This window comes from Notamacropus eugenii, chromosome 5 (assembly GCF_028372415.1).
Source record: "Notamacropus eugenii isolate mMacEug1 chromosome 5, mMacEug1.pri_v2, whole genome shotgun sequence".
Classification (NCBI taxonomy): Eukaryota; Metazoa; Chordata; class Mammalia; order Diprotodontia; family Macropodidae; genus Notamacropus; species Notamacropus eugenii.
The window spans coordinates 160154611-160226699 of NC_092876.1; the positions used below are offsets into that span (position 1 = coordinate 160154611).

At 36.2% G+C, this 72089-nt stretch overlaps 1 pseudogene; it reads right to left on the bottom strand.

Annotated features, from left to right (window-relative positions):
- Positions 1-9342: 9342 nt before the first annotated feature.
- LOC140507726 (heat shock cognate 71 kDa protein pseudogene) lies at positions 9343-48179 on the bottom strand (annotated as a pseudogene).
- Between the last annotated feature and the right edge of the window lie 23910 nt (positions 48180-72089).

A 72089-nucleotide genomic window follows, 5' to 3' on the forward strand; every position in this document is an offset into this window, starting at 1 on the left:
TCTTGGTGTCTCTAATTTGTTTTCAACTCTGTTACAGATACTCTGACTGGCCCTACTATTCTGGGGAAATGATCACTTTTGGTGAATGGAAGTCCAAGTCTTTCAAAACCTTCAATATTCACAAAAAAAATCTCAGGTCCATGGTGAAGAAGGAGAAAGCTATAGAGTTTCTCTTCACTTCAAGAGATACTCTCTCAGGGAAATAGCTAAATCTTCTGTACCAACAGGCTAGTCTGCTATTAGAATGTCCAGATTCTGAAGTTATGTATTATTTTTGTCCAAGTTCTATAGAATGTGAGTCAATTTAAGACAGGAGTACTTAACCCTTTGTACATATATGTATCTGTGTGTATATATGTGAAAGAAAACTTTGGCAAGTGAGTGAAGCTGATGGACTCTTTAGAACAATGTTTTTGAATGCCCAAACTAAACAGAAAATATATTGAAATTATTATTAAAAATTTCAAAACCTAGTTTAGAGACTCCAGGTCAAAAAAACAGTTAGACAATCCTAAAATAATCCCTACATCATGTTATATTTCATCCAATGGCTCAAAGATTTTCACTCATTCAGAATTAAGTTATTTTTCAAATTAGTTTATGATTTCAATTGGTTCAGTAAAGGTGTCAAGGAATTGTTTATACCTAGTTTCCACATTTGATTGATTAATTGATTCAATGGGAAATCTGAGACTTCTATGTTCTATTAGAGTTGCAGACTCCTTCCCCCACAACCATTTTACTTTGACTTTATGGTAAAAACAACAAGAAACAGCAATGGTAAAATTGCCAAATGATTATCAATTAAAAATGTAACCAGATCAGATGGAAGTAGGCTTGGGAACAGTAAGTGGAAAGTAAATTTCAGAAGTTAAAAGTTAGGCTCTTACATTTCTAATCAGTTCAGTTATATCACCTTTCAAAAGCACTCCTATTTCTATGATCACACAAAAGCTGAGTGTAATGCCAACATGTCTGTACACCTCACGTCACATGCAAATGTGACAACCTGATTAGGAGAGGTGTGATGGGGGATCCACAGTCAATCTCCATTCATTCACAAAGTTGCTTTCTGTCTCTTCCACACTTACCTTTGTTTGCCTGGCAACATTTGAAAATATTGAGAGTTACTTAGAATATGTGCCTAAAATATTCCAAATGTGAAAATCTTCAAGAGGTGGCATGAAAGTCACTCCTCAACTTGTCACAAGGTTCCTTAGAGAAAGATACAATGCTAAATATAAATAGGAGGAATAAGAACAGGAAATACATAGGAAACAAAGGGTAGATGTTCTTAAAGGGCTAGCTATTTTTTTGTTATTGCTGAAACAATATTTATATATTGTTTTAGTATATTCTCACTGTCAACTTTGAATGCTTTGGTTTTCTTTTAATGCAAAGATGTGTATATTGCACTGTGAAGGGGAAAGTTAGAGCTACACAGGCCTATTTTCTTGCTTTCTTCATTCTTCATATTTTGAAGCAAAATCCCTAAATTATATTGATACAAGTTATATCACTTGTTACATCACTGTCCTACTTTTTCTAACGCTAAACCATTTCTGCTCTAAAATGTATACTTAATATATATACTAAATATTATATATACTAAAATATTTTAGAAATAATAGATACCTAAAAATATTTACTAAATTAAATTCATTTGAATTATTAGAATGTAGCTTGGCTATCATATGTGAAAGTATTTTGAAAAGTATAAAGTGACAAGTAAAATCTAGTAAACTTTTAAGGAGAAATTATGACAAGTTCCCCACAAATTAAGGGGAGGAGAGAGAAAAAGAGAGAGAGTCAGAGATAAAGAGAGAGAGAAAGAAAATACTTTACCCAACTTCTTTTGTAATATAAAGTCTTAGTTCCTAAGACAGAAAAAAATTATGAATCTTTTTTAAAACTGTCTATTGACCAATATCACTAATGAATATTAGTGCAAAATGGAAATGAAATACTAGCAAAAAGACTAAAGCTATATATCCAAAAAGTCTTCCTTATAACCAAGATAGATTTATATCACACATAAAAATTCTATTTAGCGTTAGGAAAACAATTAATAATCACATTAAAGCAAAAACAACCACAAACAACACAGTTATATAAATTATATCAAAACTCTGGAAGCTTTCTAAATAAAATAAATATAAAAAGATTCCCCCATCACTACCACTATTTGAACAGAATTTTAGAAATACTAGTGATCACACTGAAACAAAAAAGCAAATTAAAGATACACACATCTGCAAAAAGGAGACAAATATCATCAATATATGTGTGACATGATAATACTCAGAGAAGATCAAAGAATCAGTAATGAAATTTATTGAGATAATATCTTCAGTATTAGGATGCAAAATAAATCACAAAATTCATCAGCATTTCTATGTAATAAAAGGAAAAACATATACAGTAGAAAAATGATATAAAGTAAAATGCCATTCATGGTAACCAAAAAAACCCTAATACCTGAGAGTTAAATTACCAAGACAGATTCAGGATTTAGAGTGAAATAAATAAGAGTACACAATTCTCTTTAAAGAAATAAAGGGACATGAAGAATTTGAGGGGTATTCATTGATGATCATTGGGCCACTCTAATGTAAAGTAAATATATCATCTCAAATGTTTTACAATATTTTTGCTATATCAACAAGAAAATCATTAATCAGAGGAAAGACCAGTGAGATTTATTTGAAGCAACAAAAGTTTTAGAATCTCAAGTGTCTGAAAACTGAAGGAAGATAGATGAACTAATACAAGGTAGAGGGAAGTGTAAATTGATTCATTCATCTGGCAAGAAATTTTAAATAGTGTTTTAAAAATGACTAAGACATATACATATATACATATTGTATATATATATATATGTAATTTTCCACTTATATCAAAAAATTTTCTGTTTCTTACAGAGTAAGATTAGAAGATCAGTACACATGCATAGAACTGAACATGTTTTAAAAATTTAAGGCAATGGTGACACAATAAGACTAAAAGAGATAAAGCATACTTCAGAGAGGCAACAACACATTATTAATAAAAGCTTGACTTAGGAAGATCTCATTTTGAGTCTTAACTCTGCTACTTCTACACTTCACATCTTTGGGTCAGCAAGACACTTAAAATTCCTGAGTCCCAGTTTTCTCATTTACAAAAAAGGAATAGTCAAGTTTGTACTGTCTATTTAACATAATTGTTGTAAGGATGAAATGAAATAATGAGTCTTGTAGCTATAAATTAATCCCAGTATAAATGTGAATTTTTGTCATTTTATAAGTGTGATGGATTATTGTCATCATGATTAGTTGTCTTTAGTACTTTCACTTCCTATTACAGAGGTGTAAGGTAAACTCCAAACAAAACATAATATACTTAGAAGCAGGTTTTTTGGTTTGCTTTTTTTTTTTTTTTTTTTTTATGTAGACAGTGGATTGAAAACCCTTTTTGTCTGAGCATTGAGATTTCAGTGTTCCTATTCCCAACATATCAGACTCTGCAAAGACCCTTCTATTTACAAATTTTTGTTGGGGTTTTCCACTTTGTTCCCAATAGGATATACTATTTTGACCACTTTGTGATACAGCCACACAAAATAAAAAATACCAACAGAGGCTGTCTGAAAGTTTTGAGCCTGGGATTGGCCTTAGCCCCTTGGGTAGAACAATTTATGAATGCTCACATCACTCAGGCCTGGATATGTGATTTTGATTTCAGAAATATTTATACTGAGAGCACCTATAATTTGACTACTATAGCAATGGCATTTTTTTTTAAGTTTCCTTTTGCTACAACAAACACTTCTATTCAATCATCATGAAGAATATTAACTGAAACCATCTCCAATGGTGTCACTCAGTCTCCTTTTTACAATACTTTAGCCTGCATTAATATTAGACAAGCTCAGCAGGTTGTCTGAGATGGCCAAGTAGTCACCAAGAATAGAACCACATTCTACTGTGAAAAATACATATCCCTTCTTTCTGAACAAAATCAGCCCTTTCACCATTGCAAACTGAAACCCTTCGGGAACACAATAATAATGAGCAGAACATTAAAGAAGATTTGAATGTTAAAACAAGAAGGATCTTAGCAATCACCTAGTCCAATGTCCTCATTTTACAGTGGTACAAAGTGAGGCCCAGCAAAGGTAAGTGACTTTTCCAAGACTAAAGAGCAAATTAATGACAAGCGAGAGACCAGAAACAAGGTCTCTTGATTCCCAGTTTTCTCTTTTTTCAGTGTATTCTACTTACTCCTCAAACACTTGATTAAACAACAAAAAAAACATTACCCTTGTGGACTGTCTGACAAATATAATCCCAATGTACTTCAATCAAATTGTTCAGTCATCTCAGGCCTTATGGATAAAATAGTGAGTATAAAATGCTTTAAAAACTTGAAAGCCCCAAATCAGTACCAGTTATTTGGAAAGAAGACTACAAATCCTAAGGGCATTTATTTATAATGACCTTGTTTGACCTTAGAGAAGAATTGAGAAAATCTAATTTCTTTCCTTCATTGTAGCAACGAAAGGCTGTGTGTGGATTATTGCAAATGCTCCCTGACATTATTGATACGCTATTTGATTTTACTTAATTGCTCATAGACCAAAGAAATCAAAAATAAAGAGAAAAAGATTTTAGAGGAACACTTTTTGTAGTACAGAACTAGAAGAAAAGTGGATGGTCATCAAGAAGAAAGAAATGAAGGAATGAAGAAAACGAGCATTTTTACGCACCATGTGCCAGAAAACATGCTAATGCTAGAGATATAAATAACATGCAAAAAATAGACTTTGACATCAAAAAACTTATATTCTAATTTGAGAGTGGAAAATTGGGTTGAGGGAAGAGAATGAAGATTCCTGTAGTTACATATGATTTTGAAGTTCAACGAAAGCTCCTTCAAAAAATGGAGTTTCCAGGAAGAACTTACCAGAGGAAGAGGCAGAAGAGGAAGGGCTTTCAGAGGGATGTTACGAGGGTGGCCAGGCCACAGGTATTGTTAGGATGTCCTAGTAGGACTATGACTCAGACAATGAGGGAGAATTCAGGGTGAGATGCGTGATTTTGGAGTCCAGAGAAATTAAAAAAGAGGGTCAAGAAGGGAATGAGGGGAATGATTGAACATGTTATACTGCATGAATTAATGTAATATTATTGATGTATTAATGAATCATTATTGTTCCTAGAAATGATTAAAGTTGTATTCAGTGAAATCTAATGAGACTTTGTGTGAACTTATGGAAAATGAAAAGAAGAGAACTAGAAGAACCATTTAAATAACTATTTCATTAATATCAAGGCAAATAACTTTGAAAAACTTAACTGGTGTGTACAATAAATTGATCAACTCCAACTCTAGAAGATTCATAATGAGCCATGTTTCTTACCCCTTGGCTAAGAGGTGATAGATTAGAGGTGATGAATAAGACTTGCTTTTTACAAGTGAGACCCTTTATTATATTTTTCCAGGAAAAGGACTTAGGTGAAGATATGGGCAGGCAGTAGTAGAAGAAAGAATATCTGCAAGACAAAAAAAAAATCAACAAAAGGGAGCAGAAGAAAGTTCAGAAGAGAATACAGATAAGCAGGAAAATGTTGGCACCATCATATTAAATTTAATATATACTAAAACAAACCATATATAATAGAGATTAATTATTTCCCTCAATCATTTTGATATGTTCTTTGTATAAAGCAGTATTAATGTTTGCTAAGTTTATAATTTAAAGAAACACTAACAATTTAAGAGTTGGTATTCATGCCAGTTAAAACATAAATGCAAGTTTGCCCGTCAGTATAGTAAGGAAGAGAAAAATATCAGCTTAAACATTATGGGACTAGAGAAAAAATCTAAAGGACAGGAAAAGAAGTTTAAAAAAAGGAAGATATTTTAGAGTGGCTAAAAGATCAAAAAGTGATTTTAAGAATAATAGAAACTCTTTTAAGGAAGCTGGCAGCCTGAAAAGAATGAGACTACACTCAGGACAACTGACTGAGGATGATACATGTCCCCAAAACAGAGAAATCAGATCAAGAGGGATGATTCAATGCTGACTAGAAAGCTGCAGGGGAAGCTAGAAACATATTAGTTGACCAGAGGCAATGTAGCTAGAAAAAGGATGAAAGCAGGGATGATATGCTCTAGGGAATTTGTCCAGGTAGAGTCTGGGGAAGAAAAAATTTACAAGGAGTCTCTGTGTGAAATCCAGGAAAAGTAAGGATAACTAAGTCAAGATTCTTATGGCTGAGACAGAAAAGTTTTGATCATGAAACAAGGAAAACTGAGTCAAGGTCCAGGGCTAAGGAAAAGAATTTGGACAATCTAGGAAGGAAATAACAGGTCTGTTAACAACCTGTTAGCTATACCCATTTAGTTTATGAGATGGTCAGATTCTTTATCTTCAACGTAATTTTTTGTGTAGTTTCTTCCCTAATATTTCTTCACACTGAAGTGAAATGTTCTAAGTATTTTGACTTCCAGAAACCTGGGTTCTTTTTACTCAATCATGTTATTTTAACTTTAAAACTCCCAAGATACTCATCTTGTTATCATAATGTGGATACTGCTGCCTGATAATGCTCTGTCCTCTCTACCCTGCTCAAACATATCCATGAAGTGAAAGAGATAATAGATATGACAAGAGATATGACACACTATCTCTTGCATAACAAATACAAATGGTGCATGAAACCAATTCTTAGAAGATTTGTCATCTATATTGTTTAGTCATTTTTCTTCAGTTATGTTCAACTCATTGTGATCCATTTTGGGGGTTTGGCAAAAACACAAGATTTCCTCCTCCATCTTATTTTACAGATGAGGAAACTAAGACAAACATGAGTAAGTGTCTTGCTTGGGGTCACACAGTTACTAAGTGTTTGAGGTCAGAGGCTAGCATTCTGTCCACTGTACCATATAGCTTCCCTGAACTTTATTATCTATAAGGCTACCATAGTAGTGAAAATTAATTTCATGACAAATTTTAGAATTATTCACTCAACCTGAACCCTTTGCAACCTCTTCCTCTCAGTTGTTTGCTAGCTTTAGAGCCCTTGAAGGCAGGAAAACCAACTCAGCTTCCTTGCAGTTCTGTAAGACAGGGTAGCCTTAAACTTAATAATATCTCATTAAAGAGTTACACATGTATTCATGTGAGTCTGAAAGCTGAAAGTGACTAAAGAACTGAAGAACCAATCTATTATAGAGTGAATGTGAACAGGAAATTCCTCTATAGGATACCTGAACAGTGGTCATTGAGAATTTACTTAGCGATGTCCAGCTGGGAGACTGTTACCTCTTGTTTCAGGTACACTACTTCAGTAAACTGAATGGAACTCCAATTCTTCTGATTTCTCAGATTTTAAAAGGTCTTTTGAATTTTTACAAGTAATTACCTGGTCAATTTGATTCTGGATACTTGGTTACTTTTTCTCAGGAAATGTATTTGCCCTCAACAAATCCTTCCCTATTTTCTGATGGATGCATGGTTTCCCATTAACCCAAACTCTCTGATGATACAGTCAATGGGGAATATGTGAAGGCCACCTTCTTCTCAATGTCCCGAAATTATCAGCTCCTGAATTTGGAGTCCTCTCACACATGGTTCTAAACTTGCCTGCAATTTCTAAAAATAGCCTAAGATTTGGTCTTCTTCACTGAAATACATACAAGAGATTTCTTACATTGTATCTATCTTTGTCAAACCAAGCCTCTTTGATCCATTCAAATTATTTAAAGACATCTACAACTAGTTGACATTTGATTCATTCAATCTGAAATGCACCAAAAACTTGCATTTTTTCTTTCGTTATTTTTTCTAAAGAGAGAAAATTATACTTCAGTTTGCATTCAGAGTTCATTAATTCTCTTTCTGGAGACTGATAGCATTTTTTCAGCATAAGTCCTATGGAATTGTCTTGGATCATCGTATTGATCAGAGTAGCTAAGTCTTTCACAGCTGTTCATCATCATGACATTGTTGTTACTATGAATACTGATTTCCCTATTTCTTCTCACTTCACTTTCCATGAGTTCATATAAATCTTGCCATTCTTGTTTGCTTATTTATTTTATTTTTTGTTTTTTTCCCCAAAACCACCACCCTCATCATTTCTTATAGTACAATAATTCTCCACCACGACCATATACACTTATTCACCCATTCCCCAATTGATAACCATCATCATAATTTGTGACATGAATGGGATGGATTCTGCCATAAAACAGAAGTGGATGGCAGAGTGGATCAAAAACTAGAATCCTACAATATGTTGTTTAGAAGAAACACACTTGAAGTAGAGCAACACAGAGAATAAAGGTAAAGAGATAGATCAGAATTTATAAGGCTTCAACTGAAGTGAAAAACAAGCAGAGGTAGAAATCTCGATCTCAGACAAAACAAAAACAAAAATGAACCTAACGAAAAGGGATAAGGAAGGAAACTACATCTTACTAAAAGTTTTCATAGACAACAAGCAACATATATGCACCAAATGGTATAGCATCCAAAGAATTAAAGAAGTTAAGAGAGTTACAGGAAGAAATAGACATTAAAAAATCATATTGTGGGGGACCTCAACTATTCACTCCAAGAATTCAATAAATTAACTAAAATAAACAAGAAAAAAGGAGGTAAACAGAGTATTAGAAAAGTTAGATATGACAAGACATTTGGCATGACTTAGACAGAAAGGGTCACACCATAAGCAAATTAGAAGAACAAGGAATAGCCTACCTATAACATGTATGGGGAGGGGGAGAGTTCATGACCAAACAAGAGTTACAGAGCATTGAAAAATGCAGAATAGTTAATTTTGATCATATTAAACTAAAAAGCTTTTGTACAAGCAAAACCAGTGCAATCAAGATTAGAAAGAAAGCAGAACACTCGGAAACAATCTTTACAGGAAGTGTCTCTTATAAAGGCCTCATTTCTCAAATATATAGAGAACTGAGACAAATTTATGAGACTACAAATTTATGGACTATTCTCCAATTTATAAATGGTCAAATGAAATGAACAGGCAGTTTTCAGAGGAAGACAGGAAAGCTATCAATAGGCATGTGGATAAGGGCTCTAACTTTTTTATGATGTCAATTTTAAATAGATTTCATTCTCTAGGACAAGAATTGCATTTCCACTTGTTTACAATACTGATAAAGTGCAATATTGTTCATGTCCCACACTCTGAACACATTCAAGTATTCAGAATGAACAGATTTACACAGTAGCTTAAATGTTACTTTTAAACTGCTTCTGCCTTGGCTACAAATTTGAGTGCTTCAATTTTTGGAAAGCTGTGTGGAATGCTCTTTTTGCTGGTGTGTTTAGTCCACTTCTTCAATGGTGAGTCTAGAAGAAGCACCTCCAGATGGGGTTGCTCCACCACCTGGGAACTCACCAGGCATGGCTCTTGGCATGCCTCTTGCACTCTGGTACAGCTCAGTAATGATGAGGTTGTAGACTTTCTCCAATTCTTTCTGCTGATGCTGAAATTCTTCCTTCTCTGCAGTCCGGTTCTTATTCAGCTAGTTGATTTTTTCATTACATTTGTCAAGGATCTTCTGTTTGTATTCATCACCAATTTTACCTTGAAGTTTTTCATCTTCTATGGTAGCCTTCAAGTTGAAAGCATAAGATTCAAGAGAATTCTTGGAAAACACGTTGTCTCCGTCCTTCTCATCCTCAGCCTTGTATTTCTCAGCCTCCTGGACCATACAATCAATGCCATCTTTGCTCACATGTCCTTTTGTCATTGGTGATGATGATTTCATTTTCCATATCCGTGCTCTTATCCACAGCAGAAACATTAAGTATGTCATTTGCATCATGTCAAACATTTCTTCAATTTGAGGAAAACCCCTGGGTGCTGGGAGGATTTCCGTGAGCCCAAATTTGCCAAGCAGCTTGTTATCCTTTGTCATTGTTCTCTCTCCTTCATAAACCTGAATAAGCACACTGGGCTATTTGGCTGAATAGGTGGTAAAGGTCTGTATCTACTTCATGGGGATGGTGGTATTACATTTGATCACAATGGTTATAACTCCACCAGTTTCAATTCCAAGGGAAAGAGGATAAAAGGGTAAATTACATCAAATGAAGAGGCAGAAAAAAACATATTATGATAGAGAGAAAAAAGGAAGAAGATGAGAAGTGTTTGAACTTTACTCTCATCTCATTTGATTCAAGGAGGGAATAACATTCCCAGTTAAGTACAGAAATCTAACTTGCACTACAGGCATTAGACACAAAAAAGAGAAAGAAAAGGGAGGGGTGGTTAGAAGGGAGGGAAGAAGTAGTAAGGGAAAAGGTAAAAAAAAGGGAAGGGGCTGACAGAAGGAAAGGGAGACTGAAGGAAATGGTGGTCAAAAGTAAAAATTTTTTGAGGAGAAGCAGGGAGATATAAAATCATAAACAGAAAGAAATAGGATGGAAAGAAAGACACAGAAATTAGTCACAACTTTGAATGTGAAAGGGATGAACTCTCCCACAGAACAGAGCCAGAGAGCAGAATGGATTAAAAACTCAAATCCTACAATATGGTGTTTGCAAGAAACACATATGAAACAGGGGAATATATACAGGGTAAAGGTAAAAGTCTGGAGCAGAATTTATTATGTTTCAGCTAGATTTAGAAAAGCAGGGGTAGCAATCCTAATCTCAGACAAAGCAAAAGCAAATATACATTTGATCAAAAGAGATAAGAAAGGAAGCTATATCCTGCTAAAATGTAGACAACAAAAAAATATCATTACCAAACATATATGCGCTAAGAGGTATAGCATCCAAATTCTTAGAGGAGAAGTTGAGGGAATTACAGGAATAAATAGACAGCAAAGTTATACTAGTAGACATCAAACTCACTCTCTCTCTCTCTCTCTCTCTCTCTCTCTCTCTCTCTCTCTCTCTCTCTCTCTCTCTCTCTCTCTCTCTCTAAACTTTATAAATCTAACCTCAAAATAAGCCAGAAAGAAGTTGAGGTGAGCAGAATTCTGGAAAAAGGAGATATGATATACGTCTGGAGAAAACTGAATGGGAGTATAAAGGAATAGATCTTTTTCTCAGTGGTTCATAGCACATATACAAAAATTCACCACGTACTAGCTCATAAGTCAAGTCATCCTTTTCAGATAATGATGCAATAAAAAGTATATGTAATAAAGGGCCATGGAATGATAAACCAAAAATTAATTGGAAATTAAATAATCCAGTCCTAAAGAATGAGTGAGTCAAACAACAAATCATAGAAACAATAAATAATTCCATTCAAGAGAATGACAATAATGAGAGCACCTACCAAACTTATGGGAAGCAGTGAAAGCAGTTCTAAGGGGAAGTTTTATATCTCTGAATGCTTATATGACTAAAACAGAGAAAGAGGAGATCAATGAATTGGGCATGTAGCTGAAGAAGCTAGAAGAAGAATAAACTGAAAATCCCCAAATTAGAAATGCTGAAAACCAAAAGAACAGATTAATCAAATTGAAATTAAGAAAATTATCAAACTAAACAACATAAAGAGCTGGTTTTATGAAAAAAATAACAAAATTGATAAACCTTTGGTCAATCTGATTTTAAAAAGAAAGAAGAAAGCCAAATAACAAGTATGAAAAATGAAAAAGGTGAATTCACCTCCAATAAAGAGGAAATTAAAATGCTAATTAGAAATTATTTTGTCCAACTGCATGCCCACAAATTTGATAATCTCACTGAAAGAAATGGATATTTATAAAAATGTAAATCGCCCAGATTAACAGAAGAGGAAGTAAAATACTTAAATAATTCCCTCTCAAAAAAAGAAATTGAACAAACCATCAATGAACCACACACGAAAAAATCTCTAGGGCCAGATGGTTTTACAAGCTAATTCTATGCAACATCCAAAGAACAATTAGTTCCAATACTATATAGATTATTTGGGAAAACTGGTGAAGAAGGAGGCCTAACAATTGTTTTTTATGATACAAATATGGTGCTGATACCTAAACTGGGAAGAGTCAAAACAGAGAAAGAGGTTTATAGACGAATTTCTCTAACGAATATAGATGCAAAAATTTTAAATAAGATGTTAGCAAAAAGGATTACAGCAACTTATCAAGAGAATAATACACTGTGATCAGGTAGGATTTATATCAGGAATGCAGGTCTTGTTCAATATTAGGAAAAATATAAGCATTATCAATCATATCAACAACAATAGTAATAGAAACCAGGTAATTATTTCAGTAGATGCAGAGAAAACTTTTGACAAAATACAACATCTATTCCTATTGAAAATAATGGAGAGCATAGGAATCAATGGAGCCATCCTTAAAATAAGAAGTAGCCTGTACCTAAAACCATTCAGCAAGCATTATATATAAGGGGGACAAGATAGATGTATTTGCAATATGATTAGGAGTGAAACAAGGATGTCCACTATCACCAATGTTATTCAGTTTGGTACTAGAAATGTTGCATTCAACAATTAGAAGAAAAATAAATAGAAGGAGTTAGAATAGGCAAAGAAGAAACTAATTTACCACTCTTTGCATATGATATGATGACAGAGAATTCTAGAGAATCAAGTAAAAAGCTACTTGCAATAAAAAACAACTTTAGCAAAGTTGCAGGAAACAAAGTAAACATACTTAAACCATTTGCATTTCTATAGATTACTAACAAACCCCAACAACAAGAGACAGAGAAATCTCATTTAAAATCATTGTAGACACTAAAAAATGCGTTTATATTCTTTGTTCATCCTTTGTTTTTGAAGACCATGACATCAGAAAAATGATGACATTGCTTGCACTTGACTCTCTTCCCAAAACAAACACAGAGATTATATCAACACAATTACAAAACACTTCTCACACAAAGAAAGTCAGATCTATGTAATCAGAAAAACATCAGTTATTCATGAGTACACCAAGCTAATATAATAAAAATGATAATTCTACCTAAATTAATTTACTTATTCAGTGTCGTACCAATCAGTACAAAAAGCAATTGTTTAGAGCTAGAAAAATAATATCAAAATTCATCTGGAAGGAAAAAGGTCCAGAATATCAAGGGAACTAATGAAAAAATTCTAGGTGACCTACCCATTCCAAATTTTAAATTGTGTTATAAAGCAGCAATCATCAAAGCCACTGGTACTAGCTAAGAAACAGAGGGGTAGATCAGTGGAATATGTTGGGTACACATGACAAAGTAGTCAATGACCATAGTAGGGTACTGTTGATGAACCCAAGAATCCCAGCTTCTGGGATAAGAACTCACTAGTTGACAAAAACTGCTGGAAAAAAATGGAAAACGCTGTGGCATAAACTGGGCATAAAGCAATGCCTGATGCATTTTTCCAGAATAAAGTTCAAATAGGTACACAATCCAGGTATAAAGGCTGATATTATAAACAAATTAGGGGAGCAAATAATAGTTTATTTGTCAAATTTATGGAGAATGGAAGAATTTGTGACCAAACAAGATAGAGAGAAAGTAATAAAATGAAAAATGGAAAATTTTGATTACACTAAATTAAAAGGTTTTGCACAAACAAAGCCAATGCAACCTAGATTAGGAGGGAAGCAGAAAACTGTGAAAGAATTTTACAAGTAGTGTTTGTGACAAAGTCCTTATTTTTAAAATATACAGAGAACTTATTCAAATATACAAGACTACAAGCCATTCCTCAATTGATAAATGGACAAAGGATATGAACATGCAGTTTTCAGAGGAAGAAATTAAAACTCTCTATAGTCATATGAAAAAATGCTCTAAATCCTAGTTGATTAGAGAAATGCCAATCAAAACAACTCTGAGGTAGGACATCACACCTATCAGTTTGGCTAACATGACAATAAAGGAAAATGATAAATGTTGGAGAAGATGTGGGAGAGTTGGAACACTAATTAATTCATTGTTGGTGGAGCTGAGAGTTGATTCAACCATACTGTAGATTCATTTGGAATTATGCCCAAAAGGCTACAAAAGTGTGCATACCCTTTGACCCAGCAATTCTGTTTCCAGGACCATATTCCAAAGAGATAATAAAAATGGGAAAAGAGCCCACATGTACAAAAATATTTATAGCAGCTCTTTTTGTAGTGACCAAGAACTAGAAATCAAGGGAATGCACATCAGTTGGGGAATGGCTAAAAAAGTTGTGGTATATGAATGCAATGGAATACTAGTATTCTATAAGAAATGATGAACAGGTGGACTTCAGAAAAATCTAGATAGACTTATATTTACTGAAGCTGAGTGATGGGAGCAGAACCAGTAATACATTATACATAGTAAAGCCACAGTTGTGTGAAGACTGTTTTTGTTAGACTTAGTCCTCCACAGCAAGGCAAGGACCTAAAACATTACCAAAGGACTCATAATGCAAAATACTATCTATATCTTGAGAAAGAACTACAGAATTGAAACAGAATGAAGCAGATTATTTTCTCCATTGTTATATTTGGTTTTGTTTGGTTTTTCTTACAGTTTCTTCCATTCATTTTAATTCTTTGATACAACATGACTAATAAGAAAATGTGTTTAATAAGAATGTATGTGTAGAGCCTATATAACATGGCATACCACCTTGGGGAGGGAGTGACAAAGGAGGGAGAGAAAATTGAAAACTTATAAGTATGATTGTTCAAAATTGAAAACAAATAAATAAATTTGGAGAAAAGATAAGGACCTACATGTGCAAAAATATTTATAGCAGCCCTTTTTGTGTTGGTGAAATATTAGAAATTGGGGGCATGTCCATGAATTGGGGAATTGCTAAACAAGTTGTGATATGTGTATGTAATGGAATACTCCTGTGTCATAAGAACTGATGAATAGGCAGATTTCAGAAAAAAACTGGAAAATATTGTATTAGCTCATGCAAAGTGAAATATGCAGAACCAGGAAACACTGTGCACAGTCACCAACATACCGTGAGGAACGACCATGAATGACCCAGCTGTTTTTAGCAACACAACAATCCAAGGCATATACAAAGGACTCATGAAGGAAAATGCTACACATGTCCAGGCAAAGAACTGATGGACTCTGAATGCAAATCAAAGCATCCTTTTTCACTTACTTCACTTGTGTGTGTGTGTTTTATTTTTTCCTTTTGACATATTTCTTTTCTCTCAACTGTAGTATATGTAAATATTTTATAAGCTAGCACATGTATAAATTATATCAAAGTGCCTACCATTTTTAGAAGAGTGATGAATAGGGAGGAAGAAAAATTTTGGAACTCCAATTCTTGTAAAAATGAATGAAAACTATTTTCTTGACATATAACTGGAGAAAAATAAAATACTGTTAAAAAGATAGATGCAGGGGCGGAGCTAAGATGGCAGAGTAGAAAGACGCACATACACATAGCTCCCAACCCACAACCCATAGAACATCTGTAAATAGCAACTCACTGCGAATTCTGCAGGACCAGAGGCCACAGAACATTGGAGCGAAGGAGATTTCTGTTCCAGAGGGACCTGCAAACCTCTCGCAAAAGGTCTTTTGCAAAGCGGACTGGGAGCCAAGTACAGCCCTGCCCCGGCCACAGCACCAAGAGGAGCAGATCCGAGCAGGCTTCAGGGACGGGATCTCCAGTGGCCACGTGGGTCCCTCCACCCACAGGTGACGGGGGTCGGTGAGAGGGTCTCTTTGGAGGGTCGAGAGGAGAGTGGGATGCCCCATAACTCAGGCCCCCTCGGGAGGCAGAAGTGGAGGTGGGAGCAGACAGGGGCTCCCAAAGCAGGCAGGAGCCTGGATCCATTGTTGAAGGTCTCTGCATAAACCCCCTGAAGGAACGGAGCATGTGAGGTGGCCCTGGCCTGACCTGAGCACCTGAACTTAATCTCACACTGAATAGTAGCCCTGACCCCGCCAAAAGCCCTGAGGCTGGAAGCAGCATTTGAATCTCAGAACCCAAGGTCTGCTGGGAGGATCAGGAGGCAAGGTGGGTATGAGGAGAATATTCAGAGGTCAAGTCACTGGCTGGGAAAATGCCCAGAAAAGGGAAAAGAAATAAGACTATAGAAGGTTACTATCTTGGTGAACAGGCATTTCCTCCCTTCCTTTCTGATGAGGAAGAACAAAGCTTACCATCAGGCAAAGACACAGAAGTCACAGCTTCTATATCCCAGCCCACTCAATGGGCTAAGGCCATGGAAGAGCTCAAAAAGGATTTTGAAAATCAAGTTACAGAGGTGGAGGAAAAGCTGGGAAGAGAAATGAGAGATATGCAAGGAAAGCATGAACAGCAGGTCAGCACCCTGGTAAAGGAGACCCAAAAAAATGCTGAAGAAAATAACACCTTGAAAAATAGGTTAAATCAACTGGCAAAAGAGGTTCAAAAAGCCAATGAGGAGAAGAATGCTTTCAAAAGCAGAATTAGCCAAATAGAAAAGGAGATTCAAAAGCTCACTGAAGAAAATAGTTTTTTCAAAATTAGAATGGCACAGATGGAGGCTAATGACTTTATGAGAAACCAAGAAATCACAAAACAAAACCAAAAGAATGAAAAAATGGAAGAGAATGTGAAATAGCTCATTGGAAAAACAACTGACCTGGAAAAGAGATCCAGGAGAGACAATTTAAAAATTATGGGACTACCTGAAAGTCATGATCAAAAAAAGAGCCTAGACATCATCTTTCATGAAATTATCAAGGAAAACTGCCCTGAGATTCTAGAACCAGAGGGCAAAATAAGTATTCAAGGAATCCACTGATCACCACCTGAAAGAGATCCAAAAAGAGAAACTCCTAGGAACATTGTGGCCAAATTCCAGAGTTCCCTAGTCAAGGAAAAAATATTGCAAGCAGCTAGAAAGAAACAATTCAAGTATTGTGGAAATACAATCAGGATAACACACGATCTAGCAGCTTCTACATTAAGGGATCAAAGGGCGTGCAATAGGATATTCCAGAAGTCAAAGGAACTAGGACTAAAACCAAGAATCACCTACCCAGAAAAACTGAGTATAATACTTCAGGGGAAAAATTGGTTTTTCAATGAAATAGAAGACTTTCAAGCATTCTTGATGAAAAGACCAGAGCTGAAAAGAAAATTTGACTTTCAAACACAAGAATGAAGAGAAGCATGAAAAGGTGAACAGCAAAGAGAAGTCATAAGGGACTTACTAAAGTTGAACTGTTTACATTCCTACATGGAAAGTCAATATTTGTAACTCTTGAAACTTTTCAGTATCTAGGTATTGGGTGGGATTACACAGACACATGCACACACGCACACACACATAGAGACAGAGTGCACAGAGGGAACTGAAGAGGATGGGCTCATATCTTAAAAAAATGAAATCAAGCAGTGAGAGAGAAATATATTGGGAGTAGAAAGGGAGAAATGGAATGGGGCAAATTATCTCTCATAAAAGAGGCAAGCAAAAGACTTATAAGTGGAGGGATAAAGAGAAGGGGTGAGAGAAAAACATGAAGCTTACTCTCATCACATTCCACTAAAGGAAGGAATAAAATGAACACTCATTTTGGTATGAAAACCTATCTTACAATACAGGAAAGTGGGGGATAAGGGGATAAGCAGGGTGGGGGGGATGATGGATGGGGGGACATGGGGAGGAGGGAGCAATTTGAGGTCGACACTCATGGGGAGGGACAGGATCAAAAGAGAATAGAAATAATGGGGGACAGGATAGGATGGAGGGAAATATAGTTAGTCTTATACAATACAACTATTATGGAAGTCATTTGCAAAACCACAGATTTGGCCTATATTGAATTGCTTGCCTTCCAAAGGGAAGGGGTGAGGAGGGAGGGAGGTAAAGAAGTTGGAACTCAAAGTGTTAGGAACAACTGTCGAGTAATGTTCTTGCCACTAGGAAATAAGAAATATAGGTAAAGGGGTATAGAAAGTTATCTGGCCCTACAGGATAAAAGAGAAGATGGAGACAAGGGCAGAGAGGGATGATAGAAGAGAGAGCAGATTGGTGATAGGGGCAATTAGAATGCTTGGTGTTTGGGAGGGGAGGGGACAAAAGGGGAGAAAATTTGGAACCCAAAATTTTGTTAAAATGAATGTTAAAAGTTAAATAAATAAACTAAAAAAAAAAAAAAAGATAGATGCACAAGGAACATATTTACAAAACATTTCTAAAGATGTCAAGAAGACAGAAGCAAAAGTTTCCAAGTAGCACAAGATGAATTTAAAAAACAGTCTCAGATACTTACCAGTTATGTGATCCTGGGCAAGTCATTTAAGTTAGTTTTCTCAACTGAAAAATGAGTTAGGGAAGGAAATGGCAAACCTCTCCAGTATGTTTACCAAGAAAACTCCAAATAGGTCACAAAATGTCAGATATGACAAATCACTAAACACCAACAGCGTCATTGCCTGGAACACAAAAATCATCAATTAAAACTTTGTTTCAGCATAAATGTTAAAGTGTTAAAAGACCATGACTCTTTACTTTTTTTCACCAAATCAATTTACCTTGTAAAAGAATATAGGTATTGATTAAGATTTCATGTGAGTGACAAAACAAGCATGACAAAAGTAGAGCTGGCCAAGATGGTGAACAGGCAACAACCAGGGCGAAGTCTCCCAAACTTATCTTCTAAACTACGTTAAAATAACTTTTGTTCTTTCTTTAAATTATTTTATTTGTTTGCAGTGATTTATAATAACTTCCACATAACTTAGATTTTCCCCCTCCCTTCCCTCCTTCTTCTCCCTTCCCCTTTCTTTTCCCTCCCCACTCCCTCCCTGAGACAACATGCAATTTAATATAGGTTCTAAACATACATTCCTACTAAATACAGGATAAATTTGGAAGAGAAATGAGAGGAATGCAAGAAAATTATGAAAAGCTGGTAAACAGCTTGCTAAAGAAGATGCAAAAAATGCTGAAGAAAATAACACCTTGAAAAATAGGCTAAATCAATTGGCAAAAGAGTCCCAAGAAGCCAATGAGGAGAAGAATGCTTTCAAAAGCAGAATTAGCCAAATGGAAAAGGAAGTTCAAAAGCTCACTGAAGAAAATAGTTTTTTCAAAATTAGAGTGGAACAGATGGAGGCTAATGACTTTATGAGAAACCAAGAAATTACAAAACAAAACCAAAAGAATGAAAAAATGGAAGAGAATGTGAAATAGCTCATTGGAAAAACAACTGACCTGGAAAAGAGATCCAGGAGAGACAATTTAAAAATTATGGGACTGTCTGAAAGCCACGATCAAAAAGAGAGCCTAGACATCATCTTTCATGAAATTATCAAGGAAAACTGCCCTGAGATTCTAGAACCAGAGGGCAAAATAAGTATTCAAGGAATCCACTGATCACCACCTGAAAGAGATCCAAAAAGAGAAACTCCTAGGAACATTGTGGCCAAATTCCAGAATTCCCTAGTCAAGGAAAAAATATTGCAAGCAGCTAGAAAGAAACAATTCAAGTATTGTGGAAATACAATCAGGATAACATACAATCTAGCAGCTTCTACATTAAGGGATCACAGGGCGTGGAATAGGATATTCCAGAAGTCAAAGGAACTAGGACTAAAACCAAGAATCACCTACCCAGAAAAACTGAGTATAATACTTCGGGGGAAAAAAATGGTCTTTAAATGAAATAGAGGACTTTCAAGCATTCTTGCTGAAAAAGACCAGAGCTGAAATGAAAATTTGACTTTCAAACACAAGAATGAAGAGAAGTATGAAAAGGTAAACAGCAAAGAGAAGTCATAGGGGACTTTACTAAAGTTGAACTGTTTACATTCCTACATGGAAAGACAATATTTGTAACTCTTGAAACTTTTCAGTATCTGGGTGGTTGGTGGGATTACACACACACACACACACACACACACACACGCACGCACGCACGCACACACAGAGACAGAGAGCACAGAGTGAATTGAATAGGATGGGATCATATCTTAAAAAATGAAATTAAGCAGTGAGAGAGAAATATATTGGGAGTAGAAAGGGAGAAATGGAATGGGGCAAATTATCTCTCATAAAAGAGGCAGCCAAAAGACTTTCTAGTGGAAGGAAAAAGAGGTGACGTGAGAGAAAAACATGTAGTGTACTCTCATCACATTTGACTCAAAGAAGGAATAAAATGCACAGTCATTTTGGTATGAAAACCTATCTTTACAATACAGGAAAGTGGGGGATAAGGGGATAAGCAGGGGGAGGGGATGATGGAAGGGAAGGCATGAGGAGGAGGGAGCAATCTGAAGCCAACACTTTTAGGGGGGGCAGGATCAAAAGAGAGAATAGAAGCAATGGGGGGCAGGATAGGATGGAGGGAAATACAGTTAGTCTTATAGAACACGACTATTATGGAAGTCATTTGCAAAACTACACAGATATGGCCTATATTGAATTGCTTTCCTTCCCAAGGGAAATGGGTGGGGAGGGAGGGATGAAGAAAAGTTGGATGTCAAAGTTTTAGGAACAACTGTCAAGTACTGTTCTTGCTACTAGGAAATAAGAAATACAGGCAATGGGGAATAGAAAGTTATCTGGCCCTACAGGACAAAAGAGAAGATGGGGACAAGGGAAGGGAGAGATGATAGAAGAGAGGGCAGATTGGTGATAGGGGCAAACAGAATGCTACGTGTTTTGGGGTGGCGGAGGGGACAAAAGGGGAGAAAATTTGGAACCCAAAATTTTGTGAAAATGAATGTTAAAAGTTTAATAAATAATTTTTTTTAAAAAAATAGGCTAACTCAGTTGGCAAAAGAGGTCCAAAAAGCCAATGAGTAGAAGAATGCTTTAAGAAGCAGAATTAGTCAAATGGAAAAGGAGGTTCAAAAGTTCACTGAAGAAAATAGTCCTCTAAAAATTAGAATGGAGCAAACGGAAGCTAATGAGTAAAGGAGAAACCAAGAAATTACAAAACAAATCTAAAAGAATGAAAAAATAGGAGACAATGTGAAATAGCTCATTGGAAAAACCACTGATCTGGAAAAGAGATCCAGTAGAGACAATTTAAAAATTTTGGGACCATGATTCCCCCCCAAAAAAGCCATGATCAAAAAAGAGCCTCAACATTATCTTTCTTGAAATTATCAAGGAAACTGTACTGATATTCTAGAACCATAGGATAAAATACATGTTGAAAGTATCCATCAATTACCTCCTGAAAGAAATCCAAAAAGAGAAACTAATAGGAATATTGTAGCCAAATTCCAGAATTCCCAGGTCAAGGAGAAAATATTGTAAGGAGCTAGAAAGAAACAATTCAAGTATTTTGGAAATACAATCAGGATAACACAAGATCTAGAAGCTTCTACATTAAGAGATCGAAGGACTTGGAATATAATATTCCAGAAGTAAAAAGAACTAGGATTAAAACCAAGAATCACCTACTTAGCAAAACCGAGTATAATACTTTAGGGGGAAAAATGGTCATTCAATGACAAAGAGGACTTTCAAGCATTCTTGATGAAAAGACCAGAGCTGAATCGAAAATTTGACTTTCAGACACAAGAGGGAAGCATGAAAATGTAAACAGGAAAGAGAAATCCTTAGGAAGTAACTGAAGTTGAACTGTTTAACATGGAAAGATAATATTTGTAACCCCTGAAACTTTTATATATAGAGAGAGAGACAGCACAGGGTGTGTTGAATAGGAAGGGATGATATCAAAAACAATAAAATTCAGTGGTGTGAGAGGAATATATTGGGTGTAGAAAGGGAGAAATAGAATGGGGCAAATTTTGTCTTATAAAAGAGACAACAAAAAGTTTTTTCAATGGAGGGGAAAAGCGGGGATGTGATAGGGGAAAAGTGAAGCTTACTCTCATCACATTTGGCCTAAGCACATAATAACATGCACACTCAATTTAATATGAAAATCTAACTTACACTACAGGAAAGTAGGGGAGAAGGGGATAAGTGGGTTGGGGGGATGATAGAAGGAAGGGCAAATAGGAAGAGGGAATAATTAGAAGTAAACACTTTTGGGGAGGGACAAGGGCAAAAGAGAGAACAGAATAAATGGTGGACAAGATAGGATGGAGGGAAATATAGTTAGTCTTACACAACACGATTCTTATGGAAGTCTTTTACAAAACTACACATATGTAGCCTAGATTGAATTGTTTGCCTTCTCTGTAAGGATGAGTGGGGAGGGAGGAAGGAAGAGATGTTGAGACTGAAAGTTTTAGGAAATAATGTTGAGAATTGTTTTTGCATACAACTGGGTAATAAGAAATACAGGTAATGAGGTATAGACATCTATCTTGCCCCAAAAGAAAAGAGACAAGATGGGTCTAAGGGAAGGGAGGGGTATGATAGAAGAGAGGGAAGATTGGGGGAAGGGGTAATTAGAATGCAGGGTGCTTTGGGTTGTGGAGAGGGGGCAGAGGGGGAGAAAATTTGAAACTCCAAATTTTGTGAAATTTATGTTGAAAACTAAAATAAATAAATAAACATTTAAAAAATAATAAAACACAAGGCAGAATAATTCCATAAACTACCATGCTTCATCAGCTAAGTTTCCTTCATTGCATTCCTAACAATCTGAATTACTGAGAATCTTCTGGTGAGGATTATTGCTTTGTTACCATTTTGGGACATTAGTTCCTTTCTCCACTGTCTCAATGTACCAGACATTGTCAAATATCCACTTATGGACTATTGTTCTAATGTTCTTGAATTACCTAGTTAGGGCTTGATGTGAGTAGAAATAAAGGTAGATTCAGAATGTAGGGAACTAAACATTTTAAGTAGTTGAGATAAGGGAAGAGTAGATATTCTTACTTGATTCATCATGCTGAAGGCATCAATTAAAATGGATCTCGTCAAATTAAGGCAGACTTGAAGTCATCCAATTTTAGTTATTATAAAATTATTAAGCAATTCGGCTAATGCAGTTTGGGTTGAATTGTCAGGTTTCAATTGAGATTGTATAAATTCCAGCTTCACTCTCCATAAAATATAAGGGATGGGTCAGAAAAGTACAGGGACAAATGCATGTGACTTGGGCCGTAATTAAAGCAACAAGTACTGGCTTTTAAAAAGATGAGCCTCTGAAATGTGATTACAGATTGTTTCTCTCATCAGCCTATTGGGTATTATACTTCCTTCCCCATTTGTTTATTGACGCCAGTTTGCTGAGCTTTTAAATATTTGATTCCATTTTAATGTTTATTTTATTATGTTTTTAAATGAACTGTATTTTTAATGTAAGTCACAATGGGGGGTCTTTTATAAATTAAATTATTAATTACAGTAAAGTCTGAGGAAATATTCCCACATTCAAAGAAGGGATTAAGAATTTATAATTGGGACAAATATCTAGGAGCCTATTGATCTTTTCTGAAAAAGAAAAAAAAGGAACAGCGTGTCAACAAAAGGGAGGCAACACTTACTTGGTACCTGAGGCATGAGAAGAAGGTAAATTGCTGACAACAAAGTACAAAGGATCTAGAGAAATTTCTGGGTATATTTTCTAAGGCAGTATTTGAGATGGAAAACACCTGCGTTGGAGTACTCAGCAAAGGTTAAAAACAGTTAAATAAGCAATAACTCAGTTCCTTTCTTCTTTCTTTCATTCAAACAAACAGCATTCATAGAGACATTGTGCTATGTGCTAGAGCTTCAAAGACAAAAATAAAAGGTTCTCTGCCCAATCTGTACACAGATAATACAATGTACTTTACATAAAAATTTTCAAAAATCATATTTTTAAATGATTAAGGTTGGCAGTTACATTAGAGATCATCTAATCCAATCCCTTTGTTTTACAAATGGGTAACCTGATTTCCAAAGAAGTAGTCATCTCAAGTTCACACACGTGAAGATGTTGAAACCATTACTTATGCCCAGGAGTCTGAGTACAAATGTATTGTTCTTTCTCCCATATTAAACATATTAAGAATCCATGACACATTTCTAGAAAACAGAGTTATACTGAATCAACATATATCCATTTGCCCTAATCTTTAGCTCACAGTGCAATTGCAAGTGTACGAGACTTAGAGCAAAAAAATCTAATTTCAGCAACAGTTTTATCACTTACAGTTGTGTCACTGTTCTTGTTTGAGCCTCAATTTTCACATCTGTAAAATAGAGATAAGATAAAAGAGAAGGAACTTAGCCCTTCCATAACTTTGTAATCAAGAGGCAACATCTCATTTGAAAATGACAGCTGAATCCAAAAGCCAGAAGCAGAAACAAGTTTCATTTTTCCTTTTATGGTCTTTAGATATTGTTTTCCATTAAGTAGCAAAGGTTGAGATAGGATTTATTACTCATTGATTTGCTTTGGTCAACATGCTTTCTGTTTACAACGCTCCTGTCTATGCCAACACCATTGTTCAAAACAACTACTAGACCAGGGAGTAACCAGCATCTTCCACTATTTCTTCAGTTTCCTGTGCTCTTAAATTTAATGGGATATCAGAATTTCTTGGATATCTTTGTTCTTGATCTTGGCATATCAAAAAAGTTAAAATCCAATACAATAATTACTTTTAAATGTTTTCTCCCTAGAGAGAAAAAGTACTTAATTAGGATAAGTAGAATATTGGTTCTGTAGGATTCTTAGCTAAATAATGACCATCAACTATAAAACGAACAACCAGTGATATGGTCTATTCACAATTATACCTGGGGGGTGAAGCCAAGATGGCGGAGTGATAGCAACGACTCGCCTAAGCTCTTGGACAAACTCCATCTGATACCTCTGAAAGGAGAATCTTACCAAAGTTTGGAGGTGCGGAATACAGTGGGAGACAGACTGTGGAGAATTCAGAGCCCAGGACAGACTGGAAGGTCCATGGGAAGAATCTGTTTCGCGGGGGTGAGCCCCCAGCTCACAATACAGAGCATCCAGCACAGTGGAGAGGAAGGGGCCCAGGAAACTTGAGAGCAGCTGGTGGAACTGGCAGAACAGCACCCAAAGGCGGGAGACAAGCCTAACAGAGCCAGTGAGAGCTGCTGAGCTCCAGATATCAGCACAGTAGCTCCTGAGACTTTCAGCCTGAAGATTAAACATCGGTAAGTCACCTACTTGAACTTCTGGGAGCCAGGATGGCAGAGTGATCAGTAAATGCTTTCTCCTCCCCCCTTGATGACCTTGAAAGAACCATAAAATATTTCCCCAGAAAAATACTGGATCAGCGAGAACAGCAGAGGGGGATCAATAGTCTCATAACACCTGAGGATAGGGAAAATAGCTAAGGGGGATTCCTCCTACTGTGGCTGACAAAATTATAGTAGAGGGAAAGAGGGGAGGGAGATGAGCATTGTTTGAGAGGTACTCTCTTCTGATTTGGTTCAAGGAGGGAACAATAAACTTAAGTATATAATCCTAACTAGCTCTATAGGCAGTAGGGGAAGGGGGAAGAAAGGGGAGGGAGGCTAAAAGAGAGGGAATAAGCAATAAGAGAAAAGGGGAGTAAAAGGGAGGGGGGCTAAAAGAAGAAAGGGAAGGCTGCAGGAGGTGGGAGTGAAAAGTGAAAACTATTGAGGAGGGGAAGGGAGAGGGAGAGCTAAAAGCACAAAGAGTGGGAAAGAGGATGGAGGGAAATACACAGATTGTAATCATGACTGTGAATGTGAATGGAATGAATTCTCCCATAAAATGGTGAGGGATAGCAGAATGGATTAAAAGCCATAATCCAACAATATGCTGTTTACAAGAAACACATTAGAAATGGGGGGATACACATAGGACAAAGGTCAAAGGGTGGAGCAGAATATATTGTGCTTCAGCTGATGTAACAAAGGCAGGAGTACCAATCATAATCTCAGACACAGCAAAAGCAGAAATAAATCTAATCAAAGGAGCTAAGGATGGAAACTATATCCTGCTAAAAGGCACCATAGACAATGAAGCAATATCGTTACTAAACATGTATGTTGCAAGTGGTATAACATCCAAATTCGTAGAGGAGAGGTTGGGGAAGTTGAAGGAAGAAATTGACAGCAAACCTCCCCCTCTCTGAACTCGATAAATCTAACCTCAAAATAAACAAGAAAGAGGTTAAGGAGGTAAATAAAACTCTGGATAAGGTAGATACAATAGATCTTTGGAGAAAACTGAATGGGAATAGAAAGGAATATACCTTTTTCTCAGTGGTACATGAAACATTTACAAATATTGACCATGTACTAGGACATAAAAATCTCACTAACCAGTGCAGAAAGGCAGAGATAATCAATGCATCCTTCTCAGATAATAATGCAATAAAAATTATATGTAATAAAAGGCCATGGAAAGAGAAACCAAAAATCAATTGGAAACTAAATAATCTAATCCTAAAGAAGGAGTGGGCTAAAGAAGAAATCCTAGAGGCAATCAACAACTTCATTCAAGAGAATGACAATAATGAGACAACCTACCAAATCTTATGGGATACTGCAAAAGCAGTTCTTAGGGGAAGTTTTATACCTTTGAGTGTCTACATAAATAAAATAGAGAAAGAGAAGATCAATGACTTGGGCATGCAGCTGAAAACACGAGAAAAAGAACAAATTGAAAATCCCCAAGTAAATACCAAATTAGAAATACTGAAACCCAAAGGAGAGATTAATAAAATTGAAATTAAGAAAACTAGTGAATTAATAAATAAAACCAATAGTTGGTTTTATGAAAAACTAATAAAATTGATAAGCCTTTTGATTAAAATAAAGAAAGAAGAAAATCAAATTACTAATATTAAAAATGAAAGGTGTGAACTCACCTCCAATGACGAGGAAATTAAAACAATAATTAGAAATTACTTTGCTCAACTTTATGCCCACAAATTCGATAATCTAAACCAGATGGATGAGCATTTTAAAAAATAGAAATTGCCCAAATTAACAGAAGAGGAAGTTGAATACTTACACAAACCCATCTCAGAAAAAGAAATTGAACAAGGCATCAATGAACTCCCTAGGAAAAAATCTCCAGGGTCAGATGGATTCACAAGTGAATTCTATCAAACATTTAAAGAATAGCTAATTCCAATACAATATAGAATATTTTTGAAAATTGGGGAAGAAGGAGTACTCCCAAATACTTTCTAGGATACAAATATGGTTTTCATACCTAAACCAGGAAGAGATAAAACAGAGAAAGAAAATTATAGACCAATTGCTCTAATGAATATAGATGTAAAAATTTTGAATAAGATTTTAGCAAAAAGAATACAGCAACCTGTCACAAGAATAATACGTTATGATCAAGTAGGATTCATACCAAGAATACCAGGCTGTTCAATATTAGGAAAATTATTAGCATTATCGATCATATCAACAGCAAAACTAACAGAAACCAAATGATTATCTCAAAAGATGCAGAAAAAGATTTTGACAAAATGCAACACCCATTCCTATTAAAAACAGTGGAGAACATAGGAATAAAGGGAACTTTCCATAAAATAATAAGCAGTATCTACCTAAAGCCTTCAGCAAGCATTATATGCAATGGGGATAAGCTAGATGCATTTCCAATAAGATCAGGGGTGAAACAAGGATGTCCATTATCACCATTATTATTCAATATGGTACCAGAAATGTTAGCTGTAGCAATTAGACAAGATAAAGGAATTGAAGGACTAAGACTAGCCAAAGAAGAAACTAAGTTATCACTCTTTGCAGATGATATGACGATATACTTAGAGAATCCCAGAGATTCAAGTAAAAAATTACTTGAAATAATAAACAACTTTGGCAAAGTTGCAGGTTACAAAATAAACCCATACAAATCTTCTGCATTCTATATATGAGCAACAAAATCCAATAGCAAGACACAGAAAGAGAAATCCCATTTAAAGCTAGGGTAGACACTATAAAATACTTGGGAGTTTACCTGCCAAAACAAACCCAGGGATTATATGAACACAATTACAAGACACTTTTTGCACAAATAAAGTCAGATTTAAGTAAGTGGAAAAACATCAGTTGTTCATGGGTAGGCTGAGCTAATATAATAAAAATGACAATTCTACCTAAATTAATTTACTTATTTAGTGCCATACCAATTAAACTATCAGATAATTACCTTCTAGGGCTGGATAAAATAATATCAAAATTCATTTGGAAGAACAAAAGGTCCAGAATATGAAAGGGACTAATGAAAAAAAAAATGCTTGGGAAGGTTGTCTAGTGCTACCAGACCTCAAATTGTACTATAAAGCAGCAATTATCAAAACCATTTGGTATTGGCTAAGAAACAGAGGGGTAGACAAGTGGAATAGAGTTGGCACTCAAGACATAGTAGGCAAGGAATATAGCAACCTTCTGTTTGATAAACCCAAGGACCCCAGCTTCTGTGATAAGAACTCACTGTTTTACAAAAATTGTTGGGAAAACTGGATAATAGTGTGGTGGAAACTAGGCATAGACCCATGCCTGCCACCATACACAAGAATAAAATCTTAATGGGTACATGATTTAGGTATAAAAATCGATACCATGAACAAACTGGAGGAGAAAGGAATAGTGTATTTATCAGATTTATGGAGAAGGGAAGAATTTTTGACTAAAGAAGAGATAGAAAGCATTATGAAATGCAAGATGAATAATTCTGATTACATTAAAGTAAAAAGATTTTGCACAAGTAAACCCAATGCCACCAAAATTCGGAGGGATGTAGTAAATTGGGAAAGAATTTTTATGGCTAAGCTCGTAGATAAAGGCCTCCTTTCTAGAATATATAGAGAACTGACTCAAATGTATAACTATACAAGTCATTCCCCAATTGATAAGTGGTCAAAGGATATGAACAGGCAATTTTCAGAGGAAGAAATTAAAGATATCTATAATCATATGAAAAAATGTTCTAAATCACTATTGATTAGAGATATGCAAATCAAAACAACTCTGAGGTACCACATCACACCTATAAGATTGGCAAACATGACAGAAGAAGAAAATGATAAATGCTGGAGAGGATGTGGGAGAGTTGGAACACTAATTCATTGTTGGTGGAGTTGTGAACTCATCCAACCATTCTGGAGAGCAATTTGGAACTATGCCCAAAGGGTTACAAAAATGTGCATACCTTTTGACCCAGCAATATTGCTACTAGGACTGTATCCCCAAGAGATCATAAAAATGGGAAAGGGTCCCACAAGTACAAAAATCTTTATAGCTGCACTCTTTGTAGTTGCCAAAAACTGGAAGTCAAGGGGATGCCCATCAATTGGGGAATGGCTGAATAAATTATGGTATGTGAATGTAATGGTGTACTATTGCACCATAAGAAATGATGAACAAGAAGACTTCAGGGAGGCCTGGAAGGACTTATATGGTCTGATGCTCAGCGAAAGGAGCAGAACCAGGAGACCTTTGTGCATAGCAATGACCACAGTGAGAGTTTTTTTCTGGTAGACTTGGAGCTTTGTAATAATGCAAGAACTTATAAAAAAAAAATCCCAATGGTTTTCTAAGGCAAAATGCCTTCCACACTCAGAGAAAGAACTATGGAATTCATTCACAGAATGTAGTAGATCATGTTTGTGTGTGGGTGTGTCTGTGTATTATGTTTTGATTTGGTATATGATTTTTTCCATTTATTTTACTTCGTCTACATAGCATGACTATAGTGAAAATGTATTCAATAGGAAAGTATATGTAGAACCTATACAGAATTTTATGCCATCTTGGGGAGGGAGGGAGGTAGTGGGGGGTAGATGTAGTGGGGTTAAAATCTTAATTTTATGGTAGTGATTGTAGAACATTAAAAAAATAAATAAAAAGTAATAAAAAATAAAAAATTTTAAAAAAAATCATACCTATATGTCTATCAATAATGAGTTTTATATTAAAAAAAAGAATATTTAAGGATGCAGGGTCAAAAAGCCAATTATTCCCATACTACCTAAAGTATAGGAAGAAATGCTGTGCTCTGATATATTTAATACATGAGACTACAGTGAAATTATTCCTTGGTGAGTAATGCCTAGATATGTCCCTTAAATCAATCATAGAGAAGAAAGTCTTTGATCAATTTAGATGTCTTTGAAAGTATTTGGATGAATGTAATGAAAAGTAATTGTGCTATAAATGGTGAAGGGAATAGTTCATGAGAAACTTGGAAAGATTTGTAGGAACTGATGTAAAGTGATATGAAAAGAATCAAGTGCAAAAATTTTATATATAAATGATATTATGAAGACAAATATTTTTTTTTAAGACTTAAGAATTCTGATCAATATAAGGACTAACTACAATTTCAGAGAATTTATGATGAAACATGCTACCCTAGTACAGAGAGCGAAGTGAAGGACACACAGTACTGAGTGAAGCATAGTTTTTTTTGTTGTTCTGAGACACAGACAATGTTTTGTGACTATCTATGTTTGCGATAGGGCTTTTTCTCCCTTGATTTCTCAGTGGGGGTGGGGTGAGGTAGTGAACTTAGGAAATGAAAGACAGAGTTAGAGTTGAAAATAAATAAATTGATTTCTTAAAGAAAGCTATTATATGAATAACTGTGGCACTGCAAAGGAAATATGTTCAGATACGTTGAAACTGGTCATGCTTTGTAGGGCCTATGTAAACCCAATGATCTATTTGGATCTGTGAACTTAGACTTAGTAGTAGAAAGTTCCAGCTAATAATTCAAAAGAAATCCCTTTGGAAAGAGAAGGATGCTGTGGTTTCCTCATCCCACCCTTGTAAATATTAGAAGAGTAGATTTGGATGTTTTAGCAATTTACCAGCAGTGTCGCTGGAACACCACAATTGGAGGTAGTATTTGACTTGAGTTACAAGAATAACAATGATAAAATGAAGAAAGGTAATTTTAAGGCTCTATAAAGAGTCCAACAGCATCGTTCCACCATAGCTGAAGGAAACATCTTCAGGACATCAGCAAAGTGACATCTAGGATGTGTTACAGTTCTAGTACACATTTTCTACATGCACACACATACACATATGTATGTGTATATGCATGTGTATACTTACAAACATACATATATATGTAAATATATGTATGTGTGTATATATACGCATATATATTTGGTTGCCTAGAGAAATTTATCAGTATCAGACATCAGTTTCATGATGACATGTTTCTATGGGTTCTGGATAATGAAAGATACTCTCACATTTCCGCAGGAACCAGTGAAGTGAAGCAGGGATGCGTGATTACTCCCATGCTCCTTGGCATGAAGTTTTCAGCAATGTTGTCAGATGCCTTTATCAAGGAAGAAAACAGCATTAACATCAGCTAACATAGTGAGAGTAAAATATTTAACATGAAGAGGCTATAAGTCAAGACTAAAGGGAGGGAGTGTTAGAACATTTCTTTTTGTTCATAGATGATTGTGCACTCAGTGCAGACTCTGAAACTGAGATGTAACAAATTATGATTGATATTCTGTTGCTTGTGAAAATTACGGCATAAAAATTAATACCAAGAAAATACTTTCTCCAGAGCCAGTAACACATCATCCATACATGGAACCATCAATTACAGCAAAGGGAGATATTGTGATTGCTGTGGATAAGTTTGCTTACCTTGGTAGTGGATTTTCTTTTTTTATTATTATTTTATTTGTTTTCAGTGTTCTACAATCACATCCATAAAACTTAGATTTTCAGCCCTCCTTCTCTCTCCTTTCCCATTCCTCCCCCCTCCCTCCCTGAGACAGCATACAATTTTATATAGGTTCTATACATTCTTGTTAAATAAATTTTCACTTTAGCCATGTCGCATAGAAGAATTTAAACGAATGGGAGAAATCATAAAACAAACGAAAACGTAATACAAAAGAAAATGATCTGCTACATTCTGCAATCGAATTCCACAGTTCCTTCTCTGGATGTGGAAGGCATTTTGCCTTCAAAGACCATTGGGCATTTTTAAAGTCCTTGCATTGCAATGAAGTTTTAAGTCTACCAGAAAAAATCGTCACACACTGTGGTGGTTGTTTTTTATAAAGCTCTCCTGGTTCTGCTCCTTTTGCTTAGGATCAATTCATACAAGTCATCCTATTCACCTCTCTGAAGTCTTCTCTCTGAAGTCATCCTATTCACCATTTCTTGTAGCACAATAATATTCCATTACATTCATATACCACAATTTATTCAGCCATTCCCCAATTGATGGGCATCCCCTTGATTTCCAGTTTTTGGCTACCACAAAGAGAGCTCCTACAAATATTTTTGTATATGTGTGATCCTATCTCCTTTTTTTATGATCTCTTGGGGATACAGTCCTAGAAGCTATATTGCTGGTTTAAAGGGTAAGCACATTTTGTAGCCCTTTGGACATAGTTCCAAATTGCTCTCCAGAATGGTTGGATCAGCTCACAACTCCACAAACAATTAATTCCAATTCTATCACATCTTCTCCAACATTTATTATCATCCTGTTTTGTGATGTTAGTCAATCTGATAGGTGTGTTGTGGTATCTCAGAGTTGTTTTCATTTGCATCTTTCTAATCAATAGTGATTTAGAGGATTTTTTTTCATATGACTATAGATAGCTTTGATTTCTTCCTCTGAGAAAAGCCTAATTATATCCTTTGACCATTTATCAACTGGAGAATGATTTGTATTCTTTTACTTTTGACTCAGTTCTCTATACATTTTAGAAATGAGGACTTTATCACAGACACTAGTTGAAAAAAAATATTTCCCAGTTTTCTGCTTCCCTGCTAATCTTGGATGCATTAGATTTGTTCATGTAATAACTTATCAATTTAATGTAACAAAATTATTCATTTTGCACTTCATAATGTTTTCAATCTCTTGTTTAGTCAAAAATTATTGTCTTCTCCATAAATCTGGTAAGTATATTATTCCTTGGTCCACTATTTTTTTTTTTTTTTAGTATCAACCTTCATATTTAGATGATGTACCCATTTGGACTTTATTCTTATATAAGGTGTCAGGAACTGGTCTGTGCCTAATTTCTACCACACTGTTATCCAGTTTTCCCTGCAATTTTTGTCAAATAATGAGTTCTTATCCCAGAAGCTGCAGTGCTTGGGTTTATCAAAGAATAGATTGCTATATTCATTGACTACTGTGTCTTGGGTACCTAACATATTCCACTGGTCTACCCTTCTGTTTCTTATCCCGTGCCGAGTGGTTTTGAAATTGCTGCTTCATAATACAATTTGAGATCTGGTACAGCTAAGCTACCTTCCCTAGCATTCCTTTTAATTAGTTTCCTTGGTAATCTGGACCCTTTGTTCCTCCAAGATGAATTTTGATATTATTTTCTCTAGCTTTACAAAGTAATTATGTGATAGTTTGATTGGTATGGCACAGAATAAGTAAAATAATTTAGGTAGAATTGTCATTTTTATTATATTGGCTCAGTCCACCCAAGAGCAACTAATGTTTTCCCACTTACTTGGATCTGACTTTATTGTGGGAAAAATGTTTTGTAATTGTGTTCATACAGTCCCTGGGTTTGTTTTGACAGGTAGACCTCCAAATATTTTATAGTGTATACTGAAACTTTAAATGGGAATTCTCTTTCTATTTCTAGCTGTTGGGCTTTGTTTATAATATATAGAAATGCAGAAGATTTGTGTGGGTTTATATTATAACCTGCAATTTTGTCAAAGTTGTTTATTCTTTCAAATAGTTTTTTACTTGATTCTCTGAAATTCTCTAAGTATATCATCATATCATCTGTTAAGAGTGATAATTTAGTTTCTTCTTTGCCTATTCTATTCAATTTTTTCTTCTCTTCTTACCACAGTTAACATTTCTAATGCTATATTGAATAACAGCAGTTATAATGGACATCCTTCTTTTACCCCTGATCATATTGGAAATGCATGTAGCCTTGTCCCCATTGCATATAATGCTTGCTGAATGTTTTAGGTAGGTACTGCTTTTTACTTTATGAAAAATTCCATTTATTCCTATGTTCTCCAGTGTTTTCAATAGGAATAGCTGTCGTATTTTGTCAAAAGCTTTTTCTGTATCTATTGAGATAATCATTTGGTTTCTGTAAGATTTTTTTTTGTTGATATGATCAATAATCTTACTAGTTTTCCTAATATTGAACCAGTCCTGCATTCCTGGTATAAATCCTACTTGATCATAATGTATTATTCTTGTGATAAGTGTCTGTATTCTTTCAGCTAAAATGTTATTTAAAATTTTTCAATCTATATTCATTAGAGAAATTGGCCTATAACTTTCTTTCTCTGATTTGGCTCTTCCTGGTTTAGGCATCAAAACCATATTTGTATCATAAAAAGAGTTTTGTAGGACTTTTCCCTCAATTTTCCTAAATAGTTTATATAGTATTGGAATTAAATGTTCCTTAAATGTTTCATAGAATTCACTTGTGAATCCATCTGGCCCTGGAGATTTTTTCCTAGAGAGTTCATTGATGGCTTGTTCAATTTCTTTTTCTGAGATGGGGTTAAGTATTCAACTTCCTCTTCTGTTAGTCTGGTCAATTTATATCTTTTAAAATAATCATCCATCTCATTTAGATTGTTAAATTTATGGACATATAGTTGGGCAAACTAATTTCATATTAGTGTTTTAATTTCCTCTTCATTAGAGGTGAGTTCACGTTTTTCATTTTTGATACTGGTAATTTTTTTTTCTTTTTTTAATCAAATTGACCAAAGGATTATTAGTTTTATTGTTTTTTTTCATAAAGCCAAATCTTAGTATTATTTATTAGTTCAATAGATTTCTTGATTTCAATTTTACTAATATCTCCTTTGGTTTTCAGTATTTCTAATTTGTTATTTACCTGGGGATTTTCAATTTGTTCTTTTTTCAGTTTTTTCAGCTCCATGCCCAATTCATTGATCTTCTCTTTCTATATTTTATTCGTGTAGGCACTCAAAGATATAACACTTCCCCTAAGAACTACTTTTGCAGTATTCCATAAAATTTGGAAGTTTTTTTCATTATTGTCATTGTCTTCAATGAAGTTGTTGATTGCTTTTATAATTTGTTGTTTAACTCACCCATTCTTTTGGATAAGGTTTTTTAGTTTCCTATTAGCTTTTGGTTTATGTTTCCATGGCCTTTGAATACATATAAGTTTTATTGCATTATGATCTGAGAAGGATGCTTTGACTATCTATGTCTTTCTGCCTTGTATTGTGAGGTTTTGGTCAATTTTTGTATATGTGCCATGTACCGCTGACAAAAAGGAATATCCCTTTCTATCCCCAATCAATTTTCTCCAGAGATCTATCATATCTACCTTAGTCAGAGTGCTATTCACCTCCTTAAATTCCTTCTTGTTTATTTTGAGGTTAGATTTATGAAATACAGAGAGGGGGATGTTGAGGTCCCCCACTTGTATAGTTCTATTGTCTATTTCTTCCTGTAACTCCCTTAACTTCTCCTCTAAGAATTTAGATGCTATACCACTTGGATCATATATGTTTAGTAATGAAATTGCCTTTTAGTAGGATATAGTTTTCTTCCTTATCTATTACAACTAGATCTATTACAACTAGATTTATTTCTTCTTCTACTTTGGTGTGATTAGGATAGCCACCCCTGCTTTTTTTTTCTTTTTTTTCTTTTTTTTTTTTTTTTACATCAGCGGAAGCACAATATATTCTGCTCCAAGCTTTTGCCTTTACCCTATGTATATTTCCCCGTTTTATGGAAGAGTTCATCCCATTCACATTCACAGTTATGATTACTATCTGTGTCTTTCTCTCCATCCCCTTTCTCCTTGTTTATGCTTTTAGTTCTCCTTTCCCTTCCAAAATAGAGTTTTAGTTTCTGATCACTGCCTTCCTCAGTCTTCCCTCCCTTCTTTCAGCCCATCTCTTTTTTAATTCCCTTTGCATTTACTACTTCCTCCCTCCCTTTTAGCTTCCTCTCCATTTTCTTTCCCCCTTCCCCTCCTACTGCCTATAAGGCTAATTGTATTTCTGTGCTTAACTGAGTTTGTTGTACCCTCTTTGAATCCAATCAGATGAGATTACCTCTCAAAAAATGCTCATCTCCCTTCCCTCTTTCCCATTACTGTAATATATTTTTGTGATGGAATTTATTTTTTTCTGCCTCCTTCTTTTTACATCTCCAGTTACAATCCCTTCATACCCTTTAAATCATATTTGTTATCATCACACCATTTAATTTATACCAACTTCCTCTATATATGTATATCCCTTTTACATTACATGATAAATATACAATTCTCAAGATTAACAAGTACCATCTTCCCTTATAGGGATGTAAACAGTTTGCCTATATAATGTAACAAATTTGTTTCTCCCCTGTTTACCTTTCTATGCCTCTCTTGGGACCTTCATTTGAAGATCAAATTTTCTGTTGAGTTTTGGCCTTTTCATCAATAAGGTCTGGAAATCCCTTTTTTCATTGAATGTCCATCTCCTTGACTGAACTATTATGCTCAACTTTGCTTGATCATTAACCATTGGTTGTGGTACCAGCTGCTTTGCCTTATGGAATATTATATTTCAATTTCTTCTGTCCTTTAAGATAGAAACTGTAAGGTCCTGTGTGATCCTGACTGTAGTTCCTCAATATTTGATTTGTTTCTTTCTGGCTCCCTGCAGTATTTTCTCCTTCACTTGATAGTTTTGGAATTTGGTGACAATATTCCTTGGTGTTTTTAGTTTGGGGTCCCTTTCAGGGCGTGAATGGTGGATTCTTTTGATGGCTATTTTGCCCTCTGGGTCTAGGACTTCTGGGAAATTTTACTTGGTGATTTTTTGAGTGATATCGTCCAGGCTTTTTTTTTGTATCATGGTTTTCTTGTAGACCAATAATCCTCAGATTTTCTCTCCTGGATCTATTGTTTTTCAAATTAGATACTTCACATTTTCTTCTATTTTTTTATTCTTTAGATTCTGTTCAACTGATTCTTGATGTCTCATAGATTCACTAGCTTCTACTTGCCTGATTCTAATTTTCATCAAGTTGTTTTTTTCAGTTAACTTTTGCATCTCCTTTTCCATCTGTCCAATTGTTCCTTTTATGGAGTTATTTTCACCAGTTAGGTTTTGTACTTCCTTTTCTATTTGTCCAATTTTCCTTTCTAAGAAGCTGTTCTCTTCACTGAATTCTTTTTTCATATTCTTAAAATCATTGGCCAGTTTTTCTTCTATTTCTCTAATTTGAGTTTAAAAATCCTTCCAGCACTCTTCCAAGAAGGCTCTTGGTGCTTCAGAACAGTTCATATTTCCTTCTGCAGTTTCAGATGGGAGTGCATTCTCATTTGCTGACCTCTTTGGTATTTGTGTTTTGGTCCTTGTCCCCATAGAAAGATTCTATGGTCTTTTCTTTTCTGCTTTGCTTCTTACTCATGATAATAACCATTCTACTGGATGTTAAATTAGATCTCTCCATCTGTGGCACAGGGAGTTCTGTCCCACAGTTCTTGTGCCTAAAACTTAAGGCTTTGTGTGTTGTGGCCTCTGGGTCTTTCAACTAGAAACTAATATGCTACAGCTTACCTGGTGCAGACCTGGCTGCTGTTTCAAAGCAAAGGTCAGGTGATGTCTTTTGGGGTTTTTCCCACAGCTACCCTGCAGATACCTTATTTTAAGTGTGGGGGAGAGGTGATCTTGGCACAGGAGGTTCCTCTGCTAACCTTGAGCATAGCAAGCTCAGCTGTCTGTGCTAGTGTCTTCCTGATTCCACAAGGGGGTGCTGAGGCATGCCCAGAGTCCTGATGTTGGCAGTTGTTGGCTTCACCCTCCTGGGGGTTCAGGATCTTCTCCAGGTTTGTTTAGGTGGGGCTATCTGGGCCATCTCTGATCCTGCACTGGTGGCCTTCAGTCACAACAAAAGCAACCCTCCTTAGGGATCTATCTAGCCTCATGGGCTGAGAGTCTGTTTATCCCTTCTGCTGCTCCTATTGTTCCAGTGATTTTCCTGGGGAGATATTCTCTGGGATCATCAAGGTCAATAAGGGGAACGAGATATCAATTACCAATCACTCTGGCCTCTTGGCTGCTGGAACCAGAAATCTGTAGTGGACTTTCCAGGGATGTACACATAGATGATGAGTTTGATGCACACATTACAAGAACTAGCTTAGTGTTCTGAAGGCTCTAAAGAATAGTGTGGGAGAGAAGAGGGATTAGATTGATGACCAAACTGAGAGTTTACAGAGCCTTTGTGATTACCTCATTGCTATGTCTGTAAAACCTACCAGTGCCATGCTAAGAAACTGAATCACTTCAATTTGAATTGTCTTAGGAAGATTCTGAAGGTCACTTGGCAAAATAAGATACCAAACACTGAGATCCTTTCCCAAGCTAAACTGTCAAGCTTTCAAACTCTACTGCAGAAAACACAACTCTTATGTTGTTTGAATGTCAAAAGTTCATTTGTCTGCATGACTATTTTATGGGGAACTGACATAAGGCAAGAGCTCACATGGACATAAGAAGAAGCAAAATGGGGACACTCTCAAGGTCTATCTGAAGAACTGTAGAATTGATTTTGAGACATGGTAGATATTGGCACAGTACTGCCCAGTATTGCATGACTGTATCAAGGAAGGCACTGTATGAATGAAGCAGAATTGTAATAGCACAAGAGAAAAGGGAGATTTCAAAATTTAGAGGCATCTTCATTCCAAATGTTCATGTGGACTATTGTTCCCAACTTGTGGAGCCTTTCTAGCTCATACTGGTCTGATCAGCCACAGTTGGACACACTGTAACTGGACTCTAACATAATGATGTTATTTTGGTTCTCCTCCTTGACAACAAAGGACAACTAACATATATTCCCTAAGTTTGAGTACACTTACTCCTGAATACACACACACACAGACACACACACACACACACACATACAGGTATATATACATATACACATGCATACACATATATATTATATTATATATACACATATACATATATATAGTATTCATATATGTTCATAGATAAATGCACATATAAATGTGTATGTGTGTATATTTGTATATGCATGTATTATATACATATACGAGAAAATATTTCTTAAAATTGGGGGCCATGGGATATTTTGTACCAACTTTTCTTGTTATACCAACTTAGTATTTACTCATTTCTAGAAGCTAAGTCTGATTTACTAATTAAAATCAAGGAAAAATCACTGGAAGGCTAACCTTAGAATCCTAAGGGGATAATTAGTAACCTTATCTCTATTCATACACCCTGCCATGATAAGTAGTTTTGGAGAGAGTTGGTTTAGGGTTATGTTTGCCTGAAGTCTTAAACATAAGGTACATAATTATTCCTATGGAGGATGAGACTAGATGAATTCTCCAAATTCAGTAGACTTTTCCTGAATTCAAGGCAAATTTATTTAACTCAGCATACAGAGAAAGGAAGGGAAAGATGGGAGAAAAAAGGAGAAACAGAAGAAAAGCCAAACTTTTGTTTCTAAGCTCAGCTCTAATCAGAATAGACCCAGGTCATAAAGCAAGGTCTAGGGTGGTATCACTCACCCCTCTAGTCTACCAAAAGCAGAGGAAGCAAAAGCAGGAACAGATCTACCATGCTCCTGTTCCTTATAGAATAAAAAGAGAAACAACTAAGAGCAAATATGAGGAGCTCTGCCTACAACTTCCTTCCAACCTAAACAAAATATTCTCTCATATATCGTCTCTTAGGGACTTACGATGCCTAAACAAACAGAAAACTCTGCCAAGGGGGAAGGAAGGAAGGGGACTCTGTTAAATGAATAAGTATCTATCTCCCTCCTCAAGGTCCAAAGTATTGAATCATACAGTCATAGATCTTGGAATTCAGAGAGCTTATAAGTCATTAGGGCCAACTCATTTTACAGATGAAAAACTGAGGCCAAGAGAGTTGAAGTGATTTAACTATGATTACATAAGGAATATGTGTCAGAGTCAGGATTTATTCCCAGGTACCCTGATTCCAAATTCAATTCCCTACCAAAAGTATCATTCTGCATCTCACATCAAGAATATGCCTTGTGTCTATGGAAGGAACACAATCCTCAATTTATGACCCACTAGAAAAAAATTCTGTACTGGTCAGAAATAAATTCTGTACAGGTCAACACTAGGTGGGCAAAAGGGGTCAACTGACCTCATACCTATTCAAGTTATCAGGCCTTAGCTCTTAATTATGACACTGAAAGTGAGACCAGAGTGGGGAAAATCTATCATAGCACGTCCCCTTTGAAAGGCTGGTGATATCCATCATTATGCCATCATCTTATCAAAAATGGATGGAACTGAATATATTCTATAACACTACCCCCATTCCCTTAGTGTCCCCTGTACCTTGATATTGTGAACATTTCCTAATAGCAAAGCCCCTATAATCCTAACAGGTACCTTGTCTAGCCTAATACTTGCCTGCAAGAGATTAGATATACAGGGTAAAGAGACAAGACAAAGGTAGTTGAACCAAGCCTCAATGATCAGCTAAGTATCTGATTCAGATCAAATCAAGGAGAAAAAAACATCTAGATGGCTAGAGTCCAAACACATGTAAAGAAGCAGGAGCAAAGCAAGTACTAGATCATAAACAATTTAGGGAGAGGAGAGGTTACAAAACCAGGAGAGTAGCACAAGGTAGATTATTCAAATTTCAGATTAATAGTCAGGGGAAATTTAAAGCAATTGAAAGAGCCTAAGTGGGGCAGAGAATGTGAAAGGGCAGAGCAAGCAGAAGGACCTTGGCACTGATTTAACACTATCACAGATACAGACTTTGGTCTTTCTACTTCTAGAACCTTCATTATATATGACTAGAGAGAAATAAAAAGAAGTCCTACTTAAAGTAAGAGGCAAGGGTGGAGGAGATATAGAACTGATGCTGAAAAAGGAGAATATTCAAAATTCCTATTTTTTAATATTTGTAATCAGCATGTAGTGGAAAGGATTCCTCAGATATGAATGATTTATAAATGGAAATGCCTAGGTAAGAGAAGGACAAGGGAGTCTAATCACCGACTATAGCTTACTCTTGTTTTTGCACAAACTTTAATCCTTCTAGTAGGGTCTACTTTCAAAATTACATCAGTTACATTGCAATAATAAGTAATATTGAAAGTGTTTTTGATTGTTAGAGCTAGTTTATCTCCCCATTTACCTCTCAGCTATATCAGAGAAGTGTTTATTCCTGTAAATGAAATGAAAAAGGGTGTCATATTTGATATATTAACAATATTTCTCATAATTTTTCTCTTTCTTGTTCAATGCTCTTAACTTTATAGGTATTTTAGCTGTGCACATTGCTCCACTGTCTAAAATCATTTGGAAAAATGGGCTGGTAATTAATAATCATTTCAGTATCAAAGGAAACATATTGTTTTACAGAATATTGTTTAATTAGGAATCAGTGAGGACAGAATCAATTTTCACCAAGCAGTTGCTAATTACTAGTGCACTCCAGTGCTAACAGTGGGCAGAGCTTATATGTTTGGTATGGACAGCAGAATTAATCTTTAGCCCAATAGCAAGGGAGATTATCATGGGCCAATATATTTATAGTTGGAAATCAAGTTATACATACTTCCTTTGAATGTCCTTATATCACAAATGACAGACTTGGAATTGCCAAGTTGCTTTCTCAAAACTTCAAAGTCTGGATTTGAACTCAGTTCTTCTAACTTGTCAAACTAATGACCTTCCCCCTACACTATACTGGATTGATCAAGAAGTATTAGGAGGTTGGACAATGAAAGAACTTTACCTGGACAAGGAAGGGAAGAATGACATCATTCTACATTTATAACTAAAAACAAATTTTAGTGTCATCATGGAAAGAAAGAAGGTGGAATTTTAAGGAGGAAATAATGGTCACCAAAGTGGGGTGCCCAAACTCCATTGCTTAAGACATCTGTTAGGTATATGAAGAAAATCTAAGAACTGAAGAAAACAGTCTAGTTCTGAAGAATTACAGCCCCTCCCTGCCTCTGCTGATCTCCTTGCCCTGCATGCTAGACAGTCAGCTGAAATGGTCTCCCCCAGCAGGCAGGAAGTGTTTCCCCCACCATACCCTTTGTGTATTCAATCTAACCTTCCTGTCTCTATAGCAGCAGCAGTGACCTACCATACTTTGCACATCCACTGACAAGACAGGTACCCAAGAGCTTTCCTGGCCTGTCCTGACAACTCCTTTCCTCTTTTTCACTGCACTCCCTACCCTACCCCCCTCCTCCCCCGAAATAGACGTTCTCATCAGGGTCCAGGAAGAACTACTGATGCAAAGAGTGCTCCATATTAGGACTTCTTTAACTTTTTCCACTCACAAGCCCTTCAGCACTTCTGAAACTCTAGGTCAGACCCCATAAGGGTTTAAGAAGAGCTGCTCTAGTTGAATAAGAACAAGAGTAGCCTTGATGAGATTGTGGGAGTAAACACTAACAGCTAATGAAAGTGAGTGACTGGAGTGGCTGCTGCTAGCACTGGGCCAACCCACTCATTAATCAACTTAGAGGGGAATGAAGGTCATCTATAGTCAAGAAATGAGTTACCCAGTCATCTTGTCATTTGTTCTGAAACTATGATACTTCTCCCTAATTGGAATAACCATACTCAGTACTACCTGGTACCTGACCTCCAGAGACCATTATGGAATCATAGATTTTAAGAGATAGAAGGTCATAGTGGTTATCTAGCTCAACCAATCCATGACAGGAATCCCTAGTATAAGGGGAAAGACTGCATAAAGATGGATAGAAAGGATTGGGGGAGAAAGGTTTTATACACCAAGGCAGTATGATAGAAAGTGAAGTAAAGGCAATGATTGGACCAAGATAAGATTAAAGTTCATTTCCCAGAGTCCAAGATGGTTCTGAGGTGGAGTCCAAGATCTCAGCTGAGAGTAGATGCATATGATGTCCACAGTTGTGGCAGAATAGTCTGGAAGTGGCTGAGCAATAACAAGGACACATGACCAAAATGTCTAGAGAACACTTTCCTAAGAGTAATTAAGTAGATCTGCAGCTACTGTCAGATAAGCCATCTAGGAAGAGTCAATGAAAGAAAAGTAGTGGCTGTTGATGACTCACTGATTGGGTACTGAGGCACTGGTCAACCTGATAATCACCAAAAAGAGGATCTAGTGTCTTCCTGTCCCATGTAGCCAAATTATAAAAGAAGATCTCCAAAAATTATTCAAAACAGATAATTTGTTTTGATGACTCACATGAATACTGTCAGAAAGAATGCATAGCTAGAGATAATTAACTCTTGGGAAAGACTATTAGGGTAGACATAGGAGAGAAAAGCAAATTTGGGAGTTTAATGCATATATGCAGACCACAGCATAAAATATGAGAGGGAGTAGAACTGACAAAGGTTAGTAAGAATGCATTTGCCTAATGTCTCATGAATCTAATGAATAGATGGCTTTAGAAATGAATCAAAAAGGGGAGGGAGTGAACTATCTATATTTAGTCAGTAAATTGGATACTTCAGAGCAACACTACAATAGGGAAAGAAAAATAGTGATTAAGACACAGAAATTCAGAGGACACAAAATTCAAGAAATCAGCCAACAATAAAACACATGGAATCAAATGTGTATGCATAAATTCACAGTTTAGGCAACAAGCAAGATGAATTAGAGGTGTTCAGGTAACAAATTTTAATAAATAGGTTGTATTGACATTTACTGGCATCAGACACATGAATTCATTATCACTCTTTATGTATACACTTTCTTCAAATGAAACAGAATGGATAAAATGAAGGTGGATTCATTTTATAAAATAAGAAGCCTGCTTGTATGTAAATTCAGGAACTAGATGATGGAGAGCATTTGGTTGAAATTCAATTCAGCAACCAACTAAAGGGAGTTTTGTCATCAGACTAAACTGGAGATGACTGGGTTAGGTAGAAGAAAATACATGACACTTACTAGAAACACCTCACAAGCCTGCCATTGAGGAATAATATAGTAGTAATGGGGCACTTCAGTTGTCCAAACTTCAGCTGGTACTTTCTAACAAAAAATAAGCAGAATTATTTTTCACTTTCTTTAATATGAATTTTATTCCAAAACACTGTAAAAACCCATAAGAAAATTTTCAATTATGATGCAATTCTTCCTAACTAGGAGAAAATAGTTGGAAGGAAGGAAGGAAAGAAGGAAGAAATTAAAATAAAGAAAATAATACCCCATAAAATAAAAACCGTATAGTTTTCAGAAAATATCTCAAAAATTTTATGTTACAATTATAAAATATATTATTGACCCTAAACTACTGCTGATTTTCTCATTTTCTCTCTTCCAGCATCTAAGTCATTTGATTACAGATATAAACATAAACAGGTATGTTTATATGAAGCATATCACTGTGGAAACCATAACTAGCATAGTTATTTTATTTTCACTTTTATAATGGTCAGGAAGAATGAGATCACAATGTAGAAGTTATAAGTGAAAGAAAGTCAAAGGCTCCAAAACCAAAGAATACCCATCGAGCATATCACAGCTATGTCATGGACTTTGAAGGCAATAGTGTGTGCTGGCTTCCCATTACAAGAGGAACCAAAGCTACAGAGAGTATAATGATCAAAAACATTGATTTATTCCTGTCACAGACCTTCAATCTCCCTGTAGCTTCTAATTAAATATCACTTACATTCTGCTCAGCTGTGCAGCCCTTCTGTTGTACATAAGATAAAACCTTTCCTGTACCTAATGCCTCCAGCCTATATCATTACACCAACATGGCTTGACTTGAATAAAAAAGGAATTTTTGGCCCCTGTGAATTTATACCACACCAGAATTTTAAGAATCTAAAATAAACTATACTTTCACTGTAGTCATTTCCCATAGAAATATGTTGGAAATATGCCTGTCTGTCTGTGTTGTTCTATTTTGTTTTACTTTGTTCACTGATTGTGAATACATGATTTCAAATGTGCAGGATTCTCCCAGTATCTAAATGCCTTGCACCAGTTCATATCAACACCTTTTTCTATGAATTATAACATTAAATGCAGTCATTTAATCCATTGGTTTTACTAAATGATTTTTTTTTGTATAAAAGAAAGCTCACTTGGGGTTATGTTGAGACAGAGGTAAAAGAGAATATCAAGAACTAATACTGGGGTAGGTATGGGGGGAAGAGGTGGAGGTAAGAAGGCAGATTACAGGCTAGGACCCAGTTAAATTCTTCCAACATATCCATCCAAATAACTTTAAAGTAATTCCTCAAATCATTTTGAGTCCAACAAATGAAGTCACTGAAAAGAGATGCTAAACCAGAGAAAGAAAACTACCTGAACTGGAAATGATATTGGTGCTTCATCTCAATTTCCTGAAATGATACTTTTTTTTTCTTTTAATATACACCTATCCCTGAAACGTCATCATAATTTTACTCTAAACTCCTTTGAAGTCAGCTTATAAATTCCTTATCTGTGAAAATGTTGTTTTATTAAGATGCAACCCAGGGGCTTATCTGGGGTGTAAGGAAGGAAGGAGAGATGTAAGAAAGGAGCATTGCGTAGACATTTTAATGTTGTTGTTTTTTTTTTTCTTAAATAAACTGAGTGTACCTGTCACACATACACAGAGCCTGCAAGGATAAATTCTGAGGAAGACATGCACAAAAGGCAGAGATGTCAATATGATGCTTGATTTTTAAATTGAGTGCTTCTAATGTTTATTTAAGAGGATAGAAGAAACTAAGACATGAACAAATGATCCATTACACTTGGATTTCATTTTGGCTTGTAACTAATCCCTGAACTTGATTATTTTGTTCCTCCTCAGGTATTATTGGAGTTTTACTTGAACTTTTAAGACAACTCAACAAAAATGGAGAGTTATGTTGTTTTGCACACCAAAAATATCCAATTAAGTACATACAAAAATCTTATTAAGAAATCATACAATTTTTATAAATACTTTCCATACCTTGATTTAAAAATATAACTAATGGTGACAGATGCAAACCCAACAATCCCCTTTGCATTTGTTTCATTCACACTAAACTAATTGTCAAAAGTTTATTTTTAGGCAATAAAATACATGTTGACTAGCTGGAGGGAGAAGGATTATTTTGTTTTAGAAAATTCTTTGACGTTTTGTTTCCAATTTAGAGAATATTTCTTATAATGTTTTTTATTAATTTACTTAAGTATTGCTGTCATACAACCCCTGGACCCAAACCCTCAACATTTTGTTTGCTTTCATTTCATGATGTTATGAGAAATCACATGGCTGAATGAATAGAGAGTGTTGGTTTTTGTGACCTGAAGACCTAGGTTCAAAAGCCCCGACTTTGAAACACAGTGATTTAATGACCAGGAAAAAAAAAAAAAAAAACACTTGACATCTCAGTGCTCTGGTTGAAAATGTTCAATGCTCATTGGAAATAAGCTGCCTAAGCTACATCAGTGAAGGAAGTGGGTTTTCTCATCAATAATGCCATCACAAGTCTGGCCTGGAGCTGTGGTTAAAAAATACATAGTACAAATCTTGGACCAAGGGATATGGTGTTCATTCTTTTGATATAAACAATGAAATCTATTACCAATATATATGATTGGATCTGTTCCCTTTCAGATACTTTCTTTTCTTTCATCTTTGTAAAACTTAACCACAGATCAACAACTTAACTCACGTGGGCACTCTATTCCAGCTTGAAGACAATGCCAGATAGCTCAAATCAAAGGGTCATTTCTAAAATAAGACAACCTGAAAAACACACATATTATGGTAAAGATGTTGTAGAAAGAGTTAAAGGTTCTCTTCCATCAAAATATGAGACTACCTTGAATGCCTACAAGATTAAAACTAAACATGTCTTCATGATATTCAGGGCATTCCATAGTCAGTCACTATTCTTTCCATTTATTTGCCACGGATCTTCAACATCAGTCTTCCAATCAAATCACACTTAGCCTCCCATGGCTGTCAAAACAATCTAAATTCTTCCCAACTCTTGGAGAAAAAAATGCTTATCTTACTACTTTTCAGCTATTTCATTTCTATGAACCCTTTCAGCATTAGTTTCAGTTCTCTCTTCCTCATAACATTATTCTGCCCTATATTAATTTCTTACCTTCTCTGAGCTTTCATAATATTTTTAGTACTTTTGATTGACATATTTCCAGATCTGGCCTTTCAACTTTAACTTGATTAAACTTTATTTTTGTTATACTAACATTGCCACCCCTCTGGTCGGTTCATTGTTCTCCTTGGTTTACAAGAAGGACCAAAATGGCATCACTGTGTTGGAGTCAAGGTGCAGTGTGCCCAACTATGACTGATCAGAACACTACAAGCTTGTAAGGCTCTGCCACAGGTAGGACACAAATAATCCACATGAACATTTGGAGTGGAATGTCTCTAAATTTCTATATCTCTTGTTTCTTTTAAGCTACTGTAATTCTACTTCACTTCAAGAGCACAATATCTTCTTTAATGCAGGAAAGCCATGCTGGACAGTTCTTCACCAGTGCCATGTCTCACCATCAATTCCATAATTCTTCAAAGAAATCTTGAGAATGTCCTTGTATTGCTCTTTCTGACCTCTGTGGGAGTCCTTACCTTTTGGGTAAGTTCTCTTTTGGGAGTTCTCCATAAAAAAGTCATTTAGGAAAACATGCATGTGACATTCAAACAATGTGGCCAACACATTGGAGTTGCACTCTCTGCAGTAGAGTTTGAATGCTTGGCAGTTCAGCTCAAGAACGACCTTCGGTGCCCGATACCTTATTTTGCCAGGTGATCTTCAGAATCTTCCAAGAAAATTCAAATGGAAGTCGCTCATTTTCCTGGAGTTGTGCTGGTATACTGTGAAGGTATCATAGACATACAACAATGAGGTCATTACAATGGCTCCACAGAGTTCAAGTTTGGTAGGCAGTCTAATACCTCTTCTCTCCCACACTTTCTATTCATAATCTCACACAGACTGAGCTGACTCCAGCAATGAGTGTGTCCACCTCCTCATTTATGTGTACCTTCCTGGGAAGCATGCTATCAAGATAAGTGAATTTATCCAAACATTGATTATTTCTCCATTTGCTGTAATTGATGTTTTCACATATGCACGGTGTTGAACTGGCTGGTGGAAAACCTGTGTTTTGCTGGTGTTAATTGTTAAGACAAAACTAGCACAAGTAGCAGAGAATCAATCCATACTTTGTTGCATCTTGGCCTCAGGAACTGCACTGAGTGCACAATCATCTGTGAACAAAAAGCCATGCATCAACTCTCCCTCCACTTTAGTCCTGGTTCGTAGTCTTTTCAACTTAAGTTTACCATCCACATGATAGCTGAACTTGACACTGTTTATGTCCTTGTTGAAGGCATCTGACAACATTGCTGAAAACATTATGCTAAAAATCATGAGAGCATGCACAGAGCCCTTCTTCACATCATTAGTATCTGGGAAAACATGAGAGCATGGTCCATCAATCAAAACCCGTGAAAGTATGACATCTTGAAACTGACATACAATACTAATGAACTTCTCCAGGCACCCAAAATTTGCCATGAAATCCACAAGCACTCATGACTGACAGTATAAAAGTCCCTGGTCAGATCAATGAATATTGTGGACAGTTTTCTGTTCTATTCCTGGTCTTTACTCTGGAGTTGTCATGCAGCAGCTTGGCATTTTCTGGCTCTCAGGTAAAGGATCTTTCAGGTGAAGGATCAGGCTATTAATGAGAACTCTGGCAAGAGTATTGCCAATGGTGACTAAGAGAGAGAACCCAGCAGATAAATCTCAGATACATTGCCACAGGAGAGGAGCCATTCAAAATGGCATTCTTCAGTTGGAAGTTCAGCTAGAGAGGGACTGACTTCAACCTGAGGTATATGAGCAATAGCTTAGCATTGATTGATGATGGTCAACAATAGATGAGTTCAGCCGAGGTCTTCATGAACATATCCTCATCACTAATCAATGTGGCTCCATCAGCATTGACTAGTTGCAATGCACCATAGATCTTTGGCCTGTAAAAAGCCTTTAGGGCATCATAAAGTACATTGAGGTGTTACTATCAGCACTTTTTAGCATGGTGTTTTCAGTCATGTTGTCAAATGCTTTTTTTCTATTAAATTATTTTATTTGTTTTCAGTGTTCAACAATCAATTCCATAAATCTCAGATTTTTCCCCTCTCTCCAACTCCTTCCCTGAGATGGTGTACAATGTTGTATAGGTTGTACATGTTCTTTCCTATTAAATACATGTTGCATAAAGGAAGTAAAGGAATGGGAGAAATCAAAACATAAAACTGAACAAAACATAATACAAAAAAAAGGTTTCTTTCTATCTGTGATACAATTCTCATAGTTCTTTCTCTGGATGTGGAAGGTGTTTTGCCTCAAGAATCCATTGGAAATTTTTTTAACTTCAAGCATTTCAATGAAGTACTAAGTCTACCAAAAAAAATTGCTCACTCACTGTGGTTGTTGCTGTGTACAAAGTTCTCCTGGTTCTCCTCCTTCCACTCAGCATCAGTTCATACAAGTCTTTCCAGGCTTCTCTGAAGTCTTCCTGTTCAATTGTTTCTCATAGCACAATAGTGTTCCATTACATTCATACATCACAACTTGTTCAGCCATTCCCCAATTGATGGGCATCCTCTTGATTTCCCGCTTTTGGCCACCACAAAGAGAGCTCCTATAAATATTTTTGTATATGTGGGACCCTTTCCCATTTCTATGATCTCTTTGACAGCAATATTGCTGGGTCAAAGGGCATGCACAATTTTGTAGCCCTTTGGGCATAGTTCCAAATTGCTCTCCAGAATGGTTGGATCAGTTCACAGATCCACCAACAATGAATTAGTGTTCCAACTCTCCCACATCTTCCCCAACATTTATCATCATCCTGTTTTGTCATGTTAGACAATCTGATAGGTGTGATGTGGTAAGTCAGAGTTGTTTGGATTTGCATTTCTCTAATCAATAGTGATTTAGAATATTTTTCATGATAGTTTAAATTTCTTCCTCTGAAAACTCTCTTTTCATAAACTTTGACAATTTATCAAATGGTGAATGACCTGTATTCTTGTACATTTGACTCAGTTCTCCATATATTTTAGAAATTAGACCTTTATCTCAGACACTAGTTTCAAAAATTCTTTCCTAGTTTTCTGTTTCCATCCTAATCTTGGCTGCACTGGGATTTTTTGTGCAAAAACTTTTCAACTTCATATAATCAAAATTATCCATTTTGCACTTCATAATTTTCTCTAACACTTTTTTGGATATAAATTTCTTCTTCTCCATAAATCTGACAAATGCACTATTTCCTGTCCCCTAATTTTTTTTATAATATCAATTTTAAAACATAGATCATGCATCCATTTGGACTTTATTCTTGTGTACGGTGTCAGGTTGTGGTCTATGCCCAGTTTCCCCCACACTGTTATCCAGTTTTCCCAGCAATTTTTGTCAAACAGTGAATTCTTATCCCAGATGCTGGGGTCCTTGGGTTTTCCAAACAATAGATTGCTATATTCATTGCCTACTGTGTCTTGAGTACCTAACCTATTCCACTAGTCTACCCCCCTGTTTCTTAGCCTGTACCAAGTGGTTTTGATGATTGCTGTTTTATAATACAATTTGTGATCTGGTAGGACTAGGCCACTTTCCCTAGTATTTCTTTTCATTAGTTCTCATGATATTCTGGACCTTTTGTTCTTCCAGATGAATTTTGATTCATTTTTTCTAACTCCAGAAAATAATTATCTGGTAGTGTGTCTGGTATGGCACTGATTAAGTATAGTAATTTAGATAGAATTTTCATTTTTATTATATTAGCTCAGTCTATCCACTAGCAACTGATGTTTTTCCACTTACTTAGATCTGAGTTTATTTGTGGGAAAAGTGTTTTGGAACTGTGTTCATAGAGCCCCTGGGTTTGTTTTGGCAGATAGACTCCCAGATATTTTATGGTGTCTACCTTTCCTTTAAATGGGATTTCTCTTTCTATCTCTTGCTGTTGGGCTTTGGTAGTAATACATAGAAATGCAGATGATTTATCTGGGTTTATTTTGTAACCTGCAACTTTGTCAAAGTTGTTTATCATTTCAAGTAGTTTTTCATTTGATTCTCTGGGATTCTCTAAGTATATTATCATATCATCTGAAAAGAGTGATAAATTAGTTTCTTCTTTGCCTATTCTAATTCCTTCAACTTCTTTTTCTTCTCTTACTACCACAGTTAGCATTTCTAATAATATATTGAATAACAGTTGTTATAATGGACATGCTTCTTTCACCTCTGATCATATTAGAAATGCATGTAGTTTGTCCCCATTGCATATAATGCTTGCTGTTGGTTTTAGGTAGATACTGCTCATTATCATATGGAAAGTTTCATTGATTCCTATGCTTTCCAGTGTTTTCAATAGGAATGGGTGTTATATTTTGTCAAAAGCTTTTACTGCATCTATTGAGATAATCATGTGGTTTCTGTTAGTTTTGTTGTTGACATGATCAATGATGCTAATAGTTTTTTCTAACATTGAACCAGCTTGCATTCCTGATATAAATCCTACCTGGTCATCTTGTAATATTCTTGTAATACATCACTGTATTTTTTTTGTTAATATCTTATTTGTTAATATCTTATTTACAATTTTTGCATTTATATTCATCAGAGAAACTGGTCTATAATTTTCTTTCTCTGTTTTGGCTCTTCCTGGTTTACATATCAGAAACATATCTGTATCATAAAAAGAATTTGGGATGACTCCTTCTTCCCCAATTTTCCCAAATAGTCTATATAGTACTGGAATTAACTGTTCTTTAAATGTTTGATAGAATTCACTTGTAAATCCATCTGACCCTGGAGATATTTCCTAGGGAGTTCATTGATGGCTTGTTTTTCTGAGACGGGATTATTTAATTACTCAACTTCCTCTTTTATCAACCTGGGCAATTCATATTTTTTAAAAGAATCGTCCTTCTCTTTTACATTGCCAAATTTATGGGCATACAGTTGGGCAAAGTAATTTTCAATTATTGTTTTAATTTCCTCCTAATTGGAGGTAAGTTCACCTTTTTCATTTTTGATATTGGTAATTTGGTTTTCTTCTTACTTTTTTAAAATCAAATTGACCAAAGGTTTATCAATTTTATTGTTTTTTTTTTTGTAAAACCAACTCAGTATTTTTTATTAGTTTAATAATTTTCTTAATTTCAATTTTATTAATATCTCCATTGGTTTTGTGTTTCTAATTTGGCATTTACTTGGGGATTTTCAAATTGTTCTTTTGCTAGCTTTATCAGCTGCATTCCCAATTCATTGATCTTCTCTTTCTCTATTTTATTCATGTAGGTATTCAAAGATATAAAATTTCCCCTAACAACTGCTTTTGCAGTATCCCATAAGATTTGGTAGGTTGTCTCATTATGGTCATTCTCTTGAATGAAGCTGTTGATTCTTTCCATAATTTGTTGTTTAACCCACTCATTCTTTAGGATTAGATTGTTTAACTTCCAATTAATTTTTGGTTTATATTTCCATGGCCTTTGATTACGTATGTTTTATTGCATTATGACCTAATAAGGATGCATTGACTTTCTCTACCTTTCTGCACTGGATTGTGAGATTTTTATGGCCTTGTACATGGTCAATTTTTGTATATGTGCCATGAAACGCTGAAGAAAAAGCATATTCCTTTCTATCTCCATTTATTTTTCTCCAGAGATCTATCCTGTCTGCCTTATCCAGAATTTTATTCACCTCCTTAAATTCTTTCTTGTTTATTTGAAGGTTAGATTAATCAAGTTCAGAGAGGAGGTCATTGAGGTCCCCCACTAGTATAGTAGTACTGTCCATTTCTTCTTGTAACTCCCTTAACTTTTTTCTCTGAGAATCTGGATGTTATACCACTTGGAGCATATACGTTTAGTAATGAAATTGCTTTGTTGACTATGGTGCTTTTTAGCAGGATATAGTTTCCTTCCTGATCTCCTTCAATTAAATTTATTTTTTGCTTTTGCTTTGTCTGAGATTATAATTGTTATGCCTGCTTTTTTTATATCAGGTGAAGCATAATATACTCTGCTCCAACATTTTACCTTTACCCTGTATGTATGACCCTGTTTCAAATGTGTTTCTTGTAAACAACATATTGTTGGGTTATTGTTTTTGATCCATTCTGCTATACCTCTCTGTTTTATGGGAGAGTTCACTCTATTCACCTTTAGAGTTATGATTACTATTTGTGTCTTTCCCTCTATCCCTTTTCCCCTTGTTTATGCTTTAAGTTCTCCCTTCTCCCTTCCTTTTCACAATAGAGTTTTAATTTTTGACCACCACCTCCTGAAGGATGCCCCCCTCCCTTTTAATTCCTTTTTCTCTTACTACTTCTTCCCTCCCTTTCAGCCACCCCTCCCTTTTCTTTCCCACTTCCCCTCCTACTGCCTGTAGAAGTGGTGGTATTCCTGTACATAACTGTGTTTTCTGTTCCCTCTTTGAATCCAATCAGATGAGAGTACCTCTCAAACAATGCTCATCTCCCTCCCCTCTTTCCCTCTACTGTAATATACTTTTGTGCCTTTTCCTGTAATGGAATCTATTTTTTTCTGCCTCCTTTTTTTTCACAGCTCCCATTCCAATCCCTTTGTAACCTTAAATCACATTTGTTATCATCATATCATTTGATTTATGCCCAATGTCTCTATCTATGTATATATCCTTTTTATATATCACAATAAATGTACAATTATCAAGATTAAAAACTGTCATCTTCCCTTATAGGGATGTAAACCATTTGCCCATATTGAGTATCAAGTGTTTTTTTTTCCCCTGATTAAATTTTTATGCCTCTCTGAAGACCTGCATTTGAAGATCAAATTTTCTATTGAATTTTGATGTTTTCATCAGGAAGTTCTGGAATTGAAAGGAATATTTCATGACTATCCATCTCCTCACCTGAAACGTTCTGCTCAATTTTGCTGGTTAATTAATCCTTGGTTGTAGTCTCAGCTCCTTTCCCTTATGGAATATCGTATTCTAGTTCCTTTGATCTTTTAATTTAGAAGCTGTAAAATCCTGTGTGATCCTGACTGTAGCTCCTCAATATTTGAATTGTTTCTTTTTTGGCTGCCTTCAGTATTTTCTCCTTCACTTGACAGATCTGGAAGAGGAGGTGAATAGTGGATTCTTTCAATGACTATTTTGCCTTCTGGATCTAGGACTTCTGGGCAATTTTCCTTGATGACTTCTTAGATGATATTGTTCAGGCTCTTTTTTTCATCATGGCTTTCTGGTAGACCAGTAATCTTTAGGCTTTTCTCTCCTGGATCTATTTTCCAGGCCAGTTTTTTTTTTTCCAGTTGGATATTTTATATTTTCTTCTGTCTTTTTGTTCTTTAGATTATAACTGACTGATTCTTGATGTCTCATAGATTCATTACCTTCTACTTGCCTGATTCTAATTTTTATCAAATTGTTTTCTTCAGTTAACTTTTGTGTCTCCTTTTCCATCTGTCCAACTCTTCCTTTTAAGAAGTTATTTTCTTCAGTTAGGTTTTGTACTTGCTTTTCCATTTGTCCCATTTTCCTTTTAAATTTTTCTGCGATTTTTTTCCACATATTTAAAGTCATTGGTCAATTGTTCTTCTATTTCTCTAATTTGGCTTTTAAAATCCTTCCTGAGCTCTTCCAAGAAGGCTCTTTGTGCTTCAGACCAGTTCATATTCACTTCTAAAGTTTCACGTGAGAGTGCAGTCTCAATGCTGATCTCTTTGGTATTTGTGTTTTGGTCACTGTCCCCATACACACATTCTATGGTATTTTCTTTTCTGTTTTGCTTCTTACTTATGAAAATCACTCTTTTCCTGATTTTTAAAGTAGATCTCTGTGTCTGGGGCACAGAGGGCTCTGTCCCACAGTACTTGTGCCTAAACTTAAGGCTTTGTGTATTGTGGCCTCTGATTCTTTCAGCTAGAAACTGCAATGCTGCAGCTTCCCTGGGGCTGAGCTGGCTAGTGTTGGAAAGCAGAGGTCAGGTGAGGTCCTTTTGGATTTCCCAGTAGCTGGCTTGTTAAATGTTGGGGAGGGGTGGTCTGGTCACAGGGGGCCTCCTCTGCTGAACTAGAGCATAGACAAACTCTGCATCTTGGTGATGCTGACAGAGCTAATGTCTTCTTGATTCCACTGGGTGGCTGAAGCACACTTGGGGTCCTGATGTTGGCGTTTGCTGGCTTCACCCACTTATGGCTTAAGATCTTCTCCTGGTTTGCTCAGGTGGGGCTGTCCAGGAAAGCTCTGGTCCTGCTCTGGTCCCCTTCAGCCACAGCAAGAGGGACCCTTCTTAGTGATATTCCTAGCCTCACAAGCTAAGAGACAGTTTACCCTTTCTGCTGTTCCCACTGCTCCAGGGTTTTACCTGTGTATTCTCTGGGCTCATCAATGTCATCAAGGGGAGGGAGATTGCAATTACCAATCACTCGGCCTTCTTGCTTCATGGAACCAGATGTTAAATGCTTTCAGTGAGGATGAACATGGCATCAAGGTCAACTACTGCACTTAAGGTAAGTTCTTCAATTTGAAAAGGCTACAAGCCAAAACCAAAGTGGAGGGAGTGCTGGTGTACGATTTCCTGTTTGCAGATGATTGTGCACTCAATGCAGCCTCTATAAGCTGAGATGTGATAAAGTATGGATCAATTCTCTGCAGCCTGTGCTAATTTTGGCTTAATAATTAACACCAAGTAAACACAGGTACTCCATCAGCCACCATCACACCATCCATATGTGGAACCATTGGTTACAGCAATTGGAAGTTTTGAATGCTGTGGATAAGTTCATTTACTTTGGTAGTATGCTTTCTGGTAAGGTACACAGTGACAATGAGGTTGATGCACTCCTTGACAGAGCTAGCTCAGTGTTTGGGAGGCTCTGAAGAAAAGTTTGTGAGAGAAGGTTTATTAGACTGACTATCAAACTGAAGGTCTGCAGAGCCAATGTGCTGACCTCATTGTATGCCTGTGAAACATGGATAGTCTACCAGTGCTGTGCCAGGAAACTGAATCGTCTCCATTTGAACTGTCATAGGAAGATTCTGAGGATCACCTGGCAGTATAAGGTACCAGACACCAAAGTCTTTCCTCCAGCTGAACCTCCAAGTATTCAAACTCTGCTTCAAAGAACACAACTCTGTTGTTTGAATGCAAAATGTACATTTGCCAAAAAGACTAGTTTATGGAGAACTCACATGGAGAGGTCAGAAGAAGTGATACAAGATACTTTCAAGGTCTCTCTCAAGAACTTTGGATTTGATTGTACAACATGTGAGACACTGGCATAGGACTGCTCAGCACAGCATGCCCACATCAGAAATGTCACTGTGATCTATGAGCAAAGCAGAATTGAGAAAAGGACAAAGTAAACATAGGATGAGAAAATTTGGAGTATCCATCCCAAATATTCACATGGACTGTCTGTGCCCACCCTGTGGTAGAGCATTCTGAGCTTTTATTGGTCTGATCAGTCACAGTTGGACACAGTAAAACTACTTTATCATGGTGATGTCACTATGGTCCTCTTAGAAAATGAAGGGCAGCAACCAACCAATCAGCACAAAATTGAATTTCAACTGCCTTCTTACTTAGCCAAGAGTACTGTATCTCTTTAATCTTTGATTACATTGCACTTTTGATAGGGTTAACAGCTGCCTTTTTAAAGACTTCATCTGTCTCCTGTGGTAAGCCATGTATAGTTCTCATTTTTCATTTAGTAGCTTCTGAATTTACCCATCATTTTCAACTAAAAAGGCTGGTTGTTTTCAAGTGTTCTGACCCAGATGAGTAAATCTAGTGCTGTTCATCAAATCTCTGGAAGCTGTCCAATATTTTTTCTGTCCCACTATTACCAACTATGTGTTGATGCAACTTTCCATTCAAGTTAGTATAGAACTGTTGCTGCTTGGAGTAGTACTCCAACTTATTGACATTAAATTTCTGTTAGTCATCTTGCTTTGGGGCCACCACTTTTTTTGAATGAGAATATTTAGTTTGGAGAAGATAAATTTTTTGATCACTTCAGTACTCTGTACCACACATTGCCTTGATCACTATTACATTCTGTCTGTCTCTTCTTATGATGACATAGTCTATTAAATGCCAATGTTTGTTGCAAGGGTGCATCCATGATGTTTTCTTGCATTTAAATAAATAGAAGACAGTGTTCATGATTAGAAGGTCATGAGATGCACAAATTTTCGAAAGTAAATGACTGCTGCTCTTCTGTACTCCCTTCCTCCAAAGGACTCCCTACTATGTCTGGTAATCTATGCCTGTACTTTCATTAAAGTGACTGAAAATTATAAGCTTGTCCTCTTTTGGCACATTGATGATATCAGTCTACAGGTTATTATAAAATTTTTCATTGACCTTATCAGGGTTCATCCTGATGGGAGCATATGCACTGATGATCATGACATGGTATTTTCCTATAAGTGGAAATCATATCATCATAAGTCTGTTTTTCACTTCTTTGGTAGGCATTCCATTTTGTGGACTAGATTCGTTTTGATTGCAAAACCTACTCCGATTTGATGGTGCTCCCTTTCACTGAGGCCTCTCCAGAAAAACATATATCCAGCTCCAGCCTTGGTAAGCTGGCCTCCATTTGCCAGACTAGTTTCACTCTGGGCAGCATCTGAATGCATTCTCTGCACTATTACAACAAGAACTGCTTCATCTTTCAGGTCTACTGGAGTTTGTGTTGTCCATAAGCGTGTACACTTTCAATGAACCAATGGTGAGTGGCATCATCTTTGTTTCATTTTGACCACAGGGTAGTATCCCTGCTTGCCATGATAAGCATGCCAGATTTGGGTGAAGGAGACAATTTTTAAGGAATCTTTTCCAGTCCCTTCCTCCTGTCAGGAGCTTGTAACAGCAAGCACATTGGCACACCCAGGATGACCTGCTAGCACAGGTTCTTGGATCTGATTTTTTTTAAAGGTAAGCAACGTTTAAGAGGTCTACAATCTTTTTTAATTACATTCACGAGTTCAGGGGAAAAGTTAGAAGCCCGAACTTCAGAGAAAATACAAGCAGAGAAATGAAGACCAACAGATAGGGCTCTGACTGCTTGAAATACACCACTAGATCGAGAGAACCTTTATATCTAAGTAGTTGGGGGTCTGAACATAGGGCTACTCAAGAGTTTAAACAAGGAATCACAAGGTCCTTCTCATAAGTGAACCCCCAAAGCAAAAACTCACCTCAGGGTATGTATGTATGTGTATATACTTCTCAGAGCCAGAAGGCATCACAACCCTTGGGACTCAATGCCTAATTAGAAATTAACAAAAGGTGTGAAAGCCTTCCTACAAGTAAGCTTCCCTAAATAAGCTTCCCTTAATGGGCTCCATGTAAAGCCTATTAATGAGTGGGTAAGATCTTACATTCCATTAATATTATATCCAGACCCAAGATCTTTTCAGGTCCATTACACAGTCAAGTTGCATCTGGATAGGCATTAACATGTCTTAAGTAAATACAACATAATTCCCACAAAATAAACCTATCATGAACTACACAAAAATATGTAACAACATAACAACCCATTACCAGGGTGGTCACACAGTCTTAAAAAAACATAGTTATATAACATAACATACTATCATTCTTTGGAAGTCAAAATCTTTGGAGAGTGGGCAACCAGGTCTTCCTCCCTCAATCCCAAACAAAAAAGTTCAAGTAAAAGTTCCCTTGGGGGTATGTCCTTCTCCTCACACAGCTCTAGACCCCACTTCCAAGTCCTGAGGGGTGGCTGGGCAACAAAGCCAACAGAGTAGGTCCTCAGGGGACGACTTCCCCCACTCACCATCGATACCTCCACCTTCCTGGGTCTCAAACCATCCCAGGGGGACACAGCAGGAAAGCACACTGAGCACTCCTGCCTTGCTTCAAAGTTTTTACCTTGCTCCAGGGCTGAATTCCAAGCTCTGAGGTTCCTACTCCTCCCAAAGGAATCACCCCTCCAGCACAGTCCAGAGCTGGGCTAATCCGCTTGAGCCCTGGCTCTGGCCATCCCCACCTCCCACAAGCTTCTTTTACTCCTACAGCTGCTGCTCCTGCCTTTCTTGTCAGGAATGGTATTGGGGTAGGGAGGGGGAAGGAGAGGTTATCTCCCAGGGGCCTGTAATAGTAATTTATATGGAAAGATCTTTCTCATTCATTGATAGGCTGGTATAATCTGCTTGAATCACCTGAAAGCCTAAGTCACACGTGGTGGGAGGAGCTTGATGAACAGGCAGAACAGGAAGGGAGGAGCAGAGCTGAGAGGAAGTGAGCAAGCTTGGTCAGGATAGAGGAGACAGGACACAAGTAGGGAGGCAGGCACAGCTTAGGCCCTTGAGAGTTTGTTTGCTTGTGAGGAGGCCCCAGCAGAGGGGGTGGGGAGGCTTAGGAATGGCTTTGCCCCCTGCTGTGATCATTTTTGTTAACAAAGTCAACTTTCTCGTTCTGGGATTTAGTTCTGTGGTGTCTGAATAAATGTTTTTCTTCCGCCTTCTATATGGAGAGTCTATTATACTTTGAGATTGAGAACTATGCCAGCATGTTCATAGTCACCACCAGTGCTGTGAATATTGCCTTGGCAATACATTTGATGTCACAAACAGGATTGCAGGGTATAAAATCTCTATGTGGAGGCAGAAAGGATTTACAGGATGAAACTAGTATCCCAAGTTGGGATGATTTAACTTTTTCGTTGCTAGACAGGGAATGGTCCAAAGGGGATGGAGCCTGTGAAAGCTGGGAAGCAAGGTTACAGGAGGGAGAACCTGGAGATATGGAAAGGTGTTTGCAAGGACTACCCATAAGACCAAGAAATGAGTTGGAGGGGGTAAATAGGAGAGGCTGGACTTTATTAATGGGTTACCTTATTATGTGCAAAAACAGAGACAAGCTGCTTAAGGAAAAAATTCAGATGGAAAAGGAGTTAGCTAGTTTGCATGGGAATTCTCAGCCTTTGGGCTCTACTTTAAAGATCAGAATGGGGGTCTCAGGTGGAAAAAAAAGGCTGCTCATTTGGCTCGGAAGAACTGAAGGCTGATAAAATAAATGTGCATATGACCTTTTTACAGACACAGCCTAGTTGCCACAGTGATGACTGCCAGCAGAGGGCATGGGAGGAAAATATAAGCAAATCAGATGGAGGAAGTGATTTTTCTCAGGCAGAAGCATGCCCATTGGTGAGGCAGAAACAGGAGAACCAAGGAGGTAACACAGTGTTTAGGGAGATAATTGAGGATTTTGTACAGCAGGTCACAGATGTTTTGAGTTGATTCACCCACAAGTTGGGAGAATCATTGGTGCTTTGGATGGTGAGAATTAGTGAAAAAGATAGGGTTTCTCAAGAGAGAATGAATAGCCAGTTGATTCAGAGTCAGCGTGGATTGACAAGAAAAGAGTTGTTTGCACTCTGTTGACAGCAGGGTAGATTTTGGACGAATAGATAGCATTCCAACTAATGAACTATACAAAATGTATCCAGGAAAGAGATTTGATGTTAGACTGAGCAGGGAGGTAGGAGCTGCCCCTGCAGATCATTCTGAAACATTATGTCCAGGTTCATCACACCTGCGGGAAGAATGAGGGAGGGGTTGACCAGGCCTTAGCTCAGATTAAAGAAAGTGTACCTCTAGACAGAATGATGACCTGGGAACTACAAATTGGAAAACAGTAAACAATAGTGAATGAGGCTATGATAATGGGTTCATGGACTCCAGAAGCATGGCTGACCCTATATGTACCCTGCTTCTGGTTTTGTCTCCTCATTTCTTTTTGGCTTTTTGTCTGTTAACCTTGTTTGTCAGATGTTTTCTGCTGGCTTTTAATACCCTTCACCTGTGGATGCTTGATCACTTATGCTGGATGTCACCTCCTATCCATGACTGTGCTGTGTCATCTCTGGACCTGAAGTGGACCAAAGTCAGGTTCTTAGATTTGCTTTACTCAGAAAGATAGCTGTTTAAGGGGTCCACGATCTTTTTAAATTACATTCACTAGTTCAAGAGAAAAGTCAGCACACTGAATTTCAGAGAAAATAGAAATAGAAATTATAAGCAGAGAAATAAAGACCAACATACAGGTCTCTACTACCTGAATCAAAGCAATATTGCTATACACTTTACATACACCAGTGGATTGAGAGCCTTTTCATCTGAGCAGCAGTGGAGCTCTGAACACATAGCCATGCAGAATCTCAACCAGAGAATCACAAGATCCTTCTCAAAAGTAAACCCCCAAGCAAAGCCTCACCTCGGAGTATATATTCACTTCTCAGAGCCAGAAAGCATCACAGGGCTTAATAATAATGATTCAGTGCCTAATAATAAGCTAGCAAAAGATGTGAAAGTCTTCCTACAAGTAAGTTCCCCTAAGTAAGCTTCCCTTAATGGGTGCCATATGAGGCTTATTAATGAGTGAGGAAGACTTTACATCCCATTAACATCACAGAGCTGAGCAGTATGGTCCTTTAAAAATGCTGCTCAGACATGCAGGGAGCTGCCTAGTCTCACTGCTGCTTCAGTTCAGTGAGAAGGTAACCCTGTGTCCAAGGCCATATGCAGTGTTATGATTACAGGTCTCAGTGTATGTGCTGCTTCACCACTTGAGTGTTGTTTAAGATTTCAAGCTAGATGACTATAGTGAAAATGTATTTAATAGGAATGTATGTGTAGAACCTATATAGAACTGTATGTTGTCTCGGGGAGGGAGAGGAAAAGAATCTAAGTTATGTAGTTGTGATTGTAGATCACTGAAAATAAATAAAAATAAAAAAAATAAAGATTTTAAGCTAGGAAAAAAATAACATAGTAAACTGGTACAGGTAATGCTTTTTGCTTCATTCATAAGCTGGTTTTAGTGAGATAGAATTGCATGAAGTCATCAGCCTCACTCTGTCTTCTAGAGTCATCAGATCTGGTGGCAAGACAAAAGTGAAGATCCAGGTGACTGCCCAGGATTCTGTGAATGACCTTTGTGTCTTTTACATCTAATCAAGTTCTAATTGTTCCACAATGCCTGCTTTACCTTTCTTCATGGCTGTTGGAATAAATTGTTCTCATCTGCCCACTCCCTGAGGGGAATTCCTCACATGCTTGGGGTGAACACTACCCTAATTCACTGAATGGTTTGAGACCCTTCAGTTACTCTTAACTTGGTTTAGCCCATCTGTTGAAATGGTTTACCAGAGTGTAGCTGCTGCACGTTATATCTTCTTGGAGCTACAACTGAGAGTTGGGTGAAACAGATGGACATCAAAGGTGGAAAGCAGCCCTGAAAATGGACCAATAAACCTCACATCAGAGGGAATAGTCTTTATGAACACACCCTAACCCCCTGCTACCACTCTGATGCAGTCAGACATTACATCTAGCTTGGGCTATTGCAGTAATCTCCTAGTACAAGCCTCTCTCTACTCCAATCCATCTTTCACATAAATAGGAAAATGCTTTAGGGAAAGCTAAGGGATAAAGTGGGTAGGGCAACAAGCCTGGAGTCAGGAAGACCTAAGTTCAAATCTGGCCTCAGGTACTTACTAGTTATGTGACCCTAGGTAAGTCATTTAACTCCTTCTTTGCCTCAGTTTCATCAGCTGTATAATGGGCACAATAATAGCACCAACCTCCTCCTCCCCTAGGACTGTTGTGAAGATCGAATGAAATAATAATTGTAAAGTACTTGGCAGAGTATCTGGCACGTAGTAAGCACCATATATATAAAACAAATATAAAATGAATACGAATAAATATAAATTTATTCCTGATGCCTATAGGAATCAATATAAATTTACTTGGCATTTAATCATCTTTACAATCTCTTCACTTTGTACTGTTCCATCAGAGACTGTTTGATTTTTGTGGTTATATCTCCAGCACTTAGTTCAGTATCTGATATGTGGTATGTGGTTAATAAAGGTTCACTGCCTAGTTAACTGATAGCACAGTCTATAGAGAACTGAGATACGAGTCAGGAAGACAAGTTCAGATCTGTTCTTAGACACTTACTATCTGTGTGACAGTGGGCAAGTCACTAAACTCCTGTTTGTTTCAGTTTCCTCATTTATAAAAAGTGGATATTAATTGCATGCATCTCACAGGGTTGTTGTGAGGATCAAATGAGATAATAATTTTAAATTAGTAAGAAAAAACACATAATAAATGCTATGTCAATGTAAGCTCCTCTCATATTATTATTGTTATTACTATTAAGACATTAGACGTGCCTTAGAATATTAAATACTATCTCTGAAGGCATAGGAATTATTCAAGTAGAAGTGGTTTTGAGTCAAAGAGGGGTCATGGAAGGGACTGCAGAATGGGATGATATGCTAGACTGGAAAGAAACATAGGGCATCTATAAAGAAGATTACATGGGAAAAGCTTTTCTCTACACCCTCCCTTGTGCACACCCTTCACATTAAGTTACTTGCCCAAAATGGTACATCTATAGCCCTAATGTTCCACTTTGTTTTGTCTATGAAGATACCAAACTGTCTTTTGGAGCTATGAAAGGAATCCAATGAAATATACCATATGCTATAGAGTTTCTGATGAGTTGGCAGGGCATCAAATCTTCTGTAGTACTGTATAGCACTTTGCAAATTCAGGCTAAGTAAATGCCACTTGATTAGCCAAGTTCCCTGTGTGTTTGAAGCAGGAACAGCCTGTTTTACATCTGTAATCCTTCACAATGTGTGAAGGGCTAGGGACAGCTGAAGTCAGCTTATATATTCTTAGAAAAGCTCAAACCGTATTGTTAGAATGTTCCAGAGTCTTCACAAATAAGAAGCATCTATGGAAAATGAAAACTGGTGGAAGACAAGGGAAACATTTCCAAATAGATTTGTTCTTTTTGGTTACATGATTTGCTAATGTATCTGTTTTGGTCAAATGTGTTTGCTTATTTCAGGTATATAGGACTTGTTTCAATAGGACATGTAAGAGGATTATTTTCCATTGATTATAAATTCTCTAATATTAGTGTAGCATTTTAACATATGAAAATAGCTTTATTCTCAGTTTAAGATGGACACAATCACACTGAAGTGAACGGCAGAAATGGTTTGGATTGTGAACCACTCTTTATAAAGACACAGAAGACATAGTCAGCTATGATCTATCTGTTAGATTGGGTGGGGGAAAATCATTCATTTGCTTATTCCTGCAAGGTATCCTTTATCATGTGTAGCAAAATGTCTGCTTTTGCCACTAGATCCTTCTTAATTGTTCTGAATGTCCTATATTCATGTGAGTACAGGGCTGCTCATGAAAAGAAAGGATCTAAGAACCTCACTCTATGCAAGATCTATACTTGATAGTAAAGTAACTAGGAAATAATAATAGCACATATTTATATGTCACTTTAAGACTTGTAAAGACCTTCATGTATATTATTTCATGTGACTGTTATGGCACCTGTATGGGGAGATGATATTGTGCCTGTTCCATAAAAGGAAAACTGAACCTTAAAGTGGTGAGGTGACACCCAGGGTCACTCAGGTAACATTCAAGCTAAGGTCTTCCAAACTTTGTTGTCCAGCATCCTACTGACTACATCACACTTTCTCTTCAGCTTCCTTTACATGATTTGAACATATGTCTATCTACTCTAAAAAAATCTCAGAAAAAATAATATGAGCCTTGTAATATGAATATGATAGTTTCAAATTTTTCCTTCAGAATAGGTAAAACACCAGATGATTTCAGGCATTTTCATAGTCCCTGGTAAATGATATCATCAAAAAACTTTCTTCTGACTCACTGAACTGAAGTAAATGCATTAACCTTACTAATTGTAAGATTCCAAATTAATACCCTTATCTAAAATTGGCATTAGTAGAAAAGTAAAAATAGCATCTATTCACTTACCAAAAAGAAACTCTCTAATCTTGGGAATTTTTTATAAAAGTCAATTATAGTCATAAGTCCTACAAAGATAGCTTTCAATGACAATGAGGCTAATGGGAGGGATGGGGTGTTCAGGGCATAGGACTGATAGGACTAAAGCTCAGGGTCATCTGCATTATAACACATCACACTATTTAAAGAAGTGTTCAGTTAGTCATGACTTTTTGCTGCCAATTCTCAGGAAAGAATGGGAGAAATAGTGTAATAAAGTATTTTGCAGAGAATTTGGTATTTTCTTTAGGAACTTCGCCTGCCCATTTCAGCTCTTATATTACATTCCTTTCAAATGAAACCACAGATGAGGAAATAGAGGCAACTACCAACCAAATTATGCTGTAGCCAGAACAGAATAAAAGGTCCCATTCTAAGTCTTCTACCAAACATTGAGAAAAGAGAGTTATTTAAGTGATTAACATGAAAATACCAGTCTAATTGCTATGGAGTACAACATTTAATTTTACTACAAGAAAATTACTAGGGTAGCTAGATGGAATAATGAATCTGTGCCACATCTGGAACCAGGAAGGTCTGAGTTCAAAATTGGCCTCAGAGACTAGCTGTGTAACACTTGCAAGTCACTTCAACAATTTTTGCCTCAATTTTCTCTTCATTAAAATGGGGATAATAATAACACCTACTTCGTAGGGCTATCATGAAGATCAAATAAGGTAATAATTTTAAAGCTTTTAGCATACTGTTTAGCACATAGAATGTACTTTATAAATGATAGTTACCACAAAAAAATAAACTTACAAATATGTGTGTTCACATATATAATACATTTCTAGTTTTTCACCTGAGAAAGCTTTGTTTTCATGAGAAGTTTCTGTCATTGAGTAAGCTATTCATTTCCTTGGTTCTGTAGAAAACAATTCCATTATTCACATGTAACTGTATTTTATAATTCTGGTGAGGGATTCCTTGTCATTCCTTCTTCCCACTATTTTACCTCTTTCTACATAGCAATGCTGAGCAGCTCCTAATGTGAAATTATATGATCAAGTTAGTTTTTTTAGGTCAGGGTTGTCTGAGTGCTTTATTTACCAGAATAAAAATATCAACCTCCATCTCCCACTACATTATTTTGTTTTTTCACTAAGCCTTCCCGGTTTCATAAGCAGTCTTCTGGATATGGACGTCTCAGTGATTATTAAAATTACTGAAATCCTTTCTCTAATCAGATCATGACATATGACAGCCTCTATCAGAGAGACTTATCTCCCTTTGACTTCGTTTCCCTTCTCTCTGTTTATCACCTGTTTTATCATCACACCTATCAGCTTGATAAGAATCATTAAAAATAATCATGTCTTTTTCTGACAATTTCAAATTGCTCAGAAACACAAAGAATTAATATGAAGCATAATAGGAAACAATATGAATTGTGTGTGGGTGGAAAAGGGGGCTGAATCTCTTCCCCCTCAATACCGCTTCCAGTGGTTCAGAGTAACCGGGAGGAGAAGGATCAAAGAGGTCAACTGAAGACAATAGAGTGCTTATTTTATAGAAAACACTTCTGGTAAAAAAAGGATAAGAATGGATTCTGGCAGTCTTATCAATTCTAATCTACCTTTCAGTTTGCTCATTTCTTCTTTTCAATGACCAGGATTGTGCTTCTGCTTGTGGTTGGACTGTGCTGTTCACTGTTTTCAATGCTGGGGCTCCAGGCTCTAACACTTTCACAGCCAGCTGAGCAGAAGGAACAGAGACTTTGACACAACTCTTCCTCTTCCTCCTGTTGATCTCAGTCACATGCCTTCTCTGTTTGAAGGATATCTTTTTCAAGATCAAAAGACCTTACAAAGACATGAGTATCACTATCAATATGGCACCCACACATACATACAAACACACACACATATATGTATATATATGTACATATACATATATATTAAATAAAGTAGGTACATTAATAAATTAAGTAGACAATATCAGGTAGGAGCCTGTCTTTTTAGCCATGCTTGAAAGCATGAGAAAACATAACATAGCATTAGTTGGATCTGTAGAAAAAAGGCATCAGTATGAATCCCAGCTGTCTCTTACTCCTCATATGACCTTGGGAAGTCACTTGAGTTCTCTGTGCCTCATTTATCTCATTGGTAAAATTAAGGTTTTGACCAGATCTTTGAGGTCCCTTCCCACTCTAAACATAAGAATTATTGTCATGAAACACTAATGTAGATAGCTGGAATTTGAGATGAGATACAATAACCCAAAAAACTGGCTTTTAACATTTGAGTTACTGAATTCTTCATAATATATTTGGTGCACTTGGATGAAAGTAAATATGCAGGATGTTAAATGTTCATCCTTAAACTCATAGAAAGATTTCCTAATATTGCTGACAGAGCAAACATTGCTGTCCTGAAAACTGTGCTATATGTAATATAGTGAAAGAAATTGACTTTAAATTTTAGTAAAGAAACTGAATCTTTTGAGTATCAAATGGCATACTCACTCTGGCATGTTATTCCTTCATTCATTCTTCACCCATTTATTAAGCACTAACAGTATGTAAAATCTACAAATAATTTAGCTTTTATGATATGTGTGAGTTCCATCAGTAAGATTTGTAAATTTGTTCATAAAGAAGAAGAAGCAGTCTGGTGTAGAACCCTAAAAGCCCTAGGTCTGAATCACAGACCTGAATGGTCTATTAAGTAATATCATAATGGAGAAAGTTCTCATAAAACAAAAGTTTATAGTGTTGTGCTAGGTTATAAGCTAGAAATACAAATCATTTTTATTTTTGTTTTTGTTTCTGTTTTGAATGATTATGTGTGTACATATATATATATTATATATATATATATAGTCTGTGTATATATGAATGCATACATATCTGTATATATATGTATATACACAAATTGTATATATGATATATACAGTCTTTATATATATATATATATATATATATATATATATATATATATATATATATATATATATATATATATATCTGTGTGTACATATATATGCATACACACAAAGTGTGTGTGGGTCTGCGTATGTGTATGTGTGTGCAGGCATGCACACTGAGAGACAGAGGCAGATGGAGAGAGAACATGTAAGTATATGTTTATGTTTTCACTATAATTATAAAAGTTAACCTTTATACAGTACTCCCAATGTGTTAGGCAGTATGCTAAGTGCTTTATAATTAATTTATCATTAAATCCTGATAACAAACCTAGGTGGTAGGTACTACTATAATCCCCATTTTATAGATGAGGAACCTGAGGCAAACAGCTTTCTTGACTTGCCCTAGGTCACATAGCTACTAAGTGTCTGAGGCCACATTTTAACACCGGTTCTCCTGACTTTAGGCCCAGTGTTCTGTGTTCTGAGTCATCTAGCTGTCCTAATGATTTTCTTCCTAGTAGTATAATTAGATATTTAGATTATAATTTTCATATCCTGCTTCTGACACATATTGGTTGTCACCTTGGGCAAGTCATTTAAGCTCTTTGAGACTCAATTTCCTTTTAATCTATTCTCCTAGTCACTTGTCCTCTCTGTTCTAGGCAACTATCTAAAAGTGCAAATTACAGAGAAGATTCCAGTCTGCATGGGGAGCAAGTTTCCTCAGCCAGAAATTCTCTATGCTAATCCAAGAATAGATCCAGTCTCTGTCCATACCCTTATCTAAAACACAAAGACTACAATGCTATAAAGCAGGAGATATTCTTATGCATACAATAGTTTCTATTTATTCAGTTAAAAAAAGTTGTTCCTGAGTCCTCACAACATGACAGTTAGGTCTAGGGAGGCATGTTCCTGGAATCTTCCAAGCTGCAATAGTCCTCCTCTGGAAGCTTTACAATTTTGTATAGAATATGTCAGTTTTGGGTCTCTGCTGGACATTTTCAAATAACTTTTGAGTAAAATAAATTGAAACTTTTACGAACAAGCTTTCCTACTTGAAACAATTTTAAAATAGACTGACTGCTTTGGTCAGTGTGGATAAACCCCATTCATACTTGAAAAGTAAAAGTTTAATTCAAATTAATGTATTGTTTCACATGATTTAAAAGACAGGTCTTGTTTTCTTTGATTATATGAAGAAAAGAATGTTGTTTTTAAAAGGAGGTGATTTATTTTTCTCCCTTTTGATTTCTCTGCCATTATTTCATTTCAGTTCAATTAATCAAGCATTTATTTAAGACCTACTACATGCAAGGTACTGAGTCTACAAAGACAAAACCAAAATCAATCTTTGTTTACAAAATAAAAGTTCCTAATGATGAACATTGGAGAAGAATTATCAATTCACTTAAAGAAGGTAAAGTTGCCTTCAATTTTGTTCACTAAGTCATGGATAAAGTGTGTCTGTGTAAGAGGCAGCAGAGCACTCTAACTCTAATGATGCAAAAAATAAAAAGATCAATGCATATGATATTGGTTGTTATATAACAAGGCTGCTATTGGGTGTTCAAAAATAAAACAGGGAAAACACAATCCTTAGTAAAGGATTTATAGTCCATGAGAGGCAAAATAAAGGTTTCAGCTTAATAAAATATTTATTTGAGTAAATGCTCAGAGTTTAAACTGAAAGAGACCCCCTTGAAAGAAAGGGAAAAGGCCAAGACACCACACATCATGGAACAACTACATAATTGTGGTTACTACATTTAAAAAAGAATTGTGGTTACTACATTTAAAAAGAATTGCTACTTCAGAATTCAGTGAACTCTGTATTATACTGCAGGCCTTTTGAGATATAAATGCTGAGCAGACCCTAATGGGAAGTTATCTGACTCAGCATTGTCTATAAAAGCACATATATTGGGCAAAAGTACTAAAGAATGTGGGCCCATTAATAAATGAGGTGGGCCATAAAATCCATGATGATGCTAAAGTGACTGAATTGCTTTTCTAAATCAACCTTTAACAAGGAAAATCAAGAAAACAAGCTTGGACTATTAGGAAATAATGAAGTAAAAATAGCTATTTGTAAGAAAGAGGCAGGTGAGTGCCAAAGAAACGTGATTATGTATAGCTCCCCACATCTAGATTTCTGCTTTCTGGCAGTACTGGGAAATTAGTTAAGGTACTTACTAAAACACTGAATCATCAGGAAGTCAGAGAGATGAAGTGTGGGAGAAAATACAGAAGACAAAAGAGATGCTAATTTACTTCTTTTTATTTTTAAAAGATTTTCTTTTTTGAAATGGTTCTCAAAATATTATCCACATACAACTGATAGTCTGCTGGTTCTTCCAGGTAGTCCACAGGTCAGGCACATATCATGTTCAGGCTTGTTATATGACAATTGCGTATATAGAATAATATGAATTGACTAGAGAAATTAATAAATTAGTAAGTATTGAGATTTGTGATATTTCTTTTAATATCACTATTAAATTCGTACTTTCCAAAGGGGAAGGGAATTATGAATAGGAATGCTTCCCCATCATATTACAGTATCCTGGGCCTACACTTTACATCAGGAGTTCTAAACATATTTTTTTTATTTATATGTATCATAGACTGTCTTGGCTATCTCATGAAGCTTATGGATGTTTTAGAATGTCTCTTAATGAATAAAATATAATACAAATTATTATAAAGAAAGCTAATTGTATTGAAACATCTACATATTCATACAAACATATATATATATAAACATATATCATATATATTGTATATATACACATACATATAAACATATAATCATATATATGCTAGATTCATGTTTGAAGAAGATGAAAATGGTTTGGGGGTGGAACCAAGATGGCAAAGCAAAAGCAGGAACTTGTTTGAGCTCTCCACCACCCCCTCCAAATACCTTTAAAAATGATTCTAAACAAATTATCAAGCAGCAGAATCCACAAAATGACAGAGTGAAACAAATTTTGAGCCCAAGAAAACCTGGATGGTCTACAGGAATAGCCTGTTATACTGGGCTGGGAGAGGAGTGCAGGCAAATACTGGCCCCACCAGCAAAGACCAGCCCAGCAAACCTGGCAAAGACCTCAGGAGACTGAATCACTAGCAGTTGTGGCAGTTTTCACACTTCTCAACCCACAAATGCCAAAGACCACTTAGAAGGTCAGTAGAAAAGATCTGTTGGACCTGGGTGAGAGAGAAGCATTGTCTGGTCCCAGCCCTGGGGCAATGGTAGAGGTGGTGGTTGCAGTTGCTTCTAGATATCTCAGCCCACAGATGGGGGCATTGAACAGCTGATCAGAGGGAGATTGCCGGGATCCCTTTGCTGACACTGGCAGGATTCCCTTATTTTCCTCATGACTGGATCTGGGTCCCAGCCTTGGGTGGCAGTCCTGGGGAAAGGAGTACTGGCCTGGTGGAGCTTGTGGTGGCAATGGAGAGGTAATGTTTCTAATAGCTCCAAGGCAGAAAAGAGTGCTTGTGGTCACTCACAGACCAGAGCACACGTGGGAGTAAATACTTCTCCTTTGATCTTACTACCTTGGAAGAACTGAAAATTTACAAATTCCTAGAAGTATCTCTGAAAACAGCTACACAAAACCCCTGAAGCTTGGGACAGTACACCCTCCACATTGGAAGCAGAGCCCTACCTTAAAAAAGAGTTAAAAAATCAAGTAATTGTCTGAGGAAATGAGCAAAATAGTGGAAAAAATAACCTTAGAATAGAGAATCTTACTTTGGTGACAAAGATCAAAATACAACCAGAAGAAGACCACAAAGACATCCAAAGTCTCCAAGAAAAATATGAACTGGTCTCAGGCCATGGAAGAGTTCGAAAATGATTTTGAAAGTCATGTAAGAAAAGAAAAGAAAAAAACTCAGAAGAAAAATAATAGTGATGTAAGAAAATCATGAAAAACGAGTAAACAGCTTGCTAAAGAGGAATCTAAAAATGCTAAAGAAAATAACATCTTTAAAATTAGACTAACCCAAATGGCAAAAGAGGTCCAAAAAGACAATGAGAAGAAGAATGTCTTTAGAGGCAGAGTTGGCCAAATGGAAAAGGAGGTCCAAAAGCTCATTGAAGAAAATAATTCCTTCAAAATCAGAATTGAGCAAGGGGAACCTGATGACTCCATGAGAAAACAAGAAATTATGAAATGGAAAGAATTTGGTTTTAAAACAAATGTTAAAAATGTTTTTATCTGCAACTGGGAAATAAGATATATAGGCAATGGGGTACAGAAATCTATCTTTCCCTACAAGAAAATAGAAAAGGAAGGGAATAAGAGAAGTGGATGATGGTGATAGGAGGGAAGGCAGATGGAGGAGGTGGTAATCCAAATGCAAGTTGTCTTGGAGTGGAGGAGGGGAGAGATGGGGAGAAAATTTAGAACTCAAAATCTTGTAAAAGTGAATGTTGAAAATTAAAATTAATTAATTAATTAAAAAGAA